The sequence below is a fragment of the Mixophyes fleayi genome, chromosome 9 (assembly GCF_038048845.1).
Source record: "Mixophyes fleayi isolate aMixFle1 chromosome 9, aMixFle1.hap1, whole genome shotgun sequence".
In the NCBI taxonomy this organism is placed as follows: Eukaryota; Metazoa; Chordata; class Amphibia; order Anura; family Limnodynastidae; genus Mixophyes; species Mixophyes fleayi.
In genome coordinates this window covers 28,011,580-28,076,813 of record NC_134410.1, presented here as the reverse complement: position 1 = coordinate 28,076,813, position 65,234 = coordinate 28,011,580, and the positions used below count along the sequence as shown (strand labels likewise).

General features: G+C 42.1%; 2 protein-coding genes across 2 annotated transcripts; one reads left to right on the top strand and one right to left on the bottom strand.

The window, feature by feature from the left end:
• Positions 1 to 20,539: 20,539 nt before the first annotated feature.
• On the top strand, positions 20,540 to 27,240 carry LOC142102331 (calcium/manganese antiporter SLC30A10-like). Its single transcript, XM_075187141.1, has 3 exons — positions 20,540 to 20,785; positions 24,806 to 25,189; positions 26,363 to 27,240. The coding sequence occupies exons 1-3, from the start codon at positions 20,728 to 20,730 to the stop codon at positions 26,932 to 26,934; spliced, it is 1,014 nt and encodes a 337-aa protein (XP_075043242.1). The 5' UTR covers positions 20,540 to 20,727; the 3' UTR covers positions 26,935 to 27,240.
• On the bottom strand, positions 27,180 to 62,081 carry RELB (RELB proto-oncogene, NF-kB subunit). Its single transcript, XM_075187140.1, has 11 exons — positions 61,793 to 62,081; positions 60,397 to 60,435; positions 49,562 to 49,857; positions 46,998 to 47,158; positions 41,259 to 41,350; positions 37,640 to 37,771; positions 36,273 to 36,377; positions 34,154 to 34,369; positions 32,120 to 32,185; positions 31,972 to 32,043; positions 27,180 to 27,952 (listed from the first exon to the last, which is right to left on the bottom strand). Exons 1-11 carry the CDS (start codon positions 61,812 to 61,814, stop codon positions 27,633 to 27,635), a joined length of 1,521 nt encoding a protein of 506 aa, XP_075043241.1. The 5' UTR covers positions 61,815 to 62,081; the 3' UTR covers positions 27,180 to 27,632.
• Between the last annotated feature and the right edge of the window lie 3,153 nt (positions 62,082 to 65,234).

Below are 65,234 nucleotides of genomic sequence, written 5' to 3'. Positions count from 1 at the left end.
TGGTGTAGAAAAAATGGGAGGTAGTTGATCCTAGTGTGGTGTAAAATTTGGTGGGGGGGGGGGGGGGGGTGGGTGAAATGGGTGACAGCCTCTCTGTGTGATGGGTAGATGAAATGGGATGTAACCTCCCCCTCTGAATAATAAGGAGAACTAGGTGAAATGGGAGGCAGCTTCTCACTGTTGTGTACACTATGGAGAAATAAATAAAGGAAGCTATTTCTTGTGTGGTGTAAAATATAAGTGGGGGAGATGAAATGGGTGACCTCCTCCCTCTTTGTGGTACAATATAGAGCTAGATGAGATGGAAGGGAGACGCTCCTTGTGTGGTGTACTGTAGGAGGGAGATATATGTAATGGGAAGCAGCTTCTCTGTTGTGTGCAGTATGTGGAAGCTGCTTCTTGTATGGTGTAGAATAGGAGGCAGCCGCTCCTTGTGTTGTGTACAGCAGGATGGATATGGGAGGCAGGTGCACCTTGTGTGGTGTACAATAGGGGGGAGATGGGAGGCAGCTGCTCCTTGTGATATACAGTAGGAATGAGATGGGAGGCAGAAGCTCTGTGGTGTACCGCAGGAGGGAGATGGGAGGCAGGAGCTCTGTGGTGTACCGCAGGAGGGAGATGGGAGGCAGGAGCTCTGTGGTGTACTGCAGGAGGGAGATGGGAGGCAGGAGCTCTGTGGTGTACCGCAGGAGGGAGAAGGGAGGCAGGAGCTCTGTGGTGTACTGCAGGAGGGAGATGGGAGGCAGGAGCTCTGTGGTGTACCGCAGGAGGGAGATGGGAGGCAGGAGCTCTGTGGTGTACCGCAGGAGGGAGATGGGAGGCAGGAGCTCTGTGGTGTACCGCAGGAGGGAGATGGGAGGCAGGAGCTCTGTGGTGTACCGCAGGAGGGAGATGGGAGGCAGGAGCTCTGTGGTGTACTGCAGGAGGGAGATGGGAGGCAGGAGCTCTGTGGTGTACCACAGGAGGGAGATGGGAGGCAGGAGCTCTGTGGTGTACCGCAGGAGGGAGATGGGAGGCAGGAGCTCTGTGGTGTACCGCAGGAGGGAGATGGGAGGCAGGAGCTCTGTGGTGTACCGCAGGAGGGAGATGGGAGGCAGGAGCTCTGTGGTGTACCGCAGGAGGGAGATGGGAGGCAGGAGCTCTGTGGTGTACCGCAGGAGGGAGATGGGAGGCAGGAGCTCTGTGGTGTACCGCAGGAGGGAGATGGGAGGCAGGAGCTCTGTGGTGTACCGCAGGAGGGAGATGGGAGGCAGGAGCTCTGTGGTGTACCGCAGGAGGGAGATGGGAGGCAGGAGCTCTGTGGTGTACCGCAGGAGGGAGATGGGAGGCAGGAGCTCTGTGGTGTACCGCAGGAGGGAGATGGGAGGCAGGAGCTCTGTGGTGTACCGCAGGAGGGAGATGGGAGGCAGGAGCTCTGTGGTGTACCGCAGGAGGGAGAAGGGAGGCAGGAGCTCTGTGGTGTACCGCAGGAGGGAGATGGGAGGCAGGAGCTCTGTGGTGTACCGCAGGAGGGAGATGGGAGGCAGGAGCTCTGTGGTGTACCGCAGGAGGGAGATGGGAGGCAGGAGCTCTGTGGTGTACCGCAGGAGGGAGAAGGGAGGCAGGAGCTCTGTGGTGTACTGCAGGAGGGAGATGGGAGGCAGGAGCTCTGTGGTGTACCGCAGGAGGGAGATTGATGAGATGGTAGGCAGGCGCTCCTTGTGTGGTGTACCGCAGGAGGGAGATGGATGAGATGGTAGGCAGGTCCTCCGTGTGTGGTGTACAGTCAGAAGGAGATGGGTATATAACAGTGTTGGCTAACCTGTGACACTCCAGGTGTTGTAAAACTACAAGTCCCAGCATACCCTTCCAGCAATAAGCTGCTATATATTGGCAAAGCATGCTGGGATTTGTAGTTTCACAACACCTGGAGTGTCACAGGTTAGCCAACACTGGTATATAATATGAGGGAGGTAGATGAAATGGGCTCAGTGTTTGGGTAAGATTTCAGATGATTCAGAACAAACTCTAGCATCAATACATATATGATGCTATTGACACAGACCAGGCGTGTCCACTTATCATAGCTTATTATCAAGTAGTGGTAAGTAACAGTCTAGTGTGTTCAGCAGTTTTCCTGAAACGGAAGTATTTCTTTGTATACCATAGTACCTGTGTGGTTATTCTCACAACAGACGCAGTGAGCAGTCTGTGAATGGATCTATGAAACAGGCCAGTCACAGATTTACCATCTACCCACACTGTGCGCTCATTTCTAAGCACTAGTTTCAGGAACAGCCCCCAGTTCTGTGCAAATCTGAAGTAAGGGCCACATTTAAGAGCCTAGAAATATCACTTGTGCGATATTAATCAGTAGTGTCTTTAGTATAAGTGAGATTCAGAGCTTAGTTAATTCAGCTATGCTCATTTAGAGTCTCCTCTATAATATTAGGTGATATAGGCTTTACAAAGCCAGGAAAAACTAGGGAACATTTAGCAAATTAAAATACTTCAGTTGTAATAAGTCTACCTGGTAAACAATTGGAAAATGGTAAATTGCACAACAAATACTAATGCTTAAGTAATGTACATGACCTTAAGAAAGACATTAGAAATAATGGCTTAATCTATTTTTCATTTCCTTTCCCCTTAAAGGCAAACAAGTTGCTTGTTTCCTTAACCAATCCCAGTGCTGTCACAGATGCAGAGGATTGGAACTAGCAAGCTGTGGGCACCGCTTCCCTGCACGGGGGCCCAGAGATTGCTAGTTCCGCCTCTGGTGGGTATAAAGGCGCTATATTCTTCCCGGTAATTCAAAGTGGCGAACCTATAGAGTGTCCTGTGTAAAAGTTGTGCCAAGTGGGGGAAAGAGACTGTGGTACCAATTATGTAAATCTAATGTGGATAACAGCAATGACTCTGTGTGCACCAAATGAGACCGTTCTACAGGAGAAACTAAATTTATTCTATGCTAAATATTGATAACAAATACCTTATTCCTGAGGCAGGCCTTCCTTTTTCTCTTCTGTCCACACAGAGTGTTTTTATCACTGGACAGGTGACGCACCTCTAGATAAGTCATATTATGAGTGTGAAATGACCATCTGTTTCTTGGAATGGAAACTGGGTCTTATCATATTATCCGATTAAAGGTAAATAACCCACATATGTTAATAAATCAGCTGTATTTGGACACATATTTAGATTAAACAAAACTGCCATTGATATGTTTACATATTTTGTTGCTTTAAGGGATGACTAGAAGCTCTAAACTCTGCCTGGATGTGTCAGTCAGATATTAATTGTGGTTTCCAAGAATGGAGGAATTAATAAATTAACATTTTTTCCCATTTATGACAAGAATACATGGATTCATAATAATGTTTATTTTGCAAGACTCTCCCTTTCTCCTATAATTATATGAAACACTGAAGGAAATGTGTAATAATCATTAACTGGATAGATCAACTCCTTGTAGTACAAAGGGTTTAAAGAGAAAGGTAAGTATAGGAAATAATCATTTCTTTATGTAGTGCTCTATAAATAGACTATGTCCCTTTAAATACCGCCTAGTTCCCAGGATCAGTGCATTAGGACATTGATAGGTAAAGAGTCTATGTACAAATGTTTGATGTAATAGTATTTAGTGATGTATCATTGGAGATCAGTGCATGAATTGCTAATATTACTGGGCATCTTAGCGGTTAATAGGCTCTGTACAACTGTTAGAGGCACAGAACAGGCACCCACATGGTCGGAAGGCTCCTCCTGTCGCTCCTACCTTGCTTAGCCAATGAGAAAGCTTACAGCCCTGAAGAGCTCCAGCCTCTGCAGAGCGGGAAACTTAAGTCTGTGAAGCAGCACTCAGCGATCAGAACTGATCCAGTAACTGACAAGAGAGGACTTGCACAATGCTGCTGTCTCCACTGCACTACAGAAAAGAAAGAAACCAAGCAGGTCAAAGATGTGATACAGGGAAAGCACTTAAAAGGGGAAATCGTCAGAAAGATGAGGAAAAATGGAGGGAAGATTAAAGGGATAAAAGAAGGAACTGATCGTGAAAGAGAGGGGTTTATTAATGGGATAAAACGGCTGGGGAACAAAACAGCACAAAGGGATGAGCGAGAAGTATAACGAGGGATATAACAGATTAGGAAGGGCTGATGAGAAATACCAAGGGAACACGAGATAGAGTAGTGAGAGGGTTACAGGAGAAGGATGTAGAAAAAGAGTGAAAGATGCCAGGAAGAATAGGAGACTGGTTAGAGACAAGACGAGTGAGAGGATTTCTCCATACTGGGGATAATAAGGGTAATGTTTTGGGAACAGTTTAAATTAACACTGAATAGGAGTGTCACAAATACCCAGCCTGTCCCAGATACAGCAATCTGAACAGCTCTCCTTGACTGGTGTTATCTTAGTTAATTAACAATGAATACACCTTTTCTTCCACCACAAAGGATTTCTTATGCTGTCCTTACGTTCACCAGGACCACTTATTAATGTTTCACATTTAAATCACATACATATATGTAGCATGAGCCTCCCTGGGCTTCGTAAGGTTACAAAGAATCACGGAGAGTACGCTCGATAAAACGTTTAATCTGAAAAATGTTTCCAAGGCTTATTTACAAAAAGGTAATAAACAGACATACAATAGGCTGCAAAAATGAGTTTCAGAAAATAAAATAGGAAATAAAACAAGAATCCCTACTTACAAGTTCAGGAATCGGCGTGTGAGGAGAACACATTGAGAAGAATGGCACATTTCAGTCGTGGTAGACCCTCCTCAAAAAAATGGACACTGTACTATTGGTACAAGGGATTTTTAAACCAATTTTTGCTGGGTCTTCATCCCCCACCTTAGGAATTTCATTTTCCACCTAAGTTAGATCTATGCCCAAAATGACACAGGGGTTTCAAAGTAAATTATGGATGTCCGAGACCTGGAATTTTCACATGACCTGAGTGCTCATCTCTGCTCGTTTGGCCTGGCTAACTCCTCTGCATACACAAACTACTCAGAGATTTTATCTGTCGGCCTAGCTACTTTCACAAGACCATTGATATTTGCCTAGGTCAGATTCAGGTCAATTAACAAAATACACTTTGAAAGGTTACATAAAATATTCAGAGTGTTATACATAAATTCGACAGAAAATAACAATGTCATTAGATACTGCATAGTCGCCACACGTAACTCTAACATAGGGCACGGAGAACTGTGACCTGTTACTGTTTCTCCTGCCCATTCACCACTTCTACTCCTTGGTGCGAGAGGCTATCTGCGTTTCCATGTTCTGTGCCCTTCTGGTGCTGAATTGTGAAGTTATATTGCTGCAAAATTAAGCTCCATCGTAACAGCTTTCCATTATCTCCAGAAACTCTATTCAGGCAGCTCAGAGGATTTTGTTCTGTAATAATAGTGAAAACCTGTCCATACAGGTAGGGCTGTAGCTTTTGCAGCGCCCATACGATGGATAGGCACTCTCGTTCAATGGTAGCATACGCCACCTCTTGGGGGAATAGTTTTCTACTTAGGAAAATGATAGGGTGCTCCTCCCCCTGCGCTATGACCTGAATAAGGACAGCTCCTAGTCCATAGTTACACGCGTTGGTCTGTACTATAAATCTCCGTTTGAAATCTGGGGCCTGTAGCACGGGGGACTGAGCCAGAGCAGATTTCAGTGCTGTACATGCATTTTCACAATCCTCTATCCAATTAGCCACCTGTGGTAATTTGTTTCTTGTTAAGTCAGAGGTTTGGCTAGGGTACTATAATGGGGCACAAATTTTCTATAATACCAGCTGTACCTAAGACAGACATGACCTGCTTTTTTGTGGTAGGGGTCGGCCACACCATGATAGCCATGACCTTGCCTGGCTCTGGGTGGAGGGTACCTGCCCCTACACGGTGCCCCAAGTACTGCACTTCATGCATGCCAACTTGGTACTTCTCTGGCTTGATAGTCAGACCTGCCTCAGTAATTCAGCCTAACACATTATTCAGATGGATCAGGTGCTCCTCCCAGCTGTGGCTGAATACCGCAATGTGATCCAGATAGGCAACCACATGTCCCTTCTGGTCCTCTAGCAGGTCATTGACCAGGTGCTGGAAGGACGCAGGGGAATTTTTCATTCCAAAGGGCATGACCAAAAACTCAAACTGACCAAATGGGGTGATAGATGCAGACCTCTATGATACTGATGTAACGGGCCTGGGCAAGCTGATCTAACAACTCATCTATCCTAGGCATAGGATAAACATCAAACAATGTGGCGTAATTCAACCTCCAATAGTCTACACAGAACCGGGTGCCCCCACATTTCTGGAGGACTAGTACCACCGGGGCAGCCCAAGAACTGCAAGACTTTTGAATTACCGCTACCTGCAGCATCTCATCTATCTCCCTTTTAATGGCTTGAAGCACTTCTAGGAAAGTACGATATGCTGGCTGTCTGAGGGGGTCTGGTTGCCTGTGTCTACATGAAGTGTAACTAAGTGTGTTTTTCCAGTTTTCTCTGTGAAATGAGACTGATAAGGCCTTAGTGTTTCAGCGAGCTACCCTAATTGATTGTCAGACAACTCTACACTGCAGTGAGTATCTGCTAGGGACCCCCCCTCTCTAGCAACAGCTGCTAAATCCACCAAGGGGTCAGACTCCTGATCACTTTCAGGCAAGCTACACACAGCTAATACACAAGCTTCCCTGTCATAATAAGCTTTGAGCATGTTGATGTGATATACCTTCTGCTTCTTTGGCCCTCATCCTTTGCCACTACATAATTGACATCATTAATACATTGTACTATGGTGTAGGGGCCCTCCCAGGCAGCCTGCAACTTGTTCTGCCACATAGGCATCACCTCAAATACGTGTTCTCTCGCATTGCGGTCATACCACAGCTTCTGTTTCGCCTGCGCAGCTTTCAGGTTGCTCTGTGCCATCCCCATTAAGGACTGCAATTTTTCCCTGAACTGCACCGTTTGCTGGCATGTGAACACTGACACTTCAGACAGTTTACACATTTCAGACCTACATGTTTCCTGTCACATCCTCTCTTACATATTTCATGTACATTGGAACCTACATCTTCCCTGTCATATCATGTTACCTGGTAACAAACAGGGGTACTCTCAGCAGATTCTAACACTGTAGCATGTGTGACATTCACACCATTACACATCTCACTGTTATTAGGGGTTTCCAAATTATCCCTAATTACATCTGGATCTTCGCATAAATTCACATAATTACAGTTAACACTGGCACCTATCTGCTTCTCACCCTCACATCTATCACATTACAGGATGCAAAATGATCGCAGAGCATTTCAGGTTCTTCGCACAAAGTGACATTTTTCTCTCTGTACAAAAGGAAAATTTTCCCAAAGAATTCTATCTTCACCTCTGAGCTTATCAGTGTTGGACACAGCTGGAGGCAGCTCATTCAAATCACTGCCTGAGCCTGCAATTTCTGCAATGAGGGAGGGGGGTGGAGGGGGATTAGTTTCTAGTGAACTTCCCTTCACACATTCCGTGGGTTAATGCACAGCTCCTCTGTGCTGCTCTTCGGGTCACTACTGCTAATACATTTGATTTATTTTCACACTTTGGCACACCTTCAGAATTGGGTACATGTAAATAGACCTGCTTATCTAAAACATTAGCAGACATGGTATCATATTTACACAATCTCACACATATTGCCCTGATCACAATCCAGGGGATGAATTCACAATCCAGGGGATGTAAAGGGTTAGTCTCTCCAACAAGAGCATTATCAAACACATTGGCACATAAGCCCTCCCTCTGCATCACAGGTACATGCAAATCTGCATGAGGATTCTTATCAGCACATGAAATTTCATTACATATTTTTGCACTTATTCTATGCTGGTCAGCAGAGTTCACTTGATGAAAAATAGAGTTAGTTTGCACCAGTGCATCAGAAAAGACATCACTTTCATTTATATAAGCAGTGTGCATCCTTCCAAAATCAGTCCCCAACAATACAGTGGCAGGCAGATTATCTAGTACCCCAACGTCTCGTATTCCTCTGCCAGATCCCCAATCTAGATACACTCTGGCTAGGGGTACTGCAAAATGTAGCTCCCCCATCTCCTCAGGCAGCAATAGTCTTCCCGGGAATAATGTTCTCTGGGCTCGCTATAGCTAGATGTACAAGAGTCAGGTCTGCGCCAGAGTCTAACACTCAAAGTGCGACTGTATCAGGTTGCAAGATTAGAATCATGAAATACTAGCACAAAGAAAGAATGATACACTCACAAACTATGTATAAGAAAAAGATTTAATAATTAATATGACAATTAAATTACTTAGCTTCAATAGATTGTTATACACACATAATTCCCCGGATTTACAGCATGAACACCCCACATTCAACAAGCAGACTTCAAGTTGAATCATGCATCCTAGAATACTTTGATGGAGGAGATCTGGCACAGCCTTCCTAACTCACCAGCGAGGTCTAAAGAAGGTCTGAACTATGCCATCTTATATAATCCTTTTCCTTACACTAAAGTGAATGCTGATGCAATATGGGCAGTTGATGACAGTATCATTCTGAGTAAAACAGCTAAGTTTGCAAACTGAGCAATTATATCCATATATTGCTTAACAACAAACATTACAACAAATACTTAAGAATACACAAATACTCTCTGTTTGTTGTAAAACCAACATTACCTTAAGTTGGTAAATAACCATTGTCTGAGCTGAGTTGAAGGACATAGTCCACTGTACAAGGTTTAGGGAAAACTTGGCCATAAAAGACGAGTAAATGTTCTGAAACATCACAGACTTAGTATCTGTTCATAAAGACACACATAGAAATCAATGATAGACTCCATCTTGTTTCATAATAAAAGGAAAATACCATACTGCTACAGTGACTTGGTGTCCTACCTTAACCGCTTGCAGATTGTCTCTGGGGTGTTCTTGGGGTCCTCCTACACACAGGCCGGCCAGCACTGACTTTCCTGCCGGGCCCCCCACAGGAGAAGGAGTTGTTTTCTTCTTTCTGGGACAAATGACACTGATGTGTCCCACTTCATCACATGTAAAACACCTGCAGCCAGTTGCCAAAACAGGTTTTCCCTCCGCCCCCCCAAAAGGTGCAGCAACAGCTGGTTTGGTTGACGGGAAACTCAGGGGTGATCGTTCAGGTTGCCTCTCTTTCCACGTAGTTTGCCCTGGTGCTCCCCAACTCTTCTTCATTACAGGAGCCCTGGTAACTGTGTACTTGTCGGCCAGGCTAGCAGCCGCTTGCGCTGTCTTAGGGTCAGGATCCACAACCCATTCTCTCACCTCAGCTGGGCACAGTGTGAGGAACTGCTTCTGGAGAATAAGATCCTTTAGCTTATCATAGTCCAGTACCTGCAATTCCTCAATCCATTGCTGCATCATGGATGATAATTGCGCTAACAGTTTGGCATAGGTATCAGAGGGACTGCGCCTTGAGTCTCTGAATTTCCGACGGTAAGCCTCAGGAGTTATGTTGAAACGAAGTAATAAGGCTTTCTTAATTGCAACAAAATCGCCGTCCAGTTCCTGGGAAAGGTCTGCAAACACTTCCAAAGCTTTCCCTCTCAGTCCAGGGGTTAAATAGCTGGCCCACTTACTGGGGTCCAGCTCAAACTGTTGGCAAGTCCTTTCAAATCCCTTCAGGAACGAATCAAGGTCGTCGTCTTTTTCCAACACGGAATTAGTTGTGCCTGGGTTTTTTCTTACCCGGACCTTGGTCTGCGACTGGCCTTTGAGCTTGACTAGCTCTAACTGGTATTCGCGTTCGGCTTGACGTTCAGCAGCTTCCCTGTCTGCTGCAGCGTAGCGTTTGGCAGCCTCCTTGTCTGCAGTGGCACGGCGTTCAGCAGCCTCCCTGTCTGCAGCGGCACGGCATTCAGCAGCCTCCCTGTCTGCAGCGCACGGCATTCAGCAGCCTCTTGGAGTTGCTGGATCAGCTGCAGCGATGTTACAGGATCAGTATCCTTCAGCTGTTTGAGGGCAGCATGCATGTAACTGTCCAGGGTAGGTTCCTCACTTGGCTCAACAGAGGTATTTGTGGCAATGTCCAGTGTTAACTGCTCTCCTGAAGCAGAGATGCTTTCTCCCTGGCCTCCCCCGGCACTTAGCTTCTGATCAGCATCCACAAGTTGCTCTCGGTTCCTGACGGGGACGTCAGCAAGTCCTCTTTCCACACACAAAGCCAAAAACTCATCCTTTTTCATCTGCTTATAGTCAGGGGACATCCTGGACATCACTTTTCCACCAAATAAAAATTAGAAAAGAAAACCAGAAAGGAGGGAACTGTGCACTCTCGTTCAACGGTAGCATTCGCCACCTCTCGGGGGATTAGTTTCTACTTAGGAACATGATAGGGTGCTCCTCCCCCTGCACTGTCACCTGGCTAAGGACATCACCTAGTCCATAGACGCATTGGTCTGTACTATAAATCTCCATTTGAAAACTGGGGCCTGTAGGAATAGGTTAAGTATATGGAGTGGTATATATTGAGGTGATGTATAGCCATGGAGCATCCAGTAGCAAAAGGTAAAGTCTAGTAATAAAAGTTAGTGGGGTAATTGTGGAAACTAAGTTTTATCAAATAGGAATTAGCATATTTAATAGAAAGGTCTACAGAGACTACGTGTGCCAAAACTACACTACATATGCCACTTCTTCTGCAGTTCTCTTACTGTGGATATCTCATTCACCCACATTCACAGCAACAGGCCGACAAGGCGGTGGCGTGAGCATCCTACTCTCTCCATGCTTTTTCATTCTCCCTAAGCCCTCACTCTCCTTCTTTGAGGTCCACCTTATTTGTCTCTTCAATCCAATCAATCTTTGTGTTGCAGTCATCTACAGTCCCCCTGGTCCTGTCTCCCAATTCCTTGATAAGTTTGCTGCATCCTGGATTATCTCAATATCCCTATTGAGAAACCCACTGACTGCCATCAAACTTCTCTTCCTCTCTTCTTCCTTTGGCTTCTCCCAGTAGACTTCCTGTTCCACACACTTTAATGGTTACTCCCTTGATCTTGACTTCACCCAACTCTGTTTACAACCTTTTTTCCTTCAGACTCTCCCAGGCTCCTGCATGGGTCCCATCACCCAAATCCATACACACTTAGCGTAATCTTGATGCTCTTGGTCCTGCTGTCTTTTCCTCAACGATTGAACCATTCCTCTCACTTATCACCAGTCTGTCATGCCTCAATCTGGTTGTCTCCCTATATAACTGCACGCTCACCTCAGCCCTTAACTCTCCTATACCCTCCCCAACATCTCAAACCTCATCTTACTCCACACTCCCGCCTGCTCTATCTGTTCTACCAATATCCATAATCTTAACTACCCACTATATCCACATCATTCTCACCTCCAAGACTTCTCCCACACAAGCCATCGTCCAATCAGACTCTCCAAAAGCCTACATTGTTTTAAATGTTCCTTAACCTGTTCATCAAAGCCTACCAGTCTTCCACCTAACTCCCCCTGTTGTCACCCTTGCAATGTCCATATTCTCACTAAGTGTCACCCCCCCCCCCCCCCCTCTTGGCTCAGCCTTGTCCTCACCATTAGATTAGAAGCTTTCATGGGCAGGGCCCTCCCTTCTCCTGTCTTCCTGTCTGCTCCCATCTCGTCCAACTGTGTGTCCTCGTATCCTGTCTCCTCCATGTTCTTTATGACACTTGTTATATACCTTGCCTATTACATCTTATGCACAGTACTTTGCCAGTGGTCTTTATACTATGCTCTACTTCCCCATTGTGTGGTGCTACCAATGAACCATAATAATGATAACAGTCCATGTCTACCAGGACAGCATTCAACTACTTGCCAGCATCTTGTCATGGCAATAGGATTTCTGGAATCCATCTCGAGACTCCTAGGACTAGCTATGGCAGAAGTGTAGTGGAAACTGGGAGGAGGAACCACACAGAAGATAACAGCTGAAATCTGTACACAAGCAGGTGGAATGAAGGTGAATCCACACGAGGAATAAATAACCAAAGTATTTATTTCAGCAGGCAGAATAAAGCTGAATTCACACAAGGGTTAATGGTTTGCAATTCATATAACAGCAACAAGATGAAGTTGAACTCACTCAGAGAAGTCCAAAACACAGCAGCTGGATGAGGCTGAATTCACTCAGAGGTAAATGGTGGAGATCTGTATACAGCAGGCAAAATGAAGCAGCAAAACAAACAGCAACTGTGGTGATCTGGAATCAGGAACTAGGAAAGGGTTGCACTGGCAATTTGCTGAGTGTAGGAGAAGACTCTTATAGTCTGCAGAGGAAGTCAATTGGTGGATGAGATCAGGTGTTCAGACTCAACAGGATGTTAAGCAAATGTCTGACCCAAGATGGCAGCCTCCAGTACTGCAGACAGAAGTACCTGCCTTTACAAGGTAAACCTGCCTTTACAAGCCAGCGCCGCTTTAAATTTTAGCTGCAAAGTCGCCGATTTCCGGCGACTTGAACAAATTGGACTTTTATACATTTACCCCAAGGTCTACAAACTTCAACATCAAACGTTTATAAAGAAGAGAACATTAATTGAAGTGTGGCTAATGATTGCTATTTCTTGTTGATTTACAAGTAACAATTGTAGTGAAGTTGAATTTAAACGTTTCCCCATTTTTTTTCCTACTCCACAATAATGAAAATTTTCCCTTTAAAGTGTCATTCTTTGGTCTAATCTTGGTTGGAGAATTCACTTTTGACTGTGTTAGGCTAGCAACATCCTTTCTAAAAGCTATAACACAGTCACCACCACAACTGCAGAGTGCCACATCTATGATCACAACCCTATGTCAGATATCTAGTGGTGAACGCTCCTGAGACATTTACTCCTATTATAATACCCTGCAAATCACAGGTATATTATTGCATGCATTCATTCAGAAAACTATATCTCCCAGAGTGCTTCTGGGAAGATCATTGCAAATTGCTTGTCATTTTGGGGTTAACAAACTGTAAACTACAGCCCAAGGCTGCACGAGAATCATGCAGAGGCAGTTAGACACTGCATCAAGTTACAGAAAGCCCGTAAAAAAATTACATTTTTGCACCAAAATGTTCTAGATGCTCCAGGAAATTATTGGGTGGAATGTGGAGGATCCAAAAATGGATTGCTGGAGGCTAGTGGATGGTTGCTGTGAGTTGTGCTGTGTGACTACTGCCTGGGATCATGAAGGATCTACCCACAAGGAGCCTTTGAGTTCTCTTGCTGGACTGTTGCACTGAGGGATGTTTGCAGCTAAAGTTCCAGATTTAAAAGCCAGCCCAGAAGGAAGCATCTTTGGAGTAAAGGAGAAATCCCAGCTTGCCACTACCCATCAGATCTCAGCAGGACTCATATGAAGACAGATAAGTTTATGGTTTATTTTGCTTTGCTTTTTAAAGTTTATCTGCTAGGTGAATTACAGTGCTAGGGACATAGATATCATTTGTCACAAGAGTTTGATACTATTGTGAAACTGCCCAAAATGGTTGTTGTGGAGAGTATTACAAGTTGTGTAACTCTACAGTTGCTGGGAGAGATCTGTTTATTCCATTAGACAGATTAGTGAAGATTTTGTTCCTTACACTGGAAATCTTTTATTGTACAGAATTACTGCTTCTTACACTGAGCTCAGGAGTCACATATTCCCCAAGTTAATAAACTTGATGTGTCCAGCTGAAACTTTATTTTAACCTGCAGATCACAATTTACCCCTGGGGATACTGTCTATTGTAAGGTGACCCTAGTCTACAGTCATTTCTTCTAAAACATCTAACTTGATTAAGTTGGATTAATCCTTATTTCATTTATGCAGATTTTTATGTGATAAATGTAATCTGTATAACTGCACTAAAAGTCTATTGTGATTAATTTGCCTAGACAAACTCCTGCAGCAGCACTTAGTGTAATAGTCCAATCAACCCATTAGCAAGCCAGTTGTCTCTCAACAGTATTTATTCAGTGAAACCCATTTCACTGAAGCACTAGTGATGTATTTATTCAGTGACCTATGTGTTGTAGTAAATTATGTTTGCGTATTGCTGATATTGTTGAAACAAGATTCCTAAATTGTTATTTATTTTATAACATGTTGAATAACATTGTATATTGAAGGTCTTGTGGTATTACTTTCCTACACTACTGCTACTTATTTGCCTCTGTGGTAAAACCTTACGCCACAAGCAAAGAGAATAAACCACAAGTTTATGCAGTTTTAGCCATGTGAGATTTTTGCATTTTTATGTACAAGTAGAAATAGCAGCTCCTTTGCTGATTATAGCAGTGTGCTGGGGGATTTTTCTCTGCGTTTGTTTCTTTCAGGATAACCCCACTCTTTCAAGCACCTGGTATGAACTTATAAATTGATTGAGCCACTTCAACTTCTATTTTCCTTGTGCAAATATGCCATCTTGCAGAGTTCCACCATACCTCACAATCATCCAAACAGTGCAGCTTATTTAGGCTGTTGTCACACGGAGCTAAAATATGTGGACCCACAAAGCTGTGATGATCTTGTATCTTATACATGTTGGTTGACTTGACAGGATAGGTAGTGTACATCATACTTGCCAACTTTGTACATGCAAACTAATCAATAGGTCCCTGATCGGTTTGGACTTTCATGATCATCGACTGGTAAGACAATCTTCTCTCCTCACTCTACATCCTTCCCTTCTATTGTTACAAGGCTCTATTCAATATTCAGTGACTGTGAATGTTCTGTTTACTGCTGTTTTCCATGTTTAGGTTTTGACATGTGCAAATTTACCAATGTTAGCGACTGTTTTACTCACATGCTGTTTCTTTATTTAAGTATAGTTGAATATGCACTTTGTATGTATAACTTCATATGAGGTAACCATATATTCTGCATCTCCTCGAATGTTATGTTTATGTTTAAATAGATCAGAGTGTGTTAGGTCTGGGCCCACGCCCCCACATAATTACTTTATTCTGCCGCTTTATTTCTCTCCAATAGCAGCATAACTGTTAGTTCCCACTATTGTTCTTTTCTTTTCTGTTCTACTTTTCTATATTCCAATCCCATCTTTCCCTCCCATTCCTTTTCAGTGGGAGAATGTCTGGAGGAGACGACTGCATCATTTAGCGCCCTGAGGCGGTGGATCGCACATCCCCTTATTATCATTAATGGTTAGATTTCTTTCCAGAAATGCTAAGGGCCTGAATTCCCCTAACAAGCGTAGAATTGCCCTTAAGTATTTTGTGGCTCAAAAGGCTGATATTGTGGCTGTCCAGGAGACACTGCTCACTCACCCCCTCAATTTCACAATTATAAGTACCCTATCTGTTATACAGCTTCCAATCCACTGAAGCGTAACGGGGTGGCTATACCGATTCATGTTAACTGCCCCTTTAAGCTGGAGAAGCAGGTGGCAGACAAAAATGGGCACTTTCTGAACTTAGTGGGGAAAATTGGGCCACAGTATGTCACCTTGGTTTCTTTATAAGCCCTTAATTCTAGACCAGACCATTTCCTCAGGAAGGTGTTCCAGACTATACATAATAATAAACGGGGAATGCTATTTTACATGGGCGACTTCAATATAGCTCCTGATCCCAAACTAGACCGTACCTCTGATCCCTCAGGCAGTCACTTGCTGCACTCACCTCCATTTCTTCATCTTTTTCACAACTCTTAGCCGAGTATGATTTATATGATGTTTGGCGGGCTCTTCACCCTGGGGAAAAAGACTACACATTCTTTTCTCACATACACAAAACATATTCTCAAATTGATCTCTTATTATCAGACAAATGGTCCTTACAGCGATTTATAAATGTGGCTATATTACCTATAACCTGGTCAGACCATGTCCCATTGGTCGGGGAGCTGGAACTCATTGCTGGAAATCGTCCTCATAGGCCATGGCGATTGGCTGACTTTGTGTTAGCAGAGGCGGAAGGGGCTTAGCTACTCCGAGAGGCTCTCGATTCTTACTTACAAAACAATAAGCCTGAGGACACCTCGGTCTATACCCACTGGTGTGCCCTTAAGGCAGTCATGAGGGGAGCAGCGATAAAGGCCACTATCAGAATCTGTAAGACCCAAAACGAGGTGATCGCTTCCTATGAATCTCAGTTAACTTTCCCGGAAGTCCAATACAAGCTGTCTCCGTTAGACTTCACTATCAAAGCTGAACTGGCTGTGTTGCGCCAGAAGATCGCTGATGTATCTCTTCTTCAAATCAGTAACGCCATCTCTAACCGCTTCGCCATTGCAAATCAGTTTGCTACTTATTATGGAAGGATCTATAATCTTAAGGATGACCAGTCTCTGATTCACCCCACGGTGGAAATCATTAACGATTTTCTGGACCAATTGCCCTCCCCTCTCTGACCCCCGAGGTAGCTTCTACTCTGTGCTCGGACTGGACGGACGATGAGGTCAGTGCTGCCATCAAATCTATGAAGTGAGATAAGGCCCCAGGCCCTGATGGCTTTACTCATGACGTCTATGCCTCCTTTCAGTCTGCCCTGTCGCTTGTCCTTACCACTTTATTTAATAATGCTACTAGAGATGTCTTCCTGCCTGTGGAAATGCTTGAGACACAACTGATCACAATACCCAAAACGGGTAAAGACCCATCTCACTGCCACAATTACCGGCCTATTGCGCTCCTTAACTCGGACCTTAAAATATTTGCCAGACTCATTGCAAATAGGTTGAATCCCATCTTGCCGCTTCTAATCAGTCTGGATCAGGTGGATTTTGTGCCTGTTAGACAGGCTCCAGACAACACAAGGCGAGTTTTCAATATCTTGGAGTCCCATGCAGCCAAATCTGTACCCATGCTGCTCCTCTCATTGGATGTTGAAAAAGTGTTTGACAGGATCAGTTGGGCTTACCTGTCTTGGGTTCTTTCTCCAGGCCATAAACACCCTCTATTCTAGACCCTCGGCTAGGGTACTTAGCAATGGGTTCCTCTCCTCTGCCTTCCAGATAACCAATGGCACTAGACAGGGCTGCCCTTTATCCCCATTGATCATGCACTAGCTATGGAGCTACTGGCTGAAAAGATTAGAACATCTGACTCTGTTACAGGGTCCCACATTAGCAATCATCATAAAATCTGTCTTTTCGACGATGATGTATTATTATTTGTCACTAAGCCCGAGACTACTATCCCCGACATATATAGAATTTTATTAGACTATTCTGCAGCCTCCTACTATAAACTCAACCCATCCAAAACGGAGGCACTGGGGGTCACCCTTTCCCAGGACTCCCTCGTCACTCCAAGCTGCATACCTGTTCCATTGGTGTTCATCTACCATGAAGTATTTGGGTATACTCATCCCCTCGGACTCTCTACAAGTTGTTGAATGTAATTATCAACCATTACTGGCGCAATTTGTTACTCTTACCAAAACCTGGGTAAATTACGAGATTTCCTGGTTAGGACAGGCGGCCTCTCTGAAGATGATGCTGCTCCCAAAGATCCTGTACCTATTCCTCTCTATCCTTTATTTGGTTCCCATGTCACTTATTAACAAGTTTTACTCTATCGCTTTCAGCTTTGTCTGGTGTAGGAAATGCTAGGAACCGAATGTTTTGCGCCAAGCTTAGAGGGGGTGTGGCTGCTCCCAAATTGGAAACATATCAGAAAACTGTCCTACTCGACCAACTTAAAGACTGGCAGCCCCCCCACCCCGCAAACCCTGGGTCCTTACAGAATCACATAGCTCCCCTCTGTTTCCCCTGGAGGACTTATTATGGATGGACAAAGCTAGTAGACCGACTTTACTCGTACCTCTTCGTAGTGTCTCCGACTCCCTTAGAGTCAGGGATAATATGATAGCGTCAACCCAGGACTCATGTCTCCCTTCTTCTCACCTCTCCGTAATGGCACTCTCCTCCTTAATCCCAAACATTTGCCTTGATTTTTGGCATAGTCAGGGTGCAGTTTAGTTGCAGGATCTTCGGGAGAATAATGCAGTTATGTCCTTCTCCCAACTAAAGGATCGGTACAGCTAAGGTGTAGCTAAAATCCAGCGCAGTTATGTGCTGGAAACAATAGGTTTCAAATACTCTGCCTCAGCATCCTCCCCTTGAATTAAATGGTTTCCCTGGTACGAGTACTATACGAACCACCCTACCCCACCTGAATCACTTGATTCAGCTGTCTGCTCCAAACGACCAATAGCCACGTGGCTCTCAGTCTTAGGGCTAGATTTACTGAGCTGCGGGTTTGAAAAAGTGGGGATGTTGCCTATAGCAACCAATCAGATTCCAGCCTTCATTTATTTAGTACTTTCTACAAAATGACAGCTAGAATCTGATTGGTTGCTATAGGCAACATCCCCACTTTTTAAAACCCGCAGCTTAGTAAATCTAGCCCTTAGCCTCTGATTAAATACTTGACTACTGTAGATGGTTCCTCCTGCTACATTCTTCCCTATCCTTCTCCTTCCTGCTCATTTTCTCACCTCTTTTTTCTTTTACTATTTTTTTTGGGCTAATGTACATTTAATATTTTGTATTGTATTATGGTTTTTACAAGCTTTTGATAATACTGTCGTTGATACAAATCATTGTATTTTGTCTATTTTGTGTTACAAAATCTCAATAAAAATTTATTTTGAAAAAAAAAAAAAGTCCCTGGTTGGCTATTAAGTTACTAATAGTTTTTACTTTTTGTAGTATAGAAACTTACATTTTTCCATTATGTTTAAATAATTAAACTGTTTATTATGTATTATTATTAACATTTACACAGAGCCAGCATCCTCTGCAGCACTTTTTACAAATGTATAAATATGAGTAGTGACCTCCTACTGAATTTTATGCAGACATTAGAATTGCTTCGGTGGTAAGAGTGCTTTAATACCGATTGCAGAGCTCCTAAGCTGCCGTTAAATATCCCTATAATGTCACAGTAAGGGGCACTGTAATCCCTACAGTACACATGTAGTAGTGTTTCCAATACTGCATTCTGAAAGTGATTATATTTCTGCTCACAGTTGAAATGAAATTGAACTATAGAATTTGCAATTTTTTTTACCATAAAACATGGTTATATTATACATGTATAAATACAGTGGCGCCACAAATAGTATTATTTCCCAAGTGATCGAGTTCACTTATCATGAACGCCAGGGTAACAAGTTTAGTTATAGGGGCATATACAAATAGCTTCCCGGGATCGCGCGGCTGCCTCCTTCCCGATACCGCTACACCGGTGGCGGTACTGTAATTGCACTTTATGTGCATGGTCGTGCAATGCGGCTATCCGGGAAGCTAACTGAATATGCCCCATAGTGTTGAATCTTATTTTACCACTGCAAGATATTCTGTATAATGTAATATGTGCGGTATCTGGCAAGTTTTGTTTTTTTTTTGTTTGTTTTTTTTAGAATTGAACAACGTTTGACCAATTTCTAGTCGTTGCTGAGTTTGAACATATGTGCATTCGCATCCAGAAATGCGTTAAAAAAAGAGACGCCATTATCCGTATATATGTATAGCACAGTATGTTACATGCATCTGAATGATTAAAGTGTGTGGTACATTTTAAGCGTTTCATGATGCTTTTCAGACACCAGTTGTCATCATTAACTCGCGGATCATGATGATGACTGGCATTTTAATGTATATTTTAAAATAAGTACATTTTAAAAACTGAAAATTGATCTAAGCATGAGCGGTCGTAGCCTGGAATGGTTCTGGCAAATTCAGGAGGACAAACAGCCACAACCTTCCATAAAAAAAAAAGCCATAACCAGCAGTACACCATGACAGGTTGGGTTGGTAAACTTGTGGTCCCCTGTCATAATGTCACACAGCCCTACACTGTTAGGCAGGAGGGTGAGTTCCCTAGGGGAATCGGGACAACTAAAAACATGAATACGCTGCAACAGCCGCAAGAGATACGGCTTTTGATAGGCTCATATGTCCAGGTCTCACTCCTTTTTGCGAGAACAAGTCCTTACTGTACTTGACCAATGTCCATTCCCTTCTTGCCTCTTTAAAAGTAAGGAGTTGCATGTGTACGATTTGTCTGAATCTGCATATGGATGAATGTCCAACACAAAACACAAGGAGGCACTCTTTACAAAAAAAAAAAAAGAGCCATTGTGAGCTTCACAATGGTACAAGTTTCTAAGGTGAATTATGTTCTGCCCCATCATCATCATCATTTATTTATATAGCGCCACTTATTCCGCAGCGCTGTACAGAGAACTCACTCACATCAGTTGTGTAATCTGGCACTCCTGGATACAAAGACATACAGATTTAAAATTATAAAAACTGCTGATGTGAAGAAATTCCTGGACTTAGAACAGCTGAACTCATGATAAGACATTGCTGCCGATTTCTCCGTCATGTAGACACTGTCTTTATGGCTAGCGCAGGGCGTCCCAAGTTCATATTACCCCTTGGCATCAGGCCATTGGATAGTCTCATCTGCTGTCCTCTCCCTATAGCTGTATATAAATGGGCTTTGTATTTCAGTGTCAGCTGAGCGAGAGGGGAGTGTATATATTGGGAGGGGGGCTGGAGGGAGCCAGAGGAGAGGGGCAGTATATGATCAATAAAGCAAGTGAGGGAAAACAGAGAAACAGGCTCATGTTGTGGAGACTGGAGAAATCAAGGTGGGAGAAGTGGTGCCTCAGGGAAAGAGAGGGGTGGAGGAGAGCAGCTGACAGCGACCCTGAGACATAAGAAAGGGGCAGTGTGACCAGCACATGATCCATGGAGGGGAAGACGGCAGACACCAGCGAGAGGCAGAGAGTGGGAGAAGAGAAACAAGGTAAGTGGAGAAGTGACAGTAAAGCCAGGAATGACAGAGTAATGGGAAAGGTTCTCAGCCATGCTGTGAGTGAGAGAGAGAGGAGTGGGTTGGAGGGAGGGCATGGGAACGAGCAGGAAACTTTCCAACAAGAGAGAAAAAACGTGACATGGATGAAAACTAGTGAGCTGGGGACAGTTGTTTGTATATAGCTCCTGTTATCTCACATTCCAACTCTATTTCCAATGGGGCAGCTTTTCACAATAATGTCTTTCAATAGATAACTGTTTAAACAGAAATTTACTTGTGCACCCTTTCATTATTTTTATACAAGCTCAAGAGACCTGCGGCTCTCCATCTGCTGTGGAACGAAGGCTTGCTGAGACTTGTGGTTCTATAACAGCTGGACCGCCACAGGTTGCCTTCCTCTGGTTTTGCTAACACTACAGTAACAGATTTTCCTTTTCTTTTAAACTTGTAAAATAAATCCCCTACCTCAGATTTGCATGAGGGGAAGGGTAAAAAAAATAAATATATACAAATGTCTATCATGTTATATATGTGTCGGGCAGCACGGTCAGGGCCATCTTAACAACATTATGGGCCCCCGGGCAAAGCAGTGCACCGGGGCCCCTACATATATAGATATAGATGTATAGAGATACAGATATAGATGTATAGAGATACAGATAGATAGATGTACTTGCTCAGTGACCCTTGAAGGGTTTTTTTTGCAGGTTTTTTCTTTTGCAGGATTTATTCTAATTAAGAGCCCTGCATATGGGGACCCCTTGCCCGTGGGGCCCCCGGGCACCTGCCCATCGTGCCCAATGGAAAAGATGGCCCTGAGCACGGTGGCTAAGTGGTTAGCACTTCTGCCTCACAGCACTGGGGTCATGAGCTCGATTCCCGACCATGGTGTTATCTGTGTGGAGCTTGTATGTTCTCCCTGTGTTTGTGTGGGTTTCCTCCCACACTCCAAAAAACATACTAGTAGGTTAATTGGCTGCTATTAAAAATTGACCCTAGTCTCTCCCTGTCTGTCTATATGTGTCTATATTAGGGAATTTAGACCGTAAGCTTCAATGGGGCAGGGACTGATGTGAATGAGTTCTCTGTACAGCGCTGCGGAATTAGTGGCGCTATATAAATAAATGATGATGATGATGTGTTCATTGATGCACTATTAAATGTTAATTCATGGTGGTCACCTATTTGAAAAGGAATGTGACAGCCGCGTATTCTTTTATTGCCTTGCTCCACGAAAATAACTTCCATCTAATATATTGTTTTTGAACACTGAAAATTACAAGAATGCCTTCTCACACATACTGGAAAACCTTTATGAAAATGCTTTTTTTTTTTATTTTGGTTAACAAAATATAAAATGAACTTGGCAATATAATTCATTAGTAAAGTGATATGTATTTCTGTGTTGTTATGACATTTATTATATTGCTACCTGTGTGAATCTTAACTAACACTCCCTATAGTTATTACTTAGAACAGTGACACCTGCAGGCTTATTAAGAAGTTACATCATACTGGAAATGTAAAAGACTTAGTTGATTTTTATTATAATAATGTGTACAATTATGTAGTGAAATACAAGTTCAGTTCTATATAATGTTACCTAGAATAATTTGACAGTAGCTGTCTTTTTAAGTGTTAAAGTTATGCTACATTAATACCTGTTAATGTAGGCTACTTTTTCACTCATTTATCTCATCATCAGCTATTCATATAGCGCCCACTAATTCCGCAGCGCTGTACAGAGAACTCACTCACATCAGTCCCTGCCCCATTGGAGCTTACAGTCTAAATTCCTTAACACACAGACTAGGGTCAATTTTGATAGCAGCCAATTAACCTTCCAGTATGTTTTCGGAGTGTGGGAGGAAACCGGAGTCTCCCAAAGATAGAAGTACACAGGCCTCACTATTCTGAGGTTGGTTTGATAAAAATGTTACTTTAGCTAAGGCCTCTTTTTTTTTTTTGTTATCCAATCTCAGTGTCCAGTCTTTCTGTTTACTGCTATGCACCACAAACTACCGATTGCAGAGCTCCTAAGCTGCCGTTAAATATCCCTATAATGTCACAGTAAGGGGCACTGTAATCCCTACAATACACAACTTGTAGTAAAGTTTCCACTACTGCATTCTGAAAGTGATTATATTTCTGCTCACAGTTGAAATTAAATTGAACTATAGAATTTGCAGTTTTTTAACCATTAAAACATGGTTATATTATACATGTATAAAGACAGTGGCGCCACAAATAGTATTATTTCCCAAGTGATGGAGTTCACCTATCATGAACGCCAGGGTAACAAGTTCAGTTATAGGGGAATATTTAATTAGCAGCATCGCGCAGCAGCCTCCTTCCCGATACCGCTACACCGGCGGCGGTACTGTAATTGCACTTTATGTGCGCGGCCGTGCGATGCCGCTATCCTGGAAGCTAACTGAATATGCCCCATATATGCTCATCTGAGCTGCTTTATTTTTTCTCAACAAGAGGACACCACACAGTGCACAACCTTCTTCAGATACAAGAATAACTATACACTTGCAGACTGACCAGACAAAGATGGACGCCTTCTTGCTATGGAGCAACTGAGTTACTCCAAAAGGACTTTTTAGTCGAGACCCTCTCCTGCTTAAAGAGGACAAGGCAGGTATAAAAATATGAACTTAGAGTTGAGTGGTTTCTTAAGAGGATATACATATCGTACGATCTAAAGCCTGTGTCCGTTTAAAGAAGAAAAATGCTATTACAAAAGCAGTGCCTCTTAGATGGCCTGTGGTCTGCCCCCTGCTGTTGAACCATGAGAACTGACATGCCCTTACCTAGCCTTTATAGAATCTGAAATTTGCCAATATGGCTTCTCAGTTCAACTTTATCATCATTTATTTATTTATATAGTGCCACTAATTCTGCAGCGCTGTACAGAGAACTCACTCACATCAGTCCCTGCCCCACTAGAGTTTACAGTCTAAATTCCCTAACATACACACAGACAGAGTGAGACTAGGGTCAATTTAATAGCAGCCAATTAACCTACTAGCATGTTTTTAGAGTGTGGGAGGAAACCCACGCAAACACAGGGAGAACATACAAACTCCAGACAGATAAGGTCATGGTCAAGAATCGAACTCATGACCCCAGTGCTGTGAGGCAGAAGTGCTAACCACTGAGCCACTTTATAAGAATAAAGATGTGAATAAATATCCAACTGCAGATGTAAACAGTTCAGTAAAAAACATTGATACATTATTTAGGTTAACTTAGCTCTAGTTTACGTTTATAACTTGTCATTATAAGATATTCTCCTGCTAAAGCTCTGTCTTTTCTTGGCTATGTAATTTCCTGTTAAGGGAAGTGGATATGGCAAGGTTTAATAAGTGAAAGCCTTTTTTTAACAAGAAATTGAACTAAAATTATATTATTGGGGTTATTGATCAAGGATGTGAATTCAATAGCCAATCAAGGGATCGGGATGGACTGCTTCCTGCTTGTAAGGTTAGGGCCTAATGCACAAACACACCTTGTCATGTACCTGGTATCCATTCTGCCTCGGCTGCATGGTGAACGCAGCATAAGCACAATTTGAAATAGTGATTATTGATCCCTAGTGAGAAATCTACCATACAGTGATATAGTGGATGGTGGAATGATCCATGAAGGGAAGAAAACAATAAAGCAAGTGGAGATCTTGGTCTGTTCCATCGTTCTCTACAAATTCTGTGCTTACTGTGAACATTCTCCTCAGAGTTCAGTGATCCACGACCCAAATGATGTTTATTCTACGTTCACCATATGGATGAACACAGCTGAAAAGAAAGGGACTGAGGGTGCATATCCAGCAACCTGTGTACTAATATTGTCTGCAGCCTTGTTAGCTGGTTTGTTTGACATTCCTCAGTCTAACACAATTAGAGGTTTGATGTTGATAGGCCAGTGTCTGTTTTCAACCCCATTGACGATATATTTGTAACTCACCCTTTTCCTCCTCTTTTCTATCCACCGCTTTTCCTTTAGCTATCAAAATGCTGTCTCATATTCTGCTCTTCGCTGTGGCTTTTGCGGTTTTCCTCACCCAGATCATAATGAGTAGACTCTCAGACTCGCTGCTCACTCTTGCTGACTCCGCTCACACACTCTCTCTCCTCATTGCACTCTGTCCCGATCTCATTCTCCCCCACTCATCCTCTTTGCCCCCACATGCCAAGGCCAGACTCCCAACTCTCTTCTCGCTACTCTCTCCACTCCTACTCTCTTCCCTGTGTCTGTCTCTCACACTAGGGTCGCTGGGACATCTGGTGCGTCCTCACCACTCTCACCGTCCAGCGCTCATCCTCGTGGCCGGAGTGCTGGGTCTGCTGTTTAATGTGATATATATGGCTGTCACTGGAGCTTTTCAAGGTAAGGCTTGTTGTATGATGAGACTAAGCTAGCAGGAATGGCTGACCGTAGGGTAGCAAGTTTAACATTATATAGTTATAGTGAAAGCAAACGCAAGTTATCCACCGTAAGATGACTTTAATTTGTTGGCTCGTACATACCCTTCTGAAACTCTTTATAAATGTATTTTTCTTGCTTCCTAATGTCATGAGGCAGAGTTATTTATTCACATTGCCCTCAAGTACTAACAGCTCTGCTGAGCTACACATAGGATATAATTGTATCCATTTTCATCAATTATTTATATAGCGCCACTAATTCCGCAGCGCTGTACAGAGAACTCACTCACATCAGTCCCTGCCCCATTGGTGCTTACAGTCCAAATTCCCCAACATGCACGTATGCACGCACGCACACGGGTCAATTTTGATAGCAGCCAACTAACCTACTAGTCTGTTTTGGAGTGTGGGAGGAAACCAGAGCACGCTGAGGAAACCCACGCAAACACGGGGAGAACATACAAACTCCACACAGATGAGGCCATGGTCGGGAATCGAACTCATGACTCCAGTGCTGTGAGACAGAAGTGCTAACCACTGAGCCACTGTGCTGCCCTTATCCAGAACCAAGCAACCACAATGAGCAACTCCGCCTGTTGATACAGAGCAATGATACACTTCATGGCCAGCATGGGCGGCCCTCTAACCTGCAAACAGCCGCAGCTTAACCTTAATCTCAGTAATAAGATAAAACAATACATTTACTAATCAAAGAGACACCTATCTAATAAAATATCAGCAGGCATTTTAAAGTGTTACAGGCTATAAGAGACATATCAGACAATAAAGAGGAAGGCTCGGAGGACTGTATGTGGCCCTAGGGCCGCTTGGTGCCTATCATTGATATAGAGATGCAGGAGGATGATAAAAACAACACGTTATAGATTTGATATAAGTCTGAAGAGGACAAATTACAAGCCAATAAATTAAGTCACTTGAAGGCAGAAAAGCCGCATTAAAGCAGCGCTTACATTTGGTTAGGATAAAGAATGTGAATTTATTTTGCTTCCTCGTGCAGTTAAATGTTTAAGCCAATCTCTGTATCTTTATTTCTCTGACCTGAGCTCACATCTGGAAGGTCTTTTTATTAGTCAGTCAGCTGAAACACATACTCTCTATTCTTCTATAAAACCAGGTCTGTGTCTGGCACGAGTGCAAGAGCGTCAACCAAGATGGCGGCTGGTTCTGCGCCTGCTGTGCTCCTTAGCGCCTTCATCGCTCCTCCTCACCAGCAGCTTGCTGCTTCACCTGTTCAGCCACCCGGCGGTACACTACTTAGATCCTGCTCTCTCTTTGGTTTCCATAACGATCATGGTTGCTTCAGTCTTCTCAGACATTGTTCAAAATGGCCGTATTCTCCTCCAGGCAGTGCCTACCTCTACCGATCTATCAAGTGTAAAGGCGGATCTGGACACACTCTGCGGCCACAACGGATATCATGAACTTCATATGTGGGCTCTTGCCAGAGAACATGGTGTGGCATCTCTCCACATTCATTGTTCAGGACTAGAAGAATACAATAATATCGTAGGCCAGGCCAGAGTCCTATTTAAGCGTCATGGGATAAGGGAGCTCACAGTACAACCAGAGTTTGGAAGTCCTGGACCCTGTGCTTTGTGTTGTGGATCCACCTGTACTAACCATTCCTGCTGCCGATCCACGCATTCTCTAAGCCACGATTTGGTCTTGGCCAACGTGTGTACCTGACGCTGGTGATAACATGTAATTGCAATTCGCAGTGCAATAGTAAGTGCTTATGAAACTTATGAAATGTAGAAACTGAACTCGTAGCCACCTATGTATATAGTACTAAGGGATAGAAATAGTGACATAAATGACATTATTGTAACCTCCTTTTAAGTGGGATCTGCACCATTCAGATATATTTTTAGCAGAAGCCGTTACCCCTCTGTTGTGTAACTATCCACAGCCCACATATGTATAACGCACAGTGATTTTTTAAAAAATATGTTCTTTTTAATATCTACATAAAAAAAACAGTTAGTGCTTTAAGTTTCTGGTTGTTTCTCATCAATGTATTTACCCAAAAAGAGTATTGTCCATTACAGTCACCTACTTTAGAAGTTAGGATTTATGGTAGTATTGTAGTTTATAATCAGTTGCTAAGTGCCTTTGTCCATTAAATCATCCGAGGTCGTATTTACATTTGTGTGGATGTAGTGGGATTTTCAGTCTTAATGCCGGGATTGTGGGTATATTGTTACTACTGTATTTACACTAACACCACCAACACCTCTCACTATCTGATACCTGCTCCCAGACCTCTGAGAATTTTCACTCCAGTTAGAATATGTCCTAAAAATAAGGGATTGAAGAGGGTTCTCACAATGAATTCTTGGTACTATATGAAGAAATCCATTTCTGCCCAAGGAATCCAGCAATGGTTAGCAACCATCCAATCTTGTATCCTCTGGATAACTGCAATCTGAGTACTGCCGCCCTTGCTCCCCAGTGAGGGCGAGGCTGAACCCCACCAAGCTGGCTGTCGCATCGTCGTCGTTGCCTTGGGCAAAGCCTTCAAAGGGACATGGGGCTTCCAAGTCATCCACTTCAGGGGGTATCCACGACATATAGACTTCAAGGTTTGAAGACATGTCTTCAGCATGGGGAGTCTCATCCAGTGCAGGGTCAATTGGAACAGACAAATTAACCCCAGCCAAATATTGAAATTCTGGGAAAGGTTCCGGAATGTTCACGGCAAAGTCTAACCAAGAGTTAAAGAAATAATAATAAAAAAAAAAAAAAAAAGTTTAAATTGAGTTACTATACATTTCTCATAACTTTCAATATATTTGTATGTGGGATGTTACAATTAAAATGGGCTAATCTTACACCTAGCGAAGTCAGCCATTTTGTAGACTGAATCAATGGCTGTGCACATGCAGCCTATCACTGCACCCGGAGTCAGTGACATCACGTAACAATGAGGTCACTGATTCCTAGTGAATGGATAGGCTGCATTCTTCTGAGTAGTAGAACAGCTCACAAAATGGCTGCCTCCACTGTAAGAGGCAGAAGTAATGGTTTTATCTTTTTATTATGCCCTGAAATGACATGACTTTTCACCAGGACATTCGTCATCCATTTTGATGATTGATCCCATTCAGAATTCAGTATAATTAGTGTTTATTATGTGGACACCAGTACCCCAAACAGATTATATTGTGGATATTTCCTTAAACAAGCACAGCTGTATTAATCTATTTAATTAAGCAATTATTCCATCTATTCATACAAAGAGCATCCTGTGTGAATAGATGGATCACACATGAGAATCAGAGCTGAAAAATAATTGGTGTAGACAACAAATTAGCATAATTTTACATATGAAGAGTGGGAGCTGCCATATTGCTTTACTCATGAGAGGACAAATAAAGGTACTGATATGAGTCCACGATAGTCAATTAAAATTGTCAAAGTTTATAGATACAGTATATGCATTAAAATATTATTAGTTGATTAGGGAAATATCTTAGAATCTAGTGAAGACATAAGATATAAGTGTAATATAGGCAGTAGACATAATCTCAATTTATAGTGTAATGAATATACACATTATACTGTATTGATTTAAATGTATTTGAATGATTATTGCCAACTATTAATAATAATAAATATCGAGCAGATCCGTGTGGAGGGCGATGCGTGTAGAGTGACCGGCCAACGCGCAACGCGGAGGGGGCGCAACACCCGCCTGCTATATGCAGCCCCCAGATGGTCCCAGCGCCCTTACCGCAGGACTGCGGACATTTTTGAGTGACAAGGAGCCGTCACACTGAGAACGCCGGCTCCCTGCAGTGTACCCGACGTGAACATGTGACGTCAGGACACTGCATTGAGGAGCCTGCACAGAGAAAAGAAGTAGGAAGAAGACAGACAGAAGAAGACGATGACAGAGCAAGAAGAAGCAGGAGGCAGAAACAAGAGAAGCTGAGGAGCCCTAATATGTAAGTATATTGTTGTCAGGAGGCTGTGAGAATCGTGGGTAGGGAGAGAGGGGGCTGTACAGAACAGGAGGGGGGAGGGGGCTGTAAAAAAACAGGAGGGGAGAAAGAGGGGGCAGTAGAAAAAAAAACAAGGGGAGGGGACTGTGAAGAATGGGAGGAAGGGTGCTGTAATGAACATGGGGAAAGGGGGCTATAAAAAAGACAAGAGGGGAGAGAAGGGGGCGAAAAGAACGGGGGGCTGTAAATAACAATGGTGGGGAGAGGGGGATGAGAGAGCGGGCTGTAAAAACAAAAATAAAATAAAATAAAAGGAGGGGAGAGGGGGCCATAATAAGTAATTAATTATAAATAACAAGTACTATATTAAAAAAGGCAGTGATGTGTTTATCAGTAATAATAATCTCTATTTAATGCTCTGTCTTGGCCAGGGCACTGAAATGTTTAGTTACTTTTCAAACCCGCTGCAAACTTGCAGCTTGATGCATTTACCCTCTAACCTCAGAATAAAACAAACCGTCCTGTATGTTGTCTACTGACCAAGGAGATATCACTGGAAGCTCGCAGGCTGGATGTGACCTTTCCTGTCAGCCTCAACAGACTCTGTTGTATTACATCTGTTTGTCAGTATTTGGCCCTTGTGTACAAAGCCCTGTTTGTCTGTTTGTACTTAGAGAGCCCTGTCCGAGTACGTTATATACAAACGGAGACTGGACCAGCACCTCCTTACAGACTATACCAGATTTGGGGACAGGGAACCAGTCTAGAAATATTAGTTTCAGCAAAATAAAGTGTAAAGTATTTGGTTAATCGAAGAATAAAAAAACTCCACCAGAAGCATAACTGTCTGGTTTCCGACATGGGTCGGACAAAGTATTTGACGAAACAAACCTTTGTGAGCCAATTGTCTTCATCAGGCGGGGTACAAAGTGTACCAAGTACAGACTTCCAAATTAGTATCATTAAAGCAGGGTGCCGAATGTAAGATTGGCACACACATATAACATGTAGTATGGTCAGTCTATATTAACCACTCCTTGCTCCCTTTGCAACAATACATTTATAAGCCTTATTTCCACCAATCCTGATCAAATCACCCTGCTGCGTAAACCATTCTCAGTGGCAAAAACTGGGACTTCCAGGGAAAAATCGCAACACATTGAAAAAAAACCCTTCACGTACCTTAATATATTAAAAGTAGAGATGCTCACTGACCCCTGTGAACTGGTTTTGGTGTTGGATCTGGATTAGCTTCGTGTTTTGGTTTTGGCAAAACCGCCCTCGCGTGTTTTGGTTTTGGATTTTTTAGAAAAAATCCTAAAATATGCTACAGCTCTTTTTTTTGTTCCCACATTATTATTAACCTTATTAACGCTAATTTCAAGTCATTTGCAGTCAATTTTGACCACCTCACAGATCACAATATTATTTTCATACACTTTCGGACAAATACTGCAGCGACCTGTCTGGATGGTAAGCGACAGAGCAATGGCACAAACATATAGCAGTTCCTAGCACATCTAGGACACACTGGCACACAGCAGTGGCAGAAAAGAAAACTGGTGCAAGATGGAATTGTCCTTGGACCCGCCCTTCCTCCCTCCCACCGTTATGTTGGATCTTAAAAAGGAATCCAAAAATCCCGAGATTCGACGAAGTAACGATTACGCTTTGCCTCGCTTTTCATTCTGAGGGCGCGCAAAGTACTCGGATCCCCTAAGTTCAGGGGTGTTCGGTTCACAAGGAACCGAGCCTGAGCATCTCTAATTAAAAGTATAGTAATGATAGCACAAGGGAGCCACGGGTGGTACATGCATGTAAATGATTTTGTAATAATACATTCCACATGCTTAAGAATGGTGCTAGTTATACTATCAAAGGTGCAGAAACAAAAATGCAGATTAGAAGCCGGTGGATCTCTCAGGAATATCTGTCCACTATCTACCGGATTGAATTACTGTAATTTTCTATAATAGTATTGATTGCTTTGGTCACCATATACCTATATATTTACAGCTTTATTTCTTTGGTGCCACAAAATGTACACAGCACTTTGCAGCAGGAAAGAAGCTTCTGCCCAGAAGAGCTAACAATTTTATTACTTATGACCATGAACAATTGTTTCTATTCTGTCACTGTAACCATGTAGTTTGAGAATATGACTGTGTCACAGCAATATCTATAATATAAGTAACTATTGCTGGATAAGAGTTTTATATTTTAATGAAAGCACCATTTCTAAACTTCATAACAGTCTCACATAAAAGTACCCAACTAACTACTATTATTATTATATTTTATTTATTTATTTACTGACATATTACTTGATGCTGCACATTGAGGGAATCATGACACAGACTATTACGTACAATGTCATGTAACAGAAGATGAAGATGGCCCTGCCAATATGATCTTACCACCGCTTTGGGGTGCACTTGATACATAGGGTAGTGGAATAACATTGTAGCTGCTGGTGTGGAAAGTGCGTGTGACTACTGTACTATCAGCCACCAAACATAAAGCAGCCATTGGATGACTGGCGTTTCAGCGCAGCTTGCGGTGGCGCGGCATGGCGCAGAGGAAACAAGGAGAGACGTTGGAAGGCAGAGACACAAAATATGAACCAATCAATGTAGAAATCTTACACCAGTCATCTGCTGTCAACCATAACTTTCCTTCACCAGATACTGCAACCAAACCTTCTTCCTCGTCTGTCTTTGTATGTCTCATTATGACACCAGTGTGTTTATTTAACACAGTATAAATTATGGGTGATTACCTGCATTGGATGTAAAGTGATCCACGTAATCTGGTCTCGCTTTCTTTCTTTTCAACTCAATCCCGTGTGGATCTGTGGAGAGATGATATGGTCACAGGGGCTATGGTCTAATCTTAGACAAGAGCAGGTAATGGGACTTGGCACCTACCAGGACCGCTGAACTCGTCTAAAGGAGAAGAGAAGCGAGGCCTCTTATTGTGCAGGGCATAGGAATCTGCAAGAAAGGTTTAGACAATGCTATAAGTAGAGCAATGCTGGTCCACAGGCCTAGAAGGAGTCACATACAGCTCTCCAAGTACATTCCCCTTTGGGCAGCTTCATAGTGATTCCGATGTAGCACTGTGTGGCTCTCATACAGATTGTGAAGTAGGTTGGTTTATTACTGGATGGCGATGTCATACTGATGTGCTCTGATCTTATAATATGATATGATGCATCTTCACAAAGTAATGTGCGGCACTTATCAGATCCCTGACATCACTGAAGTAGAGGGTGATGCTATTTGTTTTAAAGGCCTCTCTTGTGGACTCTTAGCCAACATGACATGTACAATGTTCCTAGAGGAGCCTGGAAGAAATCTGTCCTTATGTAATAACTTATGTGCACCCATACTAACCAATCAGTTTACTTTCATTGCTAAAGTGCACTAGAAAATGACCGAATCTGATTGGTTGTCATGGGTTTAAGCACCTTTATGCATTGATCCATTAATTAAATAGTCTCATTATTGTAATGCGCCATGCAGTCTGAGCATAGCTTGGTACCAAAATGACATGTTATTCATTTATACAGATTAGCATCGTGTCTACTTTCTATATCTGATGCAATTCTCCTTTACAGTCAGTAATGTGACTGCCTTGGAAACCGGTGTTTGTAACGAAATATAACCCCTTTATGATTGGAGGGATTTCATACTTGATCTCCACCTATGTACAGTCCATAGGGTTCAAGGGGAATACCTTTTTTCATTTTCTAATCTATACAAGTGCATTTTATATTGTTGTTTTCAGGACATATGGAGCTTGTTTTGGTAGCATATTGCAATGTACATATAGAAAATAAATAAGATAAATACAGATTCAGGCAAAGGCTGCATTCACACAAATAGGTCAACCCTAGCAATTTGAGAAGACAAAATCCCAATTTGTCCATATTTATAAAACAAATATCAGGATGTTATTCCTGGGTTCAGCCCCTAGAGGTTCCAGTTCCCTGTGGTTCTCCCAACTGGTCAATATCAACCTAGCTGCTGTAAGGATACAATTCATTGGTTTTTTATTTTGTTTGGAGTTAGGCAGTTGGGAATATGTTTCCCCAGTACAAAAAAAAAACAGAGTTATGTGGAAATGAATTATGGACATGGTGCTGGAAATGGTAACGATATCGTTGCTATAGACTTTAGTCTTCGTCGATCCATGGTCAGGCAGATTACATACAATTTTAACCAAGCACTCAAAGATAATGATGTACAAAATGACAGCTAGAATCTGATTGGTTGCTATAGGCAACATCTCCACTTTTTAAAACCCGCAGTTTAGTAAATCTACCAATATGGTATATTTACAGGAATAGTTACAGGAAATGTTTGTCTGCAGGAATTACTCCTAAAGAATATTCCACCAGTTACTAAATGTCAAGGTTGACATACTAATCCTATATAAGACTGTTGGATCATTATGTCTGTTATATAAAGACAGGAATATTACAACTTGTGTTTGCTATTCATTTAGTCAGATTTTCTTAATCTATTAGAATTTAGAGGCAAATTGAAATTCTAAAGGGTTTACAAACTTTTATTGACCTATAATCCTGCTGATGTGGACTTTCAAAAATAAAAGAGACTTGTGTTTTAATAAAAAGTCCTAAAATTAAGAATAAGAGTGAAACAAAGAGATTAAATCTGAAAAAAATAAAAACCGAGAACATATTGATTAATCATTGAGTCAGCCATTGGGAAGAAAGATGATGGGGTTTGTACTATTTGTGCTCCCTTAATTCTTGGTATCTTGTAACATGTAATATTTGAGGAGCCTGAAGAAAGACTTAAAAAAATACTAAGAATATAATAGTACCATGGAATGATTACAAAAAACAAAGCAAAAAAACCACAGAAAATACACCGGATCTCTTCCACACACAGATTGAACAACGCACAGTAGCAGTGCCCATACTACACACTCACTGCTGTGCCGTGGCATGTACGTGAAGATCAGCCCCTCGCTGCGGATGCCATCCGTGCTCCTCTGTAGACAGACCTGGACAGGAGCCGGGTCTGTGATGTGCAGGTCACGGTACGGTGGAGTCTTCAGGACAATGGCGATCTGTCTATGCACGTCAGCCTGGGAGAAGTCAGCCCGGGCCTCCCACGTGTTGTCTATGAACACGACCTGGATGTCTTCTAAGACATACATGTAGAAAATAGGCAAGCGGTTAATAATAACTGTCAAACATCTACGCATACAGGAAAAAAGGACATGACAATTATCTAGATAATGAAGCATTGGCATACCATTTAAAAAGCATTAAATATATAAAGACTATAGATTTATAATCATAAAAATGTTAAAAATATGATTATTATAACAACATTATTAATACAGGACATTTAACATAAAAAGGTGAGAGTGAATATTATATCATTATATATATATATTTTTTTTTTTATTTTGTTTTTGTATACTGTGCACACACTGCAGAAATATTCCATCTTTGCCTAAGGATCTTTACTATATTTTTGATGTATACGCTCACAGTACTCACAACTATCAGCCGTGAATCAATATAAACCATGGTTTATACTGGACTGCAAATAAAATCCAATGAGTGGCAGTTGATCTCTGTGTATACAGACCTCCTGATTTAGTCCCAAATACCTTCATATTATTACAGACTCTTCAGTATTCATAAAATTCATTGCAACTCTCAGCCAGTAGCACAACGATAGTCACTGCAGCCCCTTGCGGCTGATATAAGGCCTAGGGGTATATTTACTAAACTGTGGGTTTGAAAAAGTGGAGATGTTGCCTATAGCAACCAATCAGAATCTTGCTGTCCTTTTGTAGAATGTACTAAATAAATGATAACTAGAATCTGATTGGTTTCTATAGGCAACATCTATACTTTTTCAAACCAGCAGTTTAGTAAATATACCCCCTGGAGTATTAGGGGCCTGTAGGATACAGAGTCTCTGGCTTGTCTGACAGAAGTGGGCTGACATGTATTCAGGCGCCATGTTCTTCCAGCGGTAGTACTATGGCTTCACCTCTACAGATCTCCCCAGCCAGGTCTGTACTTTGATAACATATCAAGAGTGATGTTGGTCATACATGATGCAACATATCTACCCAATCAGTTAACTGACCCATCACCAGCAAATCAGATTGGATAACTCTCAATAACAGCAGAAGATGCTCAACTTTGTTACTCTGAAGCAGGTCGGTTGATTTGCAAACTGTGAGTGAAAACGGAGTGAGGTTAATATCGAGTACTGAGGAAGTGACCACCTGCTCCACTCTCAGCCTCGCCCGCAGACAGACGAAAAACATGCATCATAATTGCTGTGGGCTCTATGTAACCCCAACCACCCCCAAACTGAACATCACCCTCACCACAGATTCTCAATGATCCTAATTTCTTTATGCAGGTATCATTATTATCTGTACAATTAACAACATCACAGGAGGCTGCTGTAGAAGGGGAGACTGACTGTGCAGTGATAGTTGTCATCATACAACAGTGTAGGATTTGAGTTACCAAATAACATTTAATTGGATGATCACTCTCCTGTCACCTTTCTCCCTCGTGACTGTTACACAAAAAATGCATCACTCCCTGTATCTTAGCCATTCTCCCCTTACCACCCCCCACCCGGACTCACACAGTAAAATGCATTGTTCCCTGTATCTCAGTCACTGTCCCCTCAACCTTGTCCCTGGTGTCACACAGAAAATGCGTCTCTCCCTGTATCTTAGCGACTCTCCCCTCACCCCCGTCCCAAGTCACACAGTAAAATGCGTCACTCCCTGTAGTTCCATCACTGTCCCCTCACTTTTCTCCCTCATGTTACACAGAAAATGCGTCTCTCCCTGAAGCTTAACCACTTTCCCTCACTCACTCGCCTCCCCCCCACCCGCCGAGTCACACAGAAACTGCATCGCCCCTGTATCTTAGCCTTCACCCATCTACCCATGTTACATAGAAAATGCGTCGCTCCCTGTAGCTTAGCCACTCCCCCTCACCCATCTCCTCCCGGTCACACAGAGAATACATATCTCACTGTGAATCAGTCACAGTCCTCTCACCTTTCTGCACCTTGTCACAGAGTATATACATTTCCTCTCCACCTTCACAACGTCCAGAATCTTTATTCATCCGGCAGATCTTCAGCTCCGATGTGTTGGTGGACTCTAGAGGAATATATATGGAAATAATTTGGTGAACTGGCCATTCACACTCTTTACTTACTGTGAATTTTCTACACACTCTGTTTTTACCTTCAAGTATCCTACATCTGCAGTGAGTGAATAACTAATTATTTGATCTATGGTTTGTCTCTATCCCAGCATTAAGAGTTACATTGGAACAAGTTGCAATACTAATTTTATACATGCATTGATAATGTTATTATAACACAATCAAAATAGATCAATATTCTTAAACAACAGCGGTTGATACATTTGTTGTAATTCCCCATGTGATTATTATCCCCATGAGTTTTTTTAGCATGTTGTATTTTTGTGACTTACTTTTCTATTAACAAATATGTAATTTTCAGATTGAGCTAAGAGCCCTGGTTCATTTTTATTCTGCCATATTCTACAGAAATAGTTAATTACTTTTCTTTTGAACTTGTTGCTTGGTGCTTCTCTTTGTATCCTCTCTGAATATGTAAATATAGGTAGTAAGGGAAAGTGCCTCAATCCAACAACTACCCCCTAAATAGGACGAGCTGCTAGTAAGGGGAATATCCCAATTCCCAAATCTCATTGAAAACAATATTGCAGCACTAGATGTCCAAATATACAGCTAATGGTAGTGTTCCAGCTTGATTGATGATCCACCTACTCCCAACAAAGTTCATCAATAGTGTGTTCATAGATAGGAGATTAAACGATAATGATGGGCTGGGAGGGGGGTTGCCTGGCACTCTGAAGCCCCCCCCCCCATCCTGGTTTTGCCTAGGTGAAGTATTGTGTTCCTCCTAAGAGGTTTTTCTTCAATACTTCTACATCGATTGCAATTTGCAGAGTTTACAGAACAGAGTCGCATGTTGTTGGACACCGGATAGAGCCTTTTTAGATGTAAGTTTTTACTATTGTAATACCACGTTTATTTCATCCATTACTGATCCCCATCATTATCGTTTTATCTCCTATCTATAAACACACTATTGATGAACTTTGTTGGGAGTTGGTGGATCATCAATCAAGCTGGAAGCTGGAACACTACCAGTACCTGTATATTTGGACATTTAGTTCATTAATTTATCTTATTCATCCATATCCGTTGTTTCTGACTAGCCCTGGGACTGAGCGCTGTAATATTGTTTTCATAAATATGTAAATACTTGTCTAGCTTAGATACAAGACAGTAAAAGAGAGAGGTTTCATTGGACATGGTGGGAATACTATTAGACAGCGTACTCAGCATAGTGTTCACAAGTACTCACTCTTATCATACACTGGCTCCGACAGCACAGGGCTGAGGGAAATTCTCTGTCCCATTGGCAAAATATACCAAGCTTGGAAGCAAAGCCTGACCACATTTAGATCCACCTCTTCGTGGTGCCGCCACATTCCGGCTGTTGGGGGAGAATCGGTTAGGAGAGTTATACGGAAACCATGGTGTTCACTGCAAATAAGTACAAACTTTGTTTAAAGGGTTCTAAAAAGATAATTGAGTGGATCAGCAAAATGCAGATTCCATGAACCTCCGTCTGCTTTACAAGCAGGTAATGTTTGTTATACTTGTTTCTCATAAGCGCCAACATATTTTGGTGAAAGTAATGGCGCCACTTTGTAGAAATCACACTACGCAAACTTCATACAGAACCACTTTCGGTGTCATCTATTATCTATGACCTAACAAGTCTATATTGCTCGCTTAGAATCGGGCAAGAGCGCAAACCCGCAGTGCAATGTTCTTGTGTGATGTCACATGTCTACTTTTGCTCAAATTCGCCAATTATATGGATACGAGAAGGGGACATCAGCGTAGAGTAATAGTTTCCACTGCTCAGTGGGAGTAGTGGCTCAGAGGCACTTGCCAAGTACAGATTAGGTGCGCGGTATGTTAGTAACCACGTGCAAAAACAACATTTCATTGGTGGGACGACACTAATAAAACCATATAAAGGGGTGCAGAGGCAGCATTTACAGTGGTGTTCCCTGGTTTTTTTTTGCATCAATATTTTTATTCAGATTTTGCAAAAGTATATGGGGGTACAGAAAAAAAAAAGGGGGGAGAAGAAAAAATACATACGAAGGGACACACATAGGGGTTCCCCACGCAGGGGGAAAGGAGTCACTCAATTAAATCAAGGCACACAGTATCAACAATATGTATTTACAACTATAAGAAACAGTAAGACATATTAACTTTAACTTTCACTGTGGTTGTCTGAAGATAGCTCCTCTAGGGGAAAAATACTCGGGGATGGGAGCTGGTCAATGGGCTGGGGGGATTCTACAAGGGCCGCTGGTGAATGAGTCGTTGGGTAACCAGAGATATCTTGGGGAGCCCCTGGGCCATCAGTGATATATTCATCCCATCTGAACCATCTTATGATAGGGGCTGATGCAGATGAGGCATAGGGCGTATCTGTTGTTTCCATCTCAAAGCTATATTGTATCTTAGAAAGGATTCGAGTAATAGTAGGAGGAATGTGGGACTTCCAGTTTTGCGCTATTGCTGCTCTAGTAGCTATCAATATGTGGCCCACTAGGTCAGGGCCGGATTTACCGCTAGGCAACCTAGGCACCTGCCTAGGGCCTAGCGGCTCTGGGGGGGCACAGCTGGGGGGGACAGGAGTAATTTAAAAAAAAATGAAAAAAAAATAAAAAATTCGGCCCCTCCCCCGACTCGCGGCACCCCCCCCCCCCACGACTCGTGCGCAGGGGGGGGGGGGGGTGCCGCGAGTCGGGGGAGGGGGGGGTGCCGCGAATCGGAGGAGGGGGGGTCGGGTGCCGCGAATCGGGTCCCGGCAGCCTCTTCTCCTCTCAGTGTCTCAGTGATAGAGAGAGGAGGAGAGGCTGCCGGGACCCGACGAGCGATCACGTGACTCTTTCTTTTTTTTTTCTTTTTTTTTACATCTGGACTGACGGAGGAGGAGCAGCGCGCAATAGAAAGGTAAGTAAAACAAGGGACAGAAGTGGTGATGGTGAAGGGGCACAGAAGTGGTGATGGTGAAGGGGCACAGAAGTGGTGATGGTGATGGGCACAGAGGTGGTGATGGTGATGGGCACAGAGGTGGTGAAGGGCACAGAAGTGGTGATGGTGATTGGCACAGAAGTGGTGATGGTGAAGGGCACAGAGGTGGTGATGGTGAAGGGCACAGAGATGGTGATGGTGATTGGCACAGAAGTGGTGATGGGCACAGAGGTGGTGATGGTGAAGGGCACAGAGGTGGTGATGGTGAAGGGGCACAGAATTGGTGATGGTGATTGGCACAGAGGTGGTGATGGTGAAGGGCACAGAGGTGGTGATGGTGAAGAGGCACAGAGGTGGTGATGGTGATTGGCACAGAAGTGGTGATGGTGAAGGGCACAGAGGTGATGGTGAAAGGGCACATGTGATATTGTGAAGGGGCAAAAGTGACAATGAAGGGGCACAGTGTGATGATAGAGGGACAAAAGTGACAAGAGCACATACTTGGATTTATGCGTATTATTTTTGCAAACAACTTAAGTAAGTATTTCTGCCCTGACTTCAATATTTATTATGTTGTTTTGACCCAACTACTTAAAAAAACGGGACTGCTTGGTAATTATTTAGGGGTGCCTTTTTCTGCAGCAGGGTGGCCTTGCTCTTTTCACATGTTAGGTACGCCCCCAAAGATGCAAGCCACGCCCTCACCTCCTTTGGCGGCGTGCACATGCTTTCATATCTACTTAACTATAGGGGTATATGGTAGGCATGCGGCGGCACATGCTTTCACTTCTACGTAACTATAGGAGTATATGGTAGGCTGCAAAAATATAGTGCTATGGATTGTTGCAGGGAGGGGCCCCAAAAACAGTATCCTGCCTAGGGCCCTCTGAGGTCTAAATCCGGCTCTGCACTAGGTACCGATCATGCTTTGGAATGGATGTCGGGTAGACATAGAGTAGAGCTAAGGCCGAATCTGGGGCAACAGGGGTCTTTAAGACAGTGGAGATTAAGGCAAATACTTCACTCCACAGCGGCTGAAGCACCAAACATGTCCAGAAGACATGAAAGATGTCCGCTACTTGGTCACATTGGCGCCAGCAACATTTCGATTGGCCTGGCCAAAACCTGTGCAACCGCTCTGGAGTAAGGTACAGTCGGTTAATAAGTTTTACTTGCATCTCTGTATGGTTTATACACTTAGACATACGGTGAGTGGCGTTCCCTGTTTTGTGGGAGGTGCACATCCTATTTCTCCCTCCATTTTTCCACCACCAGGTGGCCAGGGGCTGGTTGGCAAATTTTATCCCGGAGGTGAGACTAGGCTCAGTAGTCTAAAAGGAACATTTTAAAGGAAACAAATGCAGGTGGCCCAGTGATCCAGCCCAACTTAGGCCACTATGGGACCAGTCCAGGGGGGCAGATGCCCCCCTGACCAGCCTGGCCCTGCAGGTGGCAGAATTTGGTTCTCATCCTATACTTTTAATAGGATGCATTTTATGCCCTCTTGCCCTGTGGGAAAGCGCATTCTCAGACATAGATTAATCCACTTAGTAAAAATCTTGTGACATGTAATAATAGACAGTCCTGATGTCCCCTCAATTTCATGATTCATTTAAGACATAACCAAAGGTAAAGGAAGCAGCAAAACTTAAGTTAAAATGAATGGTTGTCCTCAGTGGTAGCAGGCTGGACCTCATAGTCGCGTTATCACCCTCTACAACTTATATATTTTCAGGTATTACCACAAATGTAGGGACATCAACCTTTTACAGGCGTGATTCCAAAGCCCGGGAAGTGGGCACCTTGAAGTGCGCATGGATGACAATTAGACACACGCCTGCATATCTCTGCACTTGTTATACGACCCTGAGCATTACAGCAGTCTAGCTACACATCCACTCTTTGTAGTCGCTGCTCACCATTGTAGGGGTCTATTCCCAACTTAAGTCTTGTTTTGACTGACGACTCGATTTCCTTCTTCCGAATACACTGGATGCCTAGATTACTAAAACTGGAGGGGGAAAAAAAAAAAAAAGGAGTAATGGGCTCTATTCACCAAGACAGAGTTAAAATAAAAAATAAAATATAATAAACTGCGACATCTAGGCTTAATTCGCAAAAATCCAGCATTCCATATTAAAACAGGTCTGTAGCTTTTGAGTGTTGGAATAGGACATGCATGTAAGACAGCATTTCCTGACAAGATTTAAATTGGTCCCAGAAACAAAAGTCCACAAAGTATCTAAAAATATCTTTCATAATGGCTAATGACTCACAAGCTACACAACGTCAGAGGATTGCTACATGAAAGTCTGATACTGTAGTATTTTTTAGCGTGGATGATTATAGTATAATAATGGCCACATGTTCTGCAATATTACAGGTAATGTCCGTCGTTTGGACCAATACGGTGGCTAAGTGGTTAGCACTTCTGCCTCACAGCACTGGGGTCGTGAATTCAATTCCCGACCATGGCCTTATCTGTGTGGAGCTTGTATGTTCTCCCCGTGTTTGCGTGGGTTTCCTCCGGACGCTCTGGTTTCCTACCACACTCCAAAAACATACTGGTAGGTAAATTGCCTGCTATCAAATTGACCCTAATGTGTGTGTGTGTGTGTGTGTGTGTGTGTGTGTGTGTGTGTGTGTGTGTGTGTGTGTGTGTGTGTGTGTGTTCGTTAGGGAATTTTAGACTGTAAGCTTCAATGGGGCAGGGACTGATGTGAGTGAGTTCTCTGTACAGCGCTGCGGAATTAGTGGCGCTATATAAATAAATGATGATGATGAAGATGATGATGATGAATATTGCAGCTTGTGTGGCCACAAAACTATCACAATAAACATCAAAACAGACATAGCATTAAGATGTGAACTTGATTAAATGATTTGACCGATATAATGTTGTATTCTACAAATCTAAGGTTATGTTCAGCCACTCCATCTTTTAAGATCACTCTTTCTAATTTTGGCTGTGGTAAAGTGCTGATAAAGAATGAACACATTTCTTTTAACCACAAAACACTCTTGCTTTTTGTCACCAAAATACTTGTGATGGTTTTATTATAGAATACAAATAAAATTCTGTTTCTCTAAGAGTGTTTGACGAGGGTCAAGGTAACTTTCTGTAATCATTCCTCATCTGCGGCTGGTACGTGCCTGGTTTTTATAAGTGGGACAAGAGACAATCCTACAGCCAATCATACCATCAGAATGTCCACAACAGCACAATGTATTTCGGTAGAGGAGAGTGCTGATCTGGTGGGAATCAGTGATCTGTCCGCTAATGTGATTCTGTAAGTGAGGACAGGGCTGTATGTGACAGGGGCAACGCCTGAGAGTTGTGGTCCTGTTAACAATTAGTGGGAGAGGCACAAAGGCTCAAATAGCCATATCGTTTGACACATCATCCAGATATTATGTGCAACAGGGGTAACAAATGTCCAGGACTAACAATAACTGAACAGAGCAACTAAGAAAAATAGAAAGGAAAAAAAAAAACACACAGAAAGGAAAATAAGGGAAGAAGAGTGATAAACATGAGTGTGTAGCCAGTATTGTGCAGGGAAGACAAAAAGAGGCTGCAGGCAGATGATGAGAGGCTGTTTCTCTTGTACATAATCTAACTTCCCTTTTCATTAAACAGAAAGAAAGATGAACTGAAAGTATGACCAAAATCAATAGATAGGAATTTACTGTTGACGGAGTTAAAGTTAAATTAATAAAAAGTGTGAGTCAGTCTGCGTGTGAACATAATTTATGTTTTATCAGAAATAAATCAGGGCAAAGTACAGTGTCAGAATCAAGAAACTCAATAAAGAAAACAAAATAAAACAAAAACACACACAACAAAAATAAACCACAAAAAGCATATGACAAAAACAATAATCAAAGCAAAGTAGCAAGAATAGTATATGCATCTATACACAATACAGTGGAATGTCTGACCTGGAGGTCAACACAGGCCAATTTGCTGATAGTAAAGATGGTGAAAAAGATCATCTTAATCTACATTTTAATGCCAACACCAGCAAAGATAAAAGTAGAATTTCTCGACTTGGAGATCTTAATCAAAGATGGTCACACACTCTCCAAAACCTTCATCAAAACAGTGGCCAACAACACATTTATTCTATCATCGAGTAACCACCACCTTAAGTGGCTAGAAAATATTCCAGGACTACACTTCAGATGAATAAGAAGAAATTGTTTCAATACTGAAGACCATGTCCCACCAAGCATCTAGCATGAAAGAAAAAATTCATAGAAAGACAATACCCCTCAAAAAAAATCAATGGACAAAATGTACGAAGCAATGAAACAACTTGACAGGACTGAACTTATGAAACAAAAACCCAGTAACACTCCCACAATAAGTCCTTTTCATCACAGAATGCAGCAACTACTCTAGAATTCTACAGACAATCATGAAGGAACATTGGTTAATTCTACTCAAAGACCAGAAACTGAAGATTCTGCTACCAAGGGAACCTAAACTCATCTACAGAAGAGCAAATAACATAAGAAACAAACTCATAAAAAGTGCCCTCCCTTTCAACAAAATAGTCCACAAGGAAACTTGGCTAGGAGAAAACAAAAACGGTTTCTTTCACTGCGCGCGCCAGATGTCAATCATGCAAAACCACCAAGCAGAATCATACAAAACCTACAACCTATTTTAAATCCAATGCCAACATTGAAGAATCTGCCATCCAAGAAAGTCCCATATATGCAGTGTGTGTCGCAACATGCTAGAATGCCCGTGTGGACTCCAATTCATCAGAAGCCTAAAAATAAGAGTGGCAGAACACTTAAGGAATATCAAAAATGGACTCGCCACCCATAGCGTCCCAGAACATTTTTGAACCAAGCGTGCACAAGATCTGACAACCTCGAAATCTATAGGTATCATAAAGTCCCTAAACCATGAAGAGAAGGTGGCTATATAGCACTCATCTCTAAAGAAGGAGCGCGATGGATGTACAATCCAGACACTCCACAACCTAAAGGTTTAAATAGAGACTTTGACCAGGGACTGTTCCTCAACCTGTAACACCTAAGTCCATACCATGTCTTACTCAGACCCATTCTCTATTCAGCTGTCCACACACCATTCAGAAACCGGCTCTTTTTCACCCCTGTCCCACTTAGGGCACACCATCTTATCACTACAAAACCATAGGCAAACCGAGGGAGGATTTCCTAGTGCTTGGAAACCCCCTTCCAAGCCTTGGGTACTGTATAATTGAGGTGGCTGGACCCTGCTCCCGCTTCACACAGCTCTGCTTGAAAAGGGAGAGCTGCGTGCTCCTAACAGTAGTGCACACAGCATTGTCCATGTATATTATGGGGATAGGAAGAGTTGGAGAGCAGACAAAACCACGCCCCCCTGCATGCTGGTCACGCCCACTGGCGACGTGGTGTGGAAACCCCCCTCTACAAATCCTGTGTTTGCCCCTGAAACCTGTGTACCATCAAGTTACTCCCTGCCACACACTTATACATTTACAAGCTGGTGATACTTTGCCCATGTCTACACAACAACTACCAAGATCTATGCCAGTACACCATATTCTTTAGTTAGGCAAACAGCTTCACAAAAGTACCATTAATTTTCATTTCATTCAACAGTACTTTATTTCCCATATTGTTTTGTATTTCTTATATTTTTAATTATACTTTATTTTTATTGTTATTTCATCATAATGTTTTTCGTTTTCTATTTTCGTCGCTGTCATACTCCTGCGATTCTCTGTTTTACAAAGCAGGAGATCTCCCAGCAAAATTCTTATAAAATGTATACTCTCAAAGGGAGCACTACTCTACCTATCACACCTTGTGACACACCCAAATATATGTTATTTCATGTGCACGGGAACCACAACCAAGATAATATTGTTCTATGGCCCTTAAGTAGGGCACAATGTGTGATTTGCTATTTACTTAACGATTTGTTTGGAACTAATAAACCTTTCATGTTGCCATTAACAGCGCAAAGAAACAACACTTACTGGCCATTGACAACATGTACTGATACAATGTATCTATTCCAGGCATAACATCCGATACTGAATATGCGCTTTCAACAAATATGTAACTAAACATAATTCTCGATCTAACAATATCTATTGCCACTCACCTGGTTGGAAACACTCCTTTTCTGCAGCCTATTAGAAGCTTTGTATTAAAATGACTACCGAATGAATATCTATGATGCTTAAGTCACACCTACACACATGTCTCTATTAAAACGATATATAAACACCCTATCGTTCCTAAGATCATTTGAATACACCCTCCCTGAAGAAGCCCCATATACCTGGGTGAAACGCGTAGGGTACAGCTCCTTTGCTACACAACTAATACACTTCCTTTCAGACCCCTGGTACTACCCTCAAATTCCAATTCAAATGTCTAAAAATACCCCATTGTGTCGATACATTTCATCATCAGCTATTTATATAGCGCCACTAATTCCACAGCGCTGTACAGAGAACTCACATCAGCCCCTGTCCCATTGGAGTTTACAGTCTAAATTCCCTAACGCACACACACAGTTAGGGAGAGAGACTATGGTAATTTTGAGAACAGCCAATTAACCTACTAGTATGTTTTTGGAGTGTGGGAGGAAACCGGAGCACCCGGAGGAAACCCACGCAACCACGGGGAGAACATACAAACTCCACAGAGCTAAGGGCATGGTCGGGAATTGAACTCATGACCCTAGCGCTGTGAGGCAGAAGTGCTAACCACTAAGCCACCGTGCTACATACAAAGGATAATCGTCAGTACTAACATTGTTTTAATTTACACTGTAGCCTTACTTCACAACAAGGAACGGGATGTAGCACCACGTTAAAACACCACCTCCCCCTGACTCCAGAAGGAGGTGAAAGCTGCAGAAACCACCCGGACCAGCAGCATGGAGAACACACTATTTTGGCTACAAAACTGTAAGTGACTATTTAAAAAAAAAAAAAAACATCTCATTACAACCAAAATGCCCAATTAATTCATGGCTATGGATTGCTATGTTTACAACAAGATCTAATACTAACATAGGAGCGCTATTCGGACCACTTGCTAATATATAAAACTGAACATATCTATATAAAAAAAAGTCGATCATCTAGACCTCTGGCACATGAATTTTCCTTATCTTTTCCACCATCTTGATCATCAGCAAATTTGCCTGTGTCGACCTCCAGACCACACATTCCACTGTATTGTATCTATGCATGTACTATTCTTGCTACATGATTTTGATCACTGATATTGTCATGTGCTTTTTGCGCTTTATTTTTGCTTTTTGTGGTTTTTTTAGTATCTTAATTCTGAAACTGTACTTTGCCCTGATTTATCCTGATAAACATACCTTATCATCACAAGCAGACGGTGCACTAGAAATTCCATTTTACATTTCAAAGCCCACCAGAAAGAGGGACCACCTCTCAATCCTTCCAGCAGCACTGCACAGTAAACACTACGTACAAAGCAGCGCAGTTAAGTGAAATAAAACCATTGATTTCAATAGTTTAACTGGCAACAGACTGACCAAAGCGGATATCTCATTGGTTACTGCGGTTTACAGTGCATATATGTAGTACATTTATTTATATTTCATATGTAGAGTGGAATCCTCTGCCATGACTGGTCACGCTCACCTGTGCTGTGTCTGACCTTCATCTGGATGCAGCGAGATCTCACAAATACCGTCGTGACAGTCTTTACCCACAAGGCCGTGCGGGTGGATACGATGAGGGGGGTCCTTCCACACAAGACACACGCTGACATGGACATCGTGCAGATGCTCCGAATTTACCAGCTAAAAGCAATAACGCAAGAGAGGTGACAGGTGTGACAAAGGTCGACAACTGTGGGAATTTTAGGTACTTTCCATGCAAGGTTAGGGTGCACACGTAACAATGACAATATAGTTCTAACAATCTCTCTTTAACAATAAAGAAAGTATATACTAATAAAATACAAACTGAAATTGTGACTGCCAACAACTCTCATCCACAACAGGTTCCAACACTGTATTAAAGGAGTGCTGGGACCGAACGATCGATACCAACTGAAAAAAACAAAAGCCCACACCCCATTATGCAGACAGTGGATGTTTGGCTTGGTGTAAAGTGATCATTCTTATCATAGACATTAATAAAACAATTAACAATCTGCACTTTTAAACTTTTTCTTGGTGAAAGAATCCAAATCTAGTTTTCAGCAAAGCCATCGCTATTCCCAGCTGCTAAAACCAAATAGGACCCCTGCAGTTAGCTAGGTACTTATCACCTTTTAATTTATTCTTAAGGTTTAAACATCTATAGAATTAAGAAAACGAGCACAGTTTGTATAGGACAGTGTTGGCTAACCTGTGACACTCCAGGTGTTGTGAAACTACAAGTCCCAGCATGCTTTGCCAATATATAGCAGCTTATTGTTGGAATGGTATGCTGGGACTTGTAGTTTCACAACACCTGGAGTGTCACAGGTTAGCCAATACTGGTATAGGGAAACAAGACACTGCTGATTGGATAAGCCACGACTTTCGCAGTATCCTCACAACCTGCAAGATCCATGTTTAGATTCACAACCCTTCAGGCCACAGAGCCCAAGATGAGGTTCTTGTTAAAGGACCACTAAACTCTAAAACCATAGTAATATGTAGTGAAGACTGATTAATGTATATGAAATAACTGAAGGGCTTAGTCATTATGTCCACCATGAACTTTTAAATTCTCTGTCACAGGTTGCCATGTCAGGAGGCAGTTGTTACTCTAAAAGAGCAGACACAGAGTGACTGACAATTTTGCAGTCCTTCTCTGTAAAAATAATGCTGATTGGTGGATTCAAACACAGGGACGGGGCTAGTGATAAAACATCAACTGAAATGACTGCAGTATCAGATCTTTTTACTGTATCAGATCCTATCAGGAGGTCGTCCTAAAGCTTCAGTTGTCTGTATTGGAGTGGGAAGACAATACATTTTAAAACAGCTCCTGTGGAAACTCAGGTCAACAATGAATTTTACCTTTACAGTTCTTTACATGTCTGGACATTTCAATTGTGAGGATTAGTGATAATAATAAAACACACTTTGACAGAAATCTGCATTGCAAATTCCCTCCATTTTGCTTTTATTCCTGTTGTCAAAGACAATAGCCTCATTATATGAAACATACTCCTGGGGTAAATGTATCAAGCTGAGAGATGGCGGCAGGTTTCGAAAAGTGGAGATGTTGCCTATAGCAACCAGATTCTAATTCTCATTTATTTAGTACATTCTACAAAATGATAGCTAGAATCTGACTGGTTGCTATAGGCAACATCTCCACTTTTCAAACCCGCGGGAAGCTCTCAGCTTAGTACATTTACGCCCTGGGTATTGCTTACATAATTTTAAATTGTATGAAAAATTAATAAAAAGAGTGGCATATAGAGGAAAAATGGTCCAGTGCCTGAAATAGGAAGCTCATAACCCTCCGAGTCAGACTAAAAACCATTGGTGTGGCCAAAGCTATATAAAATTTAGGTCTGTCACAGGTTGTACTATTTTGAATGATCGTTATTTTATCTTATTGACAGGAAAAGGTCTGACTGATGTTTTACTGACTGTCAGTAAATTCCATGTCATTTTGGTCTTCAAGTATCATGAATAAAGAAGTGGCTCGGGTATATAAAAGAAAATACAATCTCTTTTTTATTAACGGGTAGCCCAAAAGAGTTGCAGGAATAAACTTTATACAAACAATTTTCATCAGGTTTTGTGGTACAATTTTACAACTGTGTCGAAGGCGTACATATATTAATCCTTCTAAAAAGAAACTGTGGAGGCAGTGCTTATAGCAACCAATGAGATTCCATCTATCATTTATCTAGGACATTTAAGACTATGGTAGCTAGAATCTAATTGGCTGCTATGGGCAACATCTCCACTTTAGAAAATCTACCCCTAAATGCTTCCTGGCAAGGCTTTGACTTGCCAATAAAGTTATTACACGTAAAAATAAAAAAAAATAACGTAAAGCTCCTAACACATTCTACTCAATATTCATTGCGTATTTATATATAAGTTACATATTTTTCTTCTGTAAAGAAAATGCTATTTATGAACCAACAGAGGTCACTAATAGATGACGTTTCTTAGCAAGCCCTTTATACATACACACAGTGACAATAAAATGTTAATGTCATAAACAGTAATAGCAATAAATGGCCTCACCGCTATAGCCGGGAGACTCTTGCTGTGTTCAGTGCTGTTTTCTCCTAGGATGCTGCCCGCTGACCTCCCCTCACACTGGTACCGAAACCGCATCCCCCGCTGCTTGGGTTGTTCCAGGATCACCAGTTCTGGTGGTGGGTCGTTCACGTAGGGGACCAGGTTAGGGTTTGGAGGCTCCGCTGGGGTTGGCCATGGGGCAACAGTGACTGTGCTGATTAAGGGAGGCTCAGGCTTCCACTGGGGCACATTGGACGGTATTTCGTGGGAGTCAGCAGTGATGTAATCCATAACTTCCTCTATCAGAAAGAGATACAGAGGAGTGATAAGAATGCAGAATGGGAGAGAAAGGAAATTAAGCGCATACAATATTATGTAAGTATACACTAAATCGTCTATAATCAAAGTTAGCGAGACCCGGTCATTGCCAGTGTGAAATCTGACCTGATTTGATACATGATTGGTTGCTATAGGCAACGTCTGCCCAATTTGATACATTTTTCATTGTATTACTATTGATAAAATATACCAGATATTTCAGGCTATACCAGTGATAGGCAACCTCTAGCCTTCAATAGGGCCGCACATTACCCTTAATCTCAGTAAAAAGTTAAAACAAGTCATTTAATCAAATTATCTATCTGTAATAACATATCAAAAGCATTTTAAACAAGTGTTACATGATATTAAAAAACACATCTGACAATAAAGCAGGAGGAGCTGGAGGCTGCAGGTAAAGGCTCGTAGGGCCGCATGTGGCCCTTGGGCCCCCAGCACTCTCTGTACTGTCATGAACTGCTCACGGTTGCATCACACAGATGGAAGTTCTACATCAACGTTAGAGATGCTCAAAGTTGTTTCAAAGTGGTTATTGTTCTGGCTCATCGAAAATCTGAGATAAATTTTTGAACTTCATATTGGACTGAACATTTTAGTGAAACTCAAGCAAGGCAAACCGGTTCGACCATGGAGCCGGTTTGAACTCATGTGAGCTTAAAGGCTATCTATTTAGGATTTTTTTTATGGCTTTCCAAGCGAACTTCGAACTCAAACACAGTAATGTTCAGTGTTTGAATTAAAAAAAAAACTTAAAATATTACAAAATGTAGCCATTTATGCTAAACAAAGCAACATTTATAGTAGATTTAATGTCTTTAAATTGCAAATGTGAGTTTAATGTTCGCTATTCGAGGGCAGCTGTAGCCGTTAAATCAGATCTAAAAACATACTGGTAGGTTAATTGGCTGCTATCAAAATTGACCCTAGTCTCTCCCTCTCGGTCTGTCTGTGTATGTGTGTATCTATATTAGGGAATTTAGACTGTAAGCTCCAATGGGGTAATGTGAGCGAGTTCTCTGTACAGCTCTGCGGAATTAGTGGCACTATATAAATAAATGATGATGATCTAAACATCTGACGGTATGGCACGTAATTTCCCATGAACTGGCCAAATTAAACTGAATTTTGAACACTCCAATTTCTTCTATCATCTCTAGTCAAAATACTGCTAGGCCCTGCGCTGCAACAAGGCACCCAAACAAAATCTACAAGAGGCTATTGGGAGAACATACACAGATATAGAATATAGAGATATAGAATTTGACAACGGCAGTAAGAACCACTTCGCCACATCTAGTCTGCCCATTTTTATTCCTAAACAACCTCACACTCTTTTTGAGCCATTGTTTTTTAAGCATGGTTTATATTACTTTCACCATAACATTCTACAAAAGTTCAGTATAGTGTAATAGGCTTGGCTAGTTACCAGCAAAGCCAAGTGTCCCTATATATTGTATTCTGACAATGGTAACTATTTTCAAGTTGAGAACACTTCATCATTGGATTCCTGAAATAAAACTACTGGTGATAGACACATTATCAGAGCAACCTGCCTGGTGAAACCACATTATGTCCCTATAGCAACCAATGGAAGCTTTAAAAAGGTTTTCCAGCTCACTGGATGATTAGTTTCAGTGTCAATATCATTATCATTGACCTGTGTTCTCTCACGTAAAGATCAGAATTCCCCTTCACTAATTTCTGTCTCTCACCGTTTTATACATGGGAAGCAGAAAGTATCTGTTACCTCTGGCTCTGGAAATCGTAATAATTTCTTCTGCTTATCTGATTACATAGAATTATGTTTCCAATGCAGATTTTTTGCTTCTGGATAACACTCTCCATTGTGCTAACCTAAAGACCTAGCAAAGGATCCAAAACGTGACATTCTTTGAAGTTCACCGAATTCTAGAAGGGTTTCTGTCACCTACACAGCAGAGACCGTCATGTCCTTGGCTGAATAATATCCATGGGACATGAGTCACTAATTCCTTCCCTATTGATAGGTTGAATATTGGTCCAGCCCACAAAATTGCTGTATCAAACGTGTGCAGTTGAATGGTTGATATTAAGGGGTTGAGTTGCGCACCGAACGCACATAGAAGAAGACGCACACAGAAAAAGAAGAGGGTAAAGAAAAAAAATGTGTGAGCAAAATCTGAGGAACATCATTTGTTAGTGTGGGAACAAAGTGTTGTGACAAGTTACCCACGAGAGATAAGCCTCCTAAATGACATATCTGGAGATGCACCCATGACAGATTGTGTCAACACACCCTTCCTGTACTCAGCACATGTTTGCCCATCCCTGTCGGCCCCTATTCTGCCTCTCCAGCTGCATGGGGAAGCAAGGTAAAGATACACAACAATCTGGATACAGACTATGCATAGACACACGTGCAGCACAGAAATGCATATCTTAAAGCATAGAAAAAGTCATACCTCAAACTCTACATGGGCCCCTAAGAGGTTCCTCTAAACCATACTTGCCCAACTTCCCGGAATGTCCGGGAGACACCTGAATCCCGGGAGAGCAGGTCATTCTCCCAGATCCTGTCCACCTAATGAAGTCATGAGGAAAGGAGGCTCCATGACACATTTCACGCTGAATTGCATCATTTTGGCCCCACCCCCCCAAGGCAAAATGATGCTTTCGCATCATTGCGTCACGGTGGCGAGGCCAAAGTGACGAGATTCCCCTTCATCCTCACACATCAGCTCCCCTTCGGGAGATCCTGGAGGGTAAGACATAAATGTTGGCAAGCATGCTCTAAACCCCTCTTCTTACAGAAACCTACCCACTCTGCCATACAAGCTATACATCATCCCAAACCTACAACCATCATCTGTGACTAGCTGTGCGCTTGGCCCACAGCTTCCTGGACCATGCTAGGCTTGGTGTGTCCTTTGGCCACCGTTACATTGTTAGTTAACCAGCATTGTCACTTCTGTGTTGCATACACGGCTGGCGCTACTATTAGGCAAACCTAGGTGGTCACAATGGTTAGAGGGATCCTAAACCACTGAATAGGTGACATAATATCACCCATCCAGTGTCATTGAAGCCCCCACATGTAGCATCACTGACACGAAGGAGAACAGCCAGCAGAATCTCCTTCATCAGAGTAATGCTGGCCGAGATATCACAGCAAGCGCCACACACTCAGTCCCACCTCCCGTCTAAGGGGGCACAACGTGACTGGAGAGAGGGCCGGGTTACAGTCGGATGGAGGGGCAGCCCCTAGGTTGCCTCCAGGTCTGCACAGGCCCAAGTTCATACGTCTATGTTTTGGAGTAACCTATTATTGTACATCCGGCACTGTTTGGGCAATTCATGAAGCTAGCGTGGTGCACAAGATAGGGCCACACTAGTAGGGTGACGCTACCTCTGTCCACTCCGTCACACTTCACTGACATTAAAGTTTGGTTAGACAAGACCGGTGCAATCAACACACGTGCTACAGATGCTTGATCGTTCTGTTTGCCTAATTTAAAAACGCTCTATTTATACATGGATGGTCTTAGTTGCATCAAAGATAATTATCATCTCAGATGCTTACATTAAAATACTGTTCCCATCTTGCATATTATATGGCCTTGTATATAAATAAACCAACTGTTTGGGCCGTATGACCTCATCTCCTGAATATTTGTGATTCCTCTGACTCAGCAGTGACTCAGAGTGAACTAGTGGAGCAGCTCAAAGAGGATTCTTCTTCAAGAACTCTACAATCAGGTAAGGGGGTAAGGGGCCATTACTAAAAGAGAGGGGAAGGAGTGCAAAATTGGACAACCTTTTTAACAATTACGAATTGCCAAATGGAACAATCGGTTCCCTCAATCCTAAACTCTGACGTTTGGGGTTATTGGAAGATCTAATCTCCCACAACAATATGATACTTCTTCCCAAGCTGATATTTTCTCAATGGATCTCTAATATAAATAATATTTTCTCTTACAAAACACCATAGAGATTATATAAACAAAACAGGTCGATAAAGCAGAGATGATCTCTTCTCGAGTACTACTTACCTACCTTATATGATAAGGTCACTAGCTATATTCCCTGCCTAACACAGCAAAGCAGCTTAGATAATGTAAATACTGTATTTTCTCATGTAGTTGTACATTTGATTGTCCCAAGCTTTCTATTTGTATAGAAACCACTTACATCTTTGCTTTACTGGCCATTAAGGCTAGGTACACACTACAGAATTTTCCGACCAACGTGTTATCTACGATTGTACCTACGACTGAAGGTCTGATCGGCCGGGCGATTCACATGTACACGCTGACATGATTTACCTTCAGATCTATGCTCTTCATCTAGTCCTCTAGTCGTTTAGAGAATGAAGCACAATAGTCATTCCTGTCACACTGATTAAAACCACCTTGTTATAGCTATCCACATGTCATAGCCAATTTTGTTCCTTCTCTGACTCTGAAACGAAATATTAAGTCTCAGAACGAACAAACAAACTATTCCATCTAAGAGCACTCTCTACATTTAGTCACTGGGACATGTTTATTGCCGGCATCGGCTGAAAAGATCATGATTCTGTAAACTCTATGGAGACCATGATCATGAGTGCGTAAACACTGCAGGATCGGAAGGTGATTGGAACGAGATTATTAAACAGTACGACCAACCAAATGAAACGACAAACTGCACTTTGGAACAATTATCATTCATAGTGTGATCATACACACTAACGCAATATGTTGCCAAGGGGTCGTTTATCGGATGATAGACCCGATTATCAGCTGAAAAACCTTGAGTGTGTACCTAGCCTAAGAAACCCAAGGCGATAGTGCCAGCTTTGTGGCTCCAAAATGCCCAATAATCAGGGCTGACCTGGCAATGTTTGATCCCGGGCCCATCTCTCCTTAAGAGACAAGTTTGAAAAATCTCAAATTGAATTAATAAAATAAAGTTTACAATTTTATCATTGTTTTGGGCGGGTAAAGCAAACAACGGGTGAGAGTATAAAGCGCTCAATAGCAGGATCTTGTCAAAATTGGCCATCGATATGTGTTGTACAATTCTAAAGTGATCAACCGAGGTACAGTCCTGTCTGCAAAATAACACATCATCAAAATTTATTTCTATAGCGGCAGCAGATTCTGTAGCGCTGTACAATTGGTGTACTGCAGTGTGCAGCGGATTCATTCAAACCATGTTCCCCGTATATTAAGACGTAATACCACGAAAGAAAAGGACTTTAATTAAAGACTTTTTTTCAAACTATTTTTATTACATCAAATGGCACAACGGGATACAAAAGGAAAAATTATTTGTTAGCGCAGATGAGATGACATAATCATACGAAACAAAAAGTATTAACAAACACACAAAATAAATCACAATTCCGACAGACACATTATGATACAACAGACGTCATATAAAGGTATATGCCAGTATCATAACAGTTCTTGCACAAGATAACTAATGAAGGTATTTGAGAAACATACATAACATCATAATTCAGATGGTAGACAAAGTAGCCGCCTTTTAGAAGCTTCTAATGAACAGACATTTAGGCACTCAGCATATCACTTCTCCCAATTACACCACATTTTCTTAAAATTATACCCACCACCCCAAAATGTTTATATCATTTTGTTAGATGGGAGACCACTGTTTGCCATATTCCTGGGAAGGATCCAAAGCTAGCCATTTGCTGGTAAAAGTTTCCTAACATAAAACAAAGTTTCCCAGGGGAAGGTTCTATATTGGGTATTAGGATTGTAACAATCAAATACCCCCCAGCAAGCGCACCATAGGTGAGGCAGGACCTTCAATAAGAAAGGGGATAGCCCTCCAGGCCAAAACAGAATGACTATATTAAATGTATGAATGTGGCATTTGCTGCTTGACAATATATTGGCATATATTTTGGCTAGGAGCTTTGGTTGTGGGCCACCAGGCAGGACACTACCTGTTTGGAGTTTATCTGTTCTCCCCACGTTTGATTCTGGGTGTTCCGGTTTCGTCCAACAGTCCAGAAACATAATGACAGGTTAATGTTAATTTTTGTGTAATAGGAAATTTAGGCTGGAAGCCTCACTGAGACAGGCATTGATGTTACTTAATAAAACGTTTTCTGTAAACTGCTGCATAATATTTGGCTGCTATTTAAATAAAGGAGAATATTGGACAATGGACCCCCCCTTGCCCCCATGTCCCGACTACCTGCGGCAGCATGTCTGAGCTGCAGGTATCTGTCAAAGGTTCCTTGGGAATGTGATATGTGTTCTGAGTTTGCTGGAATGACTTGGACATTATCTATGAATATAACTTCAATACTACTGACTAGCCACTTCTACCACAGTGAATCCCCTTCTCAATTAGCCAGCTCTCGGAGTCTGGGGCTGTGGTGAGTGGAGATATAAAATTAACATTTAGATATGGATATAAAGCTGTCCTGCAGCTTGAATATTTGGTTTATTATTAGGTGACGTAAGAGAAGCAGCTTTAAAACATTAATCCTGTTTGTGCCCCCCCCCCCCCGTATGCTCTGTCCAGTACAGTGATGGGCAACCAGCGGCCCCCAGATCCTTCTTTCTTTACTGTGTTTGTTATAGCTTGTAACACTTGTTTACAATATCTGCTGATATGTTATTCCAGACAGGTGTCTCTTTTTTTTTATTAAATGTTTTGTTTTAACTTATTGCTAAGATTAAGGGCAATATGTGTCCCTTTTGGTGGTTAAAGGGCCACACCATGCAGCCCCTGAAGTGTTTCAGGTTGCCCATCACTAATCTAGATTATATGCGGCATCTATGTTGTCCTGTCATACCGAAGCGGCAAAGTAATGGAGCTGGGAGGTCATATAGTAATAGAGCAATTTAGGAACAGCAAGATTCTATGCTGTAATGTTCATTGTACAGAACCTGGGGCTAATCTAGACCAAAGTACACTCCATGTAAATGAGAAAACAAGAGACTAACGGGTTTGAAAAAGTGATAATGTTGCCTATAGCAACCAATCGGATTCTAGTTATCATTTATCTAGTACTTTCCACAAAACGACAGCTAGAATCTGATTGGTTGCTGTAGGCAACATCTCCACTTTTTCAAACCCGCAGTTTAGTAAATAGTAAATATACCCCTATATCTGTTTAAAATGGATTTGGACACAGGAATAGGGGAATTTTGCAACACATACAACAGGAGCTGAGGTAGAAAAATAATTTCAATGACGCTAAAGCACCTGGAATAGCAACGAATAGGAATGCGCAATGTTTAGTTTGGTGTTTTATGCGATCGATCACCGCACTATAATGAGTGATGTAACCTTGTCATCTGGGAGTGAAATGTATACCTAAGAACTTAAGGGAATTACCAACTGTTACTCTGTGACAAATAAGGGAAGGACTGGAGATCAATGGGGACTTCCCCGGTTCATCCAAAGCTAAAAGTCATCTATTATTGACATCAATGTCAGTAATCAGGACTCTAGGATAAACAAAAACACGCAAATTGGTGTCTACATATACGACTATGTTCCTGTGCAGAAGACTCATCATCATTTATTTATTTATATAGCGCCACTAATTCCGCAGCGCTGTACAGAGAACTCACTTACATCAGTCCCTGCCCCATTGGAGCTTACAGTCTAAATTCTATACCATCTATACCAACAGGTCTAGAAAGCTGAAAAGATCATTTTATTTTCATTGACTGTTACAAGGGTGTCGAGAGCCTCCCTATGATTTGCCTGTTGCGTCTAGATAGGGCTCCATGGAGGACCCACAATCAGGCAAGGTGGAGGTGTACATCAAATTCTTTAAAGCACACATTGATGAGATTGCAGCTGACATTGCATCACTAATAAGCCAAAATGAGTCCATTTCTCAGTGGGAGTACCCACATCAGCGGGAGTACCCTACTTTGGGACTATCCACATCAATTAGAAGGGGGGAATGATCTGAGAGCACTCAATAAGTATTGCACTCTCCCTATGTGAAGTGCTAGAACTGGGGAAACCAAACTCACATCAATTTTTGTAAACAAATTGTGTGCCTAAAAATTGCAGGAGATTTGTCTGAGCCCTGGCTCGGGCAGTCGCAATATGTCAGCAAGTTGTAGATATACACGAGTTAAAATAATCGGTTATCATAAGATGATCTTCAACTGGATCATGATTCATACTGAAATCCCCTAGACAAATTAATGGAAATCCAGTGTTCTAAGAATGTGCGTCATACGGCTCAACCACTAGTGGTCAACATAAATATTACAGATAGCGGGAAGTGTATTTAGTATAGAGCATCTAGTAACAATAATCCTGCCCTGAGAATCAACATGGGTTTGATATATCTTATAAGGTAAAAAATTTTGATTACGATGGAGACCCCACTGGAGAAGCTTAAAAATATTGAATGATGTATATATCCTAACAACATTTTTTCACCACCATTACCTGCCCCTGTAAGGTGCATTTCTTGAAAGCAAACAATGCCTGGATCATGGCACTTCACAAATCTAGATATGAGGTTTTGTTTAAATTTGTCATGTAATCCCCTGGCATTCCATGGTACAAATGTTACTGGGACGGAAGCCATAGTTTCCCTGTTCTGCTGGGCTGACATCCAGACATTGAGAGCTTGCAAGGGGCAGATGTATAGATGTACGCCTGCAACAAGTCCGCCATACACTGTGCAATGTACCTGTAAATATACAGCAATGGCCAACTGCACATCAAAAACATTATGAAAAGGTACAGAAAAAAAGAAAAGAAAAGGATGTAAACATAGCAAATTATTTTAAATTCAAGAACTAGTAACAAAACACCAGTTTCCCAGTGGCCACTGTTTCTACGCCCCTATAGACAAGGCAGATTTAAATCCTAAAGAAAAACAATGTCCAAAAACCCACAAAAGTGCCAAAACTCAATGCAAAAGCTCCAGGTAGTGGAAATCGTGGCACAATATCAGGATCCTGAGGGCACCACCAGACTGGTACCAGCCTACAGATGGAACTCTGTCTCCACGTGTCAGGATATGTTGCGAGGATAGCGAGAGCAGGCTGCCTCGTCGTTCATGGAAGCAATAAATGTTATGTGGTCTCCATATATTTGACGTGATAGCTTGTGTGTGCGAAATTCAAGAAATATCAATTCTGTGAGGTGAGTGAGGCTCCCAGTCTTTCTGACCAGTGTCCCACCTCATTGGGTTCCCTAAAGAATAGTGCTTCTACATTATGGTGGACATTAAGGAAACATCATTGCGTAGCTAAGACCCCTCTTGCTTAACAACATTTTTAGCCCATTATTGTTGCAGGGTAACTCATGAAGGATAACACCGGCCTTTCTCGCATTTGCCCAATATAGCATGCCGGTCTCTGAAATTCAGAGAGCTTAGTGACCCTAGCAGAATGGGGGTAGAATTCTGTAAGCGCTCTCTATTATCATGGGCTTGGTAAGCGACTCCTTTACAAAAATTATCCCTGGTACGCTCCCTTGGCTCTCTTCGGAGTAAGCTTTCAAAATCCTCACGGGACTCCATTGCCGCTATATGCCTTCTTAGCGAATTTACTCCTGGTTCAAGCGGGTGAGGTCGGATTTTCAGGTCTGAAACATGTCTTTCTGTCTTCTCCATGCTTTCTCTGACCTTAGAGAGTTCATGTCTTATTTTATTAAAGTCAACCCGCACTTCATCTACTCCACAGTGTCAGTAAGTCATCGCCATAATCTCTGACATTGTGCGGTGGGGAATTATTCCTCAAAAGGGGCCGTCTGGATGGTAGATATTTCAGCCGGGGCTTCAGTAACATGGCTGGTGTCGGACCTCTGTGTATTGATCAAGTTTAGTCACTGTGTCAGATTTCTGTGCTTTCTGGGACACAGTAAAGCAAGTTTGGTTGCTCTCCAGTACTTCTGCGAAGTACTGGAGCTTTGTATATCTGGTTTAACAGGATAAAATAAGCATCCTGCTGATGTGGGAGATGGTACTCAGTGTTAGCATGTGAGTCCCCTCAGAGCTCCAACACATGACCCCTTTCAAATACATTTGAATATTATTTACGAGTAGAAAGCATTTGTTAAAATGAAATAGAAGCTTCAAAAATATGTTGCTATGTTCAAGAGGAAGAACTGCACTGGCTCACATTATCGAAAAAAAACAAACCCCAAAAAAAAAAACAGTTCTTTTTACCCAAAAAAAATAATTCAGAAGTTGCTCGCTGCACACTGCCAATGCAATTGGTTATGTGTACTCACATTTATAAGAACATATAACCTTATTTTTCTAACTTTGATAGACATTATTATTACCAACAACAGTGAACAAAAGTTGGGGTTGTAGATATTAGTCAGCATATATAACCCATATACCACTTTCACTTGTATGATTAGGGACCACAGACTTGAGGTTTTAATAAGTGTTTTCGTTGGTTATTTTGTACCCCTGCAAACAACTGATCGCAAATCAGATAATTATTAAGACTAGTATTTTGTTACACATAAGTAAGTATATAACACACAATTTAGCCACTCACCTAGTGTTGGGGTATGCTGTGGAGGAAGACTAAGTGGCCCTGTGAGAAACAAAGAAATACATTTCAAATAAATACATCAATTGTAAATCTGTATCTAACATCCTAGAACAATGGCTTGCAGGTTTTTAGTGGGCATACACATACATGTTTATATGCTGTATAGTATTGCGGACAGATTTTAAACTGGAACTAAACCTGAAAGTAAAATATTTTAAAATGCTGTACTGTACCTCCCATCCATAACAGTTCTGTTGACTGAGAAAATATTAAAAAGTTGCACACTGTAACATTATTTAATGTGTCCACAAGTATTTGTGTGCCATTATCAAAAGAGGTGACTATTAATAGAACATAGGGCACATCTGATAATAAGGGGACCCTCCTGAAAAATTTCTGGGATAGGTTGGACGTAAGTGTCGTCGTCTTTCAGAGGGATCATCATAAAGGATCCTCCGTAGCTGAAGCTGACAACATAAAACTGATTTACCATAATTCAGTATAAAACACTTCCACATGTATCAACAGATTCTTCTTCCACAATGTATAAAATTAGTATTTTGCAGTTCTCCGTTACCACTAAATGCTGCAAGCACTCAAAGTAATGTTTATCTTGCAGCATTTTAGAAAACAGAAACTGTTCTTCCGGATGACAATGTTTGTTTGTCTCACAGTCTGTCTAGGGGATATGTCCAAATTTGAAGGCCTTGAACAAGCCCTAATTTTGTTGCAGGGAACAGCTGTTTTTATCACAAGAATAACTGACTGAATAACACAGATCTTTTTGGTATTTAACACACACAAAAAGGAAAATCACTTTATATTATCAACAAATGTTTTTGCACTAGCCTTAAACGGAAGACGAAATTGACAATTGCTTTGCAGGTTGATTTACAGTAAGGGGTGACTTCATACTACAGAATACATATCACTATAATAGAAAGTGACATATGCTGCCACATACCATGGCAGAGACTAATTGAATTGTAAACAATAACAGGACTAACCCTACAGAAATGTGTTTAATAAGAGAGAATGAACAAATCAGACTTACAAACTGCACTGGAAGCAATGTGTACTTACAGTATAAATCACACAGTTTTAGGTGTATAGTGGATTAACCAGATATAAAGTGTATTGAATAGGACTTGGTAACCTGTAGCTCTACATGTGTTGTGGAACTAAAAGTACCAGCATGTTCTGGCAGCCTTTGGACCTATGGCAGGCCATACTAGGCTACTTCTGGTGTAGATAGAGATAGGGAACACATGTATGACAACATACATTAAATGTCCTCATATATTTTTATATGCATATCATTTTCTGTGCATAACGGTATGTATACCATAAATAGCACCAAGTGCACTGTACATACAGCATGCATACTCCACACACCTACCTGCCCTGCCTGGCTCCCTCATACTGCCGGCTGTACAGATCCCAGATGTGAGCTCACAGACCAGTACCAGTGTCACCAACCCCTATGGGCGGCTGCTGCCTCAGTGCAGCGAGAACAGAACTCTGATGGAAGTTACTTGGTTGTGAACATCCTTCTAGCCTGGAATTCCCCGGCTATGTGGACTGCTCGCTGATTGGCCGGAGGATTCCTGTGACATCGTTGACAGGAGGAGGATGGGAGGGGCCAGGAAATCCCCCTCCGCGTTCTGGAGTCCACGTGACTTCCCGTCTCTGACCCCACGTGGGTCCCAAAAAAAAAAAAAAAAGAAGAGTGACTGTGACATGAGAGGCAGTGAGCAGGGTGCAGTGATCTGAGGCCTGTGCTCTAGGGCAGTGAGGGCTAACCTGTGACACTCCAGGTGTTGTGAAACTACAAGCCCCAGCATGCTTTGCCAGCTATCAGCTAGTTATCTACTGGCAAAGCATGCTGGGGCTTGTAGTTTCACAACACCTGAGTGTCACAGGTTAGCCCTCACTGCTCTAGGGTGTCTGTGGTCCATCACATGGGATACAGGGTGGCTGACATACAGCAGGGCTTCTGATGAGACAAAGTGGTTATTGGGCAAACAATAATCCAAAATAGATTTTAAAATTATATAGAGTAATAATACTGTACTCAACGTTACCATTTATATAGTATTAGAAAAGGAAGGACTGAGTGACTTACAGTGATTGTAAGATGTTAGTTGGCTAAAGACGTAAATAAGTATTATTATTATTTTTTAATGACTATTAGTATTACTGCCTCATTGGGGTGAATTCAATTCCCCCTGAAGTACAGACGCGCTAAAATAATTACCGTTATTACGGTAATAGTGCGCGTAATAACCCTTATTACGGTAGTTCTAACGCCAGCTTTTTGCTCGCAGTGCCAGGTTAATATTACTGTAATAACGGTAATATCTATAACGCGGCGGTACGTCGGGGGAAATTGAATCCCCCCCCATAGGGGCAGATTCAATTCCCTGCGTTCTAAAGGACACTGTGGGGTCGCATCATTACTGTTACTATAGTAATTTTAACGCAGACTTTTGCTCGCGGATCACAGAGCTGTTAGCAAACATCAGCATTGAAATTACAGTACTAATGGCAATAATACGCATATATTACCGTAGTAACGGTAATGATGCATGCTGCAGTGTTCTATAGAACAACGCGGCGGGCATAGTGTGGAGTTTGTATGTTTTGTCGGTGTTTACATGGGTTTCCTCCCACAGTCCTAAAAGATACTGCTAGGTAATAATAATAGTACTCAATTATAATGATAGGTATTAATAATAATAATAATGGTACTCTGTTGTAATGTTAGGTAGTAATAATATTGCTTAATTATAATGATAGGTATTCATAATGATATTACTCAATTGTAAAGTTTTGCACAGTATGCTGGCATTATATAAGTGTTAAAAAATGATAAATAATGTTATGTTTTGTTCCATTTGAGGTGCCTGTGTTTCTCTTGCTGCGGTTTAGAAATGACCTACTGTTTACCTAGTGGTAATGTTTGTTTCACAGAAGAGCGCCTGTCAAATGGTGTGGCACAAATTTGAACAATCCCTGATTGTGATGTAAGGGGTAGCTGTTTTTAGCATAAGAATAACAGGGAAAAGTAACTGACAAAGATGGATAAAAACATTATCTGCCTGAACCTTTTGTCATAACATCAATCTTTATAATATGCTTCAATGTCATTTCCTTTCATTAATCTAGAACACTGCAGAATGTGATAGTACTGTAAGGACGATAAGATTAATAAACATAAAACTCACACAATGATCTACAGGTATTTCATTTAAATTGTTAGCGTTAACGCTCTCAAACGAGCGCTCAAAAAATCTTAGCGTTAATACGGTAATTACTCGCGGAATTTCAGCTCGCCGCTCAGGGAGCAGCGAGCTGAAATTCCGCGAGTAAACTACCGTATTAACGCTTTTCGCGCGCAATATTACCGTATAAATGGTAATATTTTTGAGCGCTCGTTTTTTTTGCGTTAACGCTCACAATTGAATACCCCGAGTCTCAAAACCATCAATATGAAGACAGTTGTGTGATATAAAAATGTTGGTCTCATACACATCAGTGTTTGCTTTGTGTCTGTTGTACAATCCAGCATTGCCACAACCACAACAGCTTTAATGACATAAAATTACTATACGCTACCAATAGGCTCTCTAGGATGTTTCCCACGTCCACTCCAAGCTGTTGGTCAGAGCGGTACGCTTCTCCATACTTGCCTACTTTTTCAATTTGTTTTCTGGGAGGGGCAGGTAGGTGTATGGGGGTGGGACTCAGAGAATTGCGTCACTAAACCCGCACCCCCTAAGTGATCATCACCATTTTGCCCTATACCAGCAGGGGGTGGGGCCACTATGATGCGTGAATCACGTCACTAAGCCCCACCTCCTTCATTTAAATTATTAAACTGTTCTGGGATCCGGGAGGTTGCCCTGCTTGTCCAGGAGGACTCCCAGAAATTCGGGAGTCTCACGGAAATTCCAGGAGAGTAGGCAACTATGTGCTTCTCCACATTTGTTGGACGTGTCCTCACATAGTCCCATTCTGGAACATGGTCCTCTCGGTCATTAACTCCGTCTCTGAACATCAGGGGGTATATTTACTAAACTGTGGGTTTGAAAAATTGGAGATGTTGCCTATAGCAACCAATCACATTCTAGCTATCATTTATTTAGTACTTTCTACAAAATGATAGCTAGAATCTGATTGGTTGATATAGGCAACATCTCCACTTTTTAGTAAATATACCCCCAGGTGTCTAAGGACCCCTGAACCTTTCTTCTCCTTTGCCCCCTGAGTGACAAGAACGCTCCCTCAAATAAATTGATTTCCCATGTTCTGGCAGCTGCAAAATCTCTTGATAGCTAGCAACTAGAGGAACCACAACCCTCCCCCTCCTCCATGCAGGCTCTTAGGAACTATGGCTGGCTTATTGCAAGTATAGAGGGTATCACATACTGTCTCCATGACAAATCACACAAGTTTGACCATCTTTGGGCTCCTTGGTACCTTAGGGATAGTTGTAGCTGCTTATCCACCTCTGCCCCGCCCCATGTTCTGTGAGTGGTGGCTCCCCACACACCCTGGGCCCTGAGCCACCTCTGGGTCCTCCTAGCTGGGCGCTGTGTCTTTTGGAACAGTGCCACACTTTTGTTGATAAATGTTTTGGCCACGGTCAGCGGTTTACCTGTATAATTATGTTTTACTGTTTGAATTTCCTGGATTGTAGTACTGGTTCTCCTCTAAGTGTACACACGAATGCAATATCGGGTCAAAGGGTCGGTTATTGTTTGATTGACCCATTACCCGGCTGAAAACATTGTAGTGTGTACCGAGCATTGGCAAGTGCCTTGTGTACGTATCCAAAG

Bases quoted from the DNA above. Each gene is read 5' to 3' on its own strand.
- LOC142102331 (XM_075187141.1), top strand. From the start codon at position 20,728: ATGGAGGGGAAGACGGCAGACACCAGCGAGAGGCAGAGAGTGGGAGAA. The intron at 20,786-24,805 runs GTAAGTGGAGAA...CTTTTCCTTTAG, and splicing joins AGTGGGAGAAGAGAAACAAG to CTATCAAAATGCTGTCTCAT. The intron at 25,190-26,362 runs GTAAGGCTTGTT...CTATAAAACCAG, and splicing joins TGTCACTGGAGCTTTTCAAG to GTCTGTGTCTGGCACGAGTG.
- RELB (XM_075187140.1), bottom strand. From the start codon at position 61,814: ATGAGGGAGCCAGGCAGGGCAG. The intron at 47,159-49,561 runs GTGAGGCCATTT...TATTGCTTTTAG, and splicing joins AGAGTCTCCCGGCTATAGCG to CTGGTAAATTCGGAGCATCT. The intron at 32,044-32,119 runs GTAGGTGCCAAG...ATCTCTCCACAG, and splicing joins AGACGAGTTCAGCGGTCCTG to ATCCACACGGGATTGAGTTG.